This window comes from Castanea sativa, chromosome 4 (genome assembly GCF_040712315.1).
Source record: "Castanea sativa cultivar Marrone di Chiusa Pesio chromosome 4, ASM4071231v1".
Lineage (NCBI taxonomy): Eukaryota > Viridiplantae > Streptophyta > Magnoliopsida > Fagales > Fagaceae > Castanea > Castanea sativa.
The window spans coordinates 32740847-32805776 of record NC_134016.1 but is presented as its reverse complement, the minus strand read 5'-3'; the positions used below and the strand labels follow the sequence as shown (position 1 = coordinate 32805776).

Sequence of the window (64930 nt, the reverse complement as noted above, 5' to 3'; positions counted from 1 at the left end):
AATGTGGGGGTAGTAGCTTTTTTCTCAGATATTTCTCACACGTTCCTGCTTCTAAGGGTGCTTGGATTACATCTACTCAACAGATCTTTCAGAATTCCGTCTCTAAGCTGTTTAGCAGGTTCTAGGGCTTTTGCTGGGCCTGTTTGAGGAGATACTCCTCCTCGGACAACTCATTAGACCACTATAGTGCGGACTAACCTGTGGGCCTAGAGACCCTGATTGAACAGGCTTGTATCAACTAATCAGGCCCAAAGCCCAAACGTTTATTCTAGCACTTTTACTCTCCACAATAGCCCCTCAAAACTTTATTTTTTTCCCTCCCATCCGAGGAGAGAAATAGAGTTTGAACCAAATAGCACACCCTCCACACACTTTGCAAACTGCCACACGTGTAGGGGTCCTTTCGTTCCCTTAAACCGACTCTGATGCTTCTAAACCCAGAACGCTCGCATTTATGACTGCAAGTTATGTCTTGTCCCCCACGTTCAACAGTGAGATATGCATCCAACGGCCCAGGTTTGCTCTAAAAAAATTGGGCGGGAGAATTTTGATTTCGAGGCCGCCTCCCGCACGTCAAAACGCTTGGGAATCCGTATCTCCATCCATTCTTTCAGAAATCCATCACATCTAAGTGCTAATCATTATCTTTGCTCTCAAGAAGCTCATGAAGAATCGCCTAATCAATTCCCGTAAGTTCTCCATTTTCTCTACTCATTCCTTCTCGGCTTCTATCCTCGGCCACCATCTAGATCCCTTTCCTTCTTTAAACTTTCGTTTTCATTCCCACCAAATGGGTAGATTTAAGTATTTAGTAGATACTAACGCCGGTATGGAGGGTTTTAGGGCCAAATATCAGATTCCTCACGATGTAGGCTTGAAATATTGCCCAGTAGAAGCCATAGGTGACGTTAGGAGAGAGGGAGAAGTTATCATTCCCATCATCACCTTTCTAGAAGGTTGGATGACCCTTCCCATGAAAAACGTAACCAGCAAATACCTACGTAACCATAGGTTATGCCCAGATCAGTGCACACCAAACGTATTTAGGATCTTAGGTTGTGTTGATGCTTTAAACAAGCAAATGGGTCTGAACCTCACATGGCACGACGTTGTCTATATGTACGAGTGCCATAAACTCAAAAATGTAGGATACTACATTAAATCCAGGTCTAGCATCGTTAGGCTGATATCCTGTCTTCCCAAGTCCAACAAAGGCATGAAAGACGACTATCTCATCGCCTCTAGAAACTGGTTTGACGGTCCTCACTGCCTAGTCAAATGGGGAGAGCTAGGTGTGACTCTATAGGAGTTAGATTTCCTAACCCATGACTCAATCCCGTTACTTTTACTGTTTTTAATTTTATTGCACCTTATTGCTTTTTTCCCTTGATATTTATCACTAATCCAATCGTGCTCGTCTTCTCGGATGTTTCTTTTGGCAGATAAACAACACGTACGTCCGCGTCTAAGCCTTTGCAACGTTGCAGACTTGAATCGCGTCCTTCACTCCGAAGTTTTTGTCAGTGAAGACCTACAAGTGAGAGCAGCCTACCTAATACTAGGATACGATCCTTTATCAATGGATTTTCAAGAGATTGACAACGCGATCACCGTGGGAGACAAACGACGCAGAAGGATAGACGTGTCACAATTAGGCTTTCTTTCTGACCGCGAACTCCCAGACGACCCCTCTATCATACTATACTATCGCCCTATCACAGCGATTCCTCTTTCGGCACATTCCCAAACAACCGCCGTCCGAGAAGAGCCAGCATCCTCGCAACAATCGTTGGACGAGGAGATCGACCAGTTTCAACTTGAGGAAGCTGAGAGACCTCGAGAGGATCAACTCGTCATCCTTTTGGACGAAGAGCACGCACCCACCGAAACTTCGGGCATACAAGGTCTAATAATTGCACAGCCTTACTCTAGCTCTGAAGAAGACGACATGGCCACTCTACAGAAGTTGATGATGAAGAGGGGCTTAAAAGTTTCTAATAAGGGAGCGGGTGGGTCCCAGGTCCCTCCTTCCTTGCCACCACCCCCTTCTCCCTCCAATCCTAAGCTTCCCATTCCGGAGGCTAAGAAGAAGAGGAAGAGTGAGGCCAAGAAGGCAAATGCGGAGAGGCAGAAGAAGCTGAAACAACAACAACAACAACAACAACAACAACAACAACAACAACAACAAAAGGTTGGCAAAGGCAAGGGACGTGCCTCTTCAGTGGAAAATGGGGAGAACCGGGACCTGGCTGAGATACGCCGTACACCGGCCAATTGGTTTCCCGAGTTGAAGCTGGATGGGGCGCCAATCTCTTGCTAATCCAGCATTAGGGCGTTCCAGCAAGGTCATGCTCACCACCTGGCCGAGGCTTTGGAACGTCCTCTTCTTCTGCCCAAGGACATGGACGCCCTGGACAAAATGAGCCAACCGCATCTGTTTCTCTCACTAAAAAGGGACTTGGCTTTGGTGAGTGTCACGGTCTCATCCTCACTTTACTGCTTTCATTACATTTTAACGAAAAAAACCATTCTTATGCACTTTAAATTTGCTCTACTAACAATGCATCTATTTTAATGTTTCACCACAGGCCATTCAGGAAGTCTTCGCTACCGAGAAGTAGGTGGAAGAATCTCGGAAGAAAGCTGCAGCTAAACTGGAGGTTAGGCAGGAGACCAAAAAGTTCCTAGGCCAAGCTCTTGCGTAGAACGAAAACCTAACCATGCAGCTGGCAAAGCAGAAAAGGGAGAGGGACGGTGCCGAGGCCAACCTGAAGACAATGAGGACCCAGGTGGAGGGGCAACGCAAACTTCTGCGTCAAAAGAACGAAGACTTATCCAAAACTCAGCAAGAAAACTCCGACCTGAAGAAGGAGCTTACTAGGATAAGGGATGAGGCTCGTACCTTCAAGGACTCCATGGAGGCCGCGAAGAAGACCGCTTACAAGGAAGGGGTGGAGGCGACAGAAAACCAACTGACTAAGGAGTTCGCCGAGCTGTGTTGGGAATATTGTCAACAAGTGTGGGAGGAAGCTTTAAATGTGGCAGGGATTCCCACAACCTCCAAGTTGAGGAAGCCTGAAAACATCTGGCTCCCCCAAGACATCCAGGTGCTCGAAGAACTTCCTCCTGTCGCACCTGCCCCCGAGACGGTGTCTTCCACACTCCCATCCATGATTCCAGAGCCCATTCTAACTCCTAAAGAACTTGAGGGTTCTAACAAAGAGAAGGAACAAGGCGATGGCGCCGAGAAGCCTACGAGCCAAAATGCCGAGCCCAATGTCCCTCCACTGGTGGCAAAAGATAAAGGGAAACAAGTCCAGACCTCATTTGAAGCAGAGCTGAAACGAACAGAGGCTGCCAGCACTTCCGAGCAGGACCCCCCTTCTAAAACTTAAGCCTTAGGCTAGCTAGGTCTTCTTCATTTTTTTTTTTTTTTTGTAACAAATTTTATATTAAGGCTTTTGCTTTGAATGTACATTTTAAAAGAAATTAATGAGAAACTTTGATTGGTTTAATCTTCATCTGACTTCCAATCTTTAATACAAAAATACTCATTCGCCTCTTTTTAGCGCAAAAAATGAATGAATGGAACAACTAACTCCACCTCCAAAATTTCAATTAGCCGTAACTTTAAACAACTTTAAACAAAAGTACATACACTTAGCGTATACTTGTAAATCATGCCTCAAGAGCATAATACATGTAAAACAACAATACACAAACAAAAGTTTAACTTAGGATTCAGTTTGAGGCATAAAGCAATCCATCAAACTTACGGTGGCTCATCAACAAATCAACACTAACGTGGTATGGTTTCTGGTGATATTCCCAAAGTAGAGGGTCTGAGGACCCGACATAACTAAGGTTTTGTTAACAAACAATAGGATATCAATTTCCACAAGGCATGTGGTCCGAGGACCATGCATGTCCAAGTTTCTGTTTGATACTTAGAAGTAGTAAATTGGAATGTTAATTTCCCCAAAGTAGAAGGTCTAAGGACCCGACATAACTAAGGTTCTGTTTTAACAAACAATAAGATATCAATTTCCACAAGGCATGTGGTCCGATGACCATATATGACCAAGTTTTTGTTTGATACTTAGAAATAATAAACTGAAATGTTAATTTCCCCAAAGTAGAAGGTCTGAGGACCCGACATAACTAAGGTTCTGTTTAACAAACAATAGTATATCAATTTCCATAAGGTATGTGGTCCAAGGACCATGCATGACCAAATTTCTGTTTGATACTTAGAAATAGTAACTTGAAAAGTTAATTTCACCAAAGTAAAAGGTCTGAGGACCAGATATAACTAAGGTTTTGTTTAACAAACAATAAGATATCAATTTCCATAAGGCATGTGGTCCGAGGACCATACATGACCAAGTTTCTATTTGATACATAGAAGTAATAAATTGAAATGTTAATTTCTCCAAAGTAGAAGGTCTGAGGACCCGACATAACTAAGGTTCTGTTTAAAAAACAATAGGATATCAATTTCCACAAGGCATGTGGTCCGAGGACCATGCATGACCAAGTTTCTGTTTGATACTTAGAAGTAATACATTGAAATGTTAATTTCTCCAAAGTAGAAGGTCTGAGGACCCGACATAACTAAAGTTTCGTTTAACAAATAATAGGATATCAATTTCCACAAGGCATGTGATCCGAGTATCATGCATGACCAAGTTTCTGTTTGATACTTAGAAATAGTAACTTGAAATGTTAATTTTTTCAAAGTAGAAGGTCTGAGGACTCGACATAACTAAGGTTCTGTTTAACAAATAATAGAATATCAATTTCCACAAGGCATGTTGTCCGAGGACCATGCATGACCAAGTTTCTGTTTGATACTTAGAAGTAATAAATTAACCAAACTGTATAATGATAATTTGAACAACGAACAACAAAAATACTTCTTATTAATAATAATACCTTCGTGGGTTGTTTACATTCCAAGGGCGTTGTACAATTTTTTCATCTAAATCAGCTAAGCGATATGACCCTATACCCGCTACTGAGATGATTCGATGTGGTCCTTTCCAATTTGGTGCTAGCTTTCCCCATGCTGGGTTTTTGGCAGCATCCAAGACTTTCCTCAACACCAAATCCCCAGGCGCTAGTGGCCTCAGCTTCACATGAGCATCATATCCTCATTTAAGCTTCTGCTGATAATAAGTCATTTGGACCATGGCGGCCTCTCGTCGTTCCTCGACCAGATCCAGGCTTTTTCCCAGGAGGCAATCATTATTCCTCAGGCTGAAGGAACTCATCCTTAATGTGGAAAACCTAGATTCTAAAGGTATCACCGCCTCAGCCTCGAAGTCATGGAGAAGGGTGTTTCTTCAGTGGATCTTCACGACGTAGTCTGATATGTCCACAGAACATGTGGTAACTCCTCTACCCATCTACCCTTCACATCATATGGCTTCTTCTTAAGTCCACTGACTATAATTTTATTAACAGCCTCAGCCTGCTCATTTCCTCGAGGATAAGCTAGGGTGGAGTATCTATTTGTGATGCCTAAGTCATTACAATATTTCCTGAACGCTTTACTATCAAATTGTACGTCATTATCTGAAATAAATGTGTGAGGTACCCCAAATCTAGTGATAATATTCTTCTAGATAAATTTCGTAGAGTCAACATCCCTAATATTTGATAAAAGCTCAGCTTCGACCCACTTGATGAAGTAATCAGCTCCCACGAGCAGCCACCTTTTGTTTCCCACAGCCCTCGGAAAAGGTCCAACTATATCCAGTCTCCATTGAGCGAATGGCCAAGGACTAGACAAAGAATTAAGGCCTACCCCAGGCTAATGAATATTGGGAGCAAACCTTTGGCATTGGTCACACTTTCTTGCGTAGTCTTGAGCTTTTCTCTACATATTGGTCCACCAATATCCCTGAGTCAGAGCCCTATGGGCTAAGGGTCTTCCCCTAGTATGGCTTCTACAAATTCCCTCATGCAATTCTTCCAAAAGCGCCTCCGTTGCTTCAGGATGTACACACAGTAGGTATGATCCGAAAAATGAGCGTTTATATAACTTCTGATCCTCGGACAACCAGAACCGAGGCGCCTTTCGACGAATCTCATCTGCTTCAGACTTCTCCTCAGGCAGAATATTGCTTTTTGGAAAAGAAACCATATGATCAATCTAGCTAGGTTCGGGCCTTATCAGATGGATATGGACAACACTTGCAGTGGTTAGAGTTGGTTTCAACAAGTCTTTGATGAGGATAACCCTTGGTAAACACTGAGCCGAGAACGTCGCCAAAGTGGCCAACGAGTCCGCATGCGTGTTTCCACTTCTAGAAACGTGCCAAAGAATGAAATAATCGAACTCGGATTGTAAACATTTGACCTGGGTCAGGTACTCTTGCATTCTTGGATCCCTAGCCTCCATGGTCCCCGTTACTTGGCCCACAACTAATTGAGAATCCGAGGACATATGAATTGCCTTTCCTCCCATTCTCCGTACCATATTCATACTGACCAAGATAGTTTCGTACTCAGCCTCGCTATTAGTAGCCGAGAACGCTAATTTCAATGATTTCTCGAAGATAATTCCCTTAGGGGATACCAAAACAAGTCCAACATTAGACCCCCTCTAGTTTGCAGCCCCATCAACATACGCTTTCCAAATCGGAGGTCCTTTGCCAGTGATCATGCCAACTAATTTTTCATTCATGTGCAATTCCTTTGTAGTTTCTTCTAATGATGGTTTGACGAATTTTGCCACCAAATCCGCTAGAACTTGGCCCTTTACCAAGGTGCGTGGCATATATTTGATATCGAAAGTTTCCAGAATAGTTCCCCACTTGGCTACCCTTCCCGAGTAGTCAGCACTTCGTGACACTAACTTGAGAGGTAATTGAGTCAAAACCACAACGGTGTGGGACTAGAAATAATGAAGAAGCTTTCGTGTGGCATGGACTACAACCAGAATTGCCTTCTCCAAAGGCAAATAACGCACCTCAACTTCATTCAAAGAATTGCTGACATAATAAACCGGTCTTTGTACCCCACCGTCGTCCCTTATCAGAACCAGGCTGACTGCATGGATAGCTACAGCTAGGTATGCAAACAGATTTCATCGACCTCCGGCCAAGACATGATGGGTGGTCGGGAAAGATATTTCTTAAGTTGTTGGAAGGCTAAAGCACACTCCTCAGACCATTAGAATCCTTTCCATTTATTTAACAGTTGAAAAAAAGGTCTACACCTGTCAGCGGACCGAGAGATAAATCTGCTAAGAGCAACAGTCATCCCGGTCAATTTCTGAACTTCCTTTGGATTCTGAGGTGGTTGCATGCCCTGAATGGCTCTGACGTATCCCGGGTTCACCTCTATTCCTCTATGAGTCACCATGTAGCCTAGGAACTTTCCAGAACCCACCCCGAAAGAACACTTTGAGGCGTTAAGGCGCAGCTTGTACTTCCTAAGTATTTGAAAGGTGTCGTCCAGATCTTTCACATGCATAGGTACTGTCTTACTCTTCACTACCATATCATCCACATATACCTCAATGGTCTTTCCAAGTTGCGATTCAAACATCCTAATCATCATCCTTTGGTAAGTAACCCCTGCATTTTTCAACCCAAACGGCATTACTTTATAGTGATAATTCCCCGTAGGAATAATGAAGGCAGTCTTCTTCTAATCACCTAACGCCAATGGTATTTGGTGATAACCCTAGAAGGCATCTAAAAAACTAATCCGAGGATGCCCGACCGTAGCATCCATAAGCTGATCGATGCAAGGCATCGGGAACGAGTCCTTTGGGCAGGCTTTGTTGAGGTCTGTGAAGTCCACACATACTCCCCACTTTCCGTTCTTCTTTTTCACTACAACTGTGTGCACCAACCATTCTGGGTAGAAAACTTCTTTAATAGCCACAGCCCTTTTGAGCTTGAGCATCTCTTCCTTGATAGCCTCCAAATGCTCTTTCAAAGAACGCCGAAGTGGTTGCCTCTTGGGAACAATGGCAGGGTTGACGTTCAAATGATGGCAAATGAAGCTTAGGTCAACCCTCGGAATCTCATAGGGATCCCAGGCAAAGACATCGATATTGTTTTTCAAAAACATCACCATTTCTATTTTCTCTTGGTGGGGTAACCGTATCCCAACTTGAAAGAACCTTTCGGGGTCATCAGTTATGAGAAATCTTTCCAAATCTTCACACATGGCCTCCTCTGCTGTCATCGCATCGGCACATCTAGAGTTGTTAATTGCTATAAGTCTTCCACAGCCGAGCCGAGGACTTTGATTTGGCTTGATGCAGTACTGCGGCCAATATGCATTACCTTGCCACTGATTGGCTACCAAGAATTTCTTCAATGAATCCCCCCGAAGAAAATTTTACTTTAACATGCAAAGTCGAGGAGACAGCACCCAAAGCATGCAGCCAAGGTCTGGCAAGGATGGTCGTGTATGGAGAATATGCGTCAACTACAATGAAATCCACATCGACCATTTCCGAGCTAGACTGTACGGGAAATCGAATCTGTCCCTTTGGTATAACTGCCTTCCCTTCAAAACTTATCAACGGCGAGTCATAGGGAGTAAGATCCTCCAGTCTTAACTTAAGCCCTTTGAATAAGTCAGGGTACATAATATCCACCCCACTACCTGATCGACCATCACCCTCCTGACGTCATAATTCCCTATCCTCAATGTGACCACCAGCGCATCGTCGTGTGGTTGAATAGTCTCGACCTTATCTTCATCGGAGAATCCCAAAATAGACATACTCCCTTTGATCCTCTTCGGCCTCGAGCCAGGCTCCTCAGCCTGGGAATGTGACACTGCCATCACCCTTGTGGGACAAGAACCGATCCTGCCCGGTGCGACGAAGATGACATTAATCGTTCCCAACAGCGGCCGAGATGAGTTGTTCTTCTGATTATTTGAACCCGAACGATTTCCTTGTTCGTTGGGTTGATACAAGTGCTACTTCAATTTTCCCTCGCTAACGAGCTGCTCTAAATGATACCAAAGGGTCCGACAATTCTCGGTGGTATGACCCATATCCTGATGATACTAGCAAAAAAGATATTGATTCCGTTTCGTAGGGTCCCCCGCCATCTTGCTGGGCCACTTTAAGTAGGGTTCCTTACGGACTTTCTCTAGCAATTGGTGCACTGGTTCTCGGAATACAATATTAACTACTTAAGGAGTGGCTGAACCAGATTGCCTAGAGTAATCTCTCATCGGCTTATTGTTATGGTACCTGTCTGACCTGAAATCCCTTCTCTCCTGTGGGATAACCTTCGCCTTACCCTTACCTTGTTGTTGATCTTCCTCAACCCTTTTGTACTCGTCGATGCGATCCATGAGGCGTCGTACACTCCGTACGGGCTTTTTAGTCAAGGATTTCCTTAAATCATGATCAGTTGGGAGGCCCACTTTGAAAGTGTTAATCGCCACCTCATCAAAATCTCTATTGATCTCGTTAAACATCTCCCAGTACCTGTCGGAGTATGCTTTCAAAGTCTCACCCTCCCTCATGGCCATAGAAAATAATGAGTCCAAAGGTCGAGGGACTCTGCTACATGTAATGAATCAAGATGCGAATGCCTTGGTAAGTTCCACGAAAGAATCGACAAACCCTGACTTTAGTCCGTTAAACCATCTCATAGCAACAAGTCCTAGGCTAGAAGGAAAGGCTTTGCACATCAAGGTTTCGTTCTGAGAATGCACCGTCATCCTCTGATTAAAATGGCACACATGTTCAACCGGGTCTATCCTGCCATTATAGATGGTGAAGGTGGGCTAAATGAACCATCTAGGGAGCCTTTCCTTCTTGATCCTACGTGAAAAGGGCGACTTGGAGAGTTGGTACAACGCTCGGCTTATAGCATTGTTCCCCAAGCCCCTGGAGGGAAGCTTCCTATGCTTATTACTTGGTAAGTGATCCCTTTCGTAAGAGAAGGTTTCCCTAGGGGGAGTCCTGGACCTTAGACTGTAACTGCTTCCCCGGGACCCCTCTGAGGAAGAATTGGATGGGGGTGAAGCCCGCCTTCGTCTGACACGGCGTAACTTTTTCTTAAGGTGGTCAATCTCCCTCTACATGGCCTTGGCATCATCCTCATGGGTGGCACTGCTTCCACCACGCAAATGGCTCGCGTCAGGATATACGATATGCACGCTTCCCTCTCGATCCCTTCGACGCTCAAGACGCTTAAAAAGATCTTCGCGCTGAGATCCCTGAGATTCTACATGATGCGAACCTAAGCCTGCCATGATGTTCCAATTCCTTCAACACTAGTTCTCACAGACGGCGCCAATTGTAAGTGCATAATTTGTACCCGGACCCAAAAACAAATGATGGGCTTAGGCCCAAAGAGCCTTATACAATGAAATTTGTAGAGTATGGATTTGAAACCTAGGTTTGGGATGTTGGAAGTTGATGAATAGGCTAGAATGCCGCAATCTATGCAAGTGATGGATGAATAAGACAGGAAAACCCTCCTCGGACATAAGCCAAGGACAATTTGTATAGTATTTCTTTTTCTAAGAAAAGATTACAATTTTTAGTTTTCAATCAAGAAGAAGATCCCCCTCTTCTTTCCTCTCTCGTCTTCTTTTATCCTTCTTCTTCTTCTCTGTTTCATCCATGTGTAACACCAATCTTCCTCCCAGATACTTGTCCCATCCACCACATTCTTAAAGTCTTCAAATAATAGCTAGAAGACTGAATTCTACTGTTCAGAGGTCATTTCTTCATTAATGCGGGCAGGGAGGTAGATGTAGGGCCTTTAATGCAGGGGTAGCAGCTTTTTCCTCAGATATTTCTCACACATTCCTGCTTCTAAGGGTGCTTGGATCACACTTTTACTCAACAGATCTTCTAGAATTCCACCTCTAAGTTGTTTAGTAGGTTCCAAGGCCTTTATTGGGCCTGTCTGAGGAGATACTCCCCCTCGGACAACTCATCGGACTACTATAGTGCGGACTGACCTGTGGGCCTAGAGACCCTGATTGAACAGACTTGTATCAACTAATCAGGCCCAAAGTCCAAACGTTTATTCAAGTACTTTTACCCCCATAATATATATATATATATATATATATATATATATATATATATATATATATTGGAAAGTCTGGTTTTGCATCTCATACAAAATATATAGTGGAAGTAACAAGCACAAATCTACTTCATTCATGAGAAATAACATGTAACCTTGAATTCTAGTACAAAGAATAGAAAGCGTACCTTGATGCAGTAAAATTCAAAACCAAGACTTGAGAATACCTATAATCTTCATCTCAATTCCACATGGTGCCCAAGAAGTGCGGTCTCTCAATCAGTCTTTATATACGTTGATTCTCAAAAAAAAATCTTTCTTTTTCTTTTGTAGAGAAAAACTATTTTCTTTTCTTTTCATCATATGTACATTCTAATTACCTTGGTAGTTACTTTATTTAATAACTCTTATTAAATAAAAACTAATTATCTAATTGGGTTAGCGTTTTGAGCCTACCCAATTGGGCTTTAGTTTATGGCTTAAGATAGGACTAAAGGGAACAAATAAGACTTTAGCTCCAATGAGCCTTGAGCTTTTCTGTCAACTTTTGACAAGTCCAAAGTTACCATTAGTTATATTTAATACCACTATATAAATATAATTGTACTCTAGGCCTTATGAATAAATTATATTCCAAGACTCTAATAATATCATTTGACCCCTCTATGAAATATTCATAGTGAACAAGGTCATAATAAACTGTCACTTTATAAACAACTATTTTATCCTTGAGTACCTGGTTTAATCTTTTAATTATTCACATTTATTGAAATCCATTTTCAATAAATATAAGTTTTAGTAACTCCTTACTAAAGTGGACGCCCTGAATAACGAATTCTCATTAAACTTATCTCAAGAGGATATTTCGTGTCTCTATAAAAAGAGATTATGGATTCCAACTTGAGAATATGTGTTCCCTCAACACTACGTATGGTTACCCAACATAATGAGGTTTTGACCGTGAATATTAGATCTCACTCCTGATATATCAAAGTAACCTACATTTCATAATCAAATTCACTACCTTCTCAGGATTGAGAATCTATGAAATTAAAAGTTGTGAGATTAATTATTCATGTGACAGTTGTTGATTAAATAATTAATTTCACAGCAGTTTAATTCAATATTTCTTAACTTTTAAGACACATCAACTAGAAGTCTCCACTTCCATAATTAAGACAAATCACCTTAGTTAATGTGTTATAGTCTTCGCAGATGAAATGCCCAATTTTATCTCCAACTATGAACTACATTTTGAGTTTACAAGGAACTTGTGATTTACATTTTCTGTGACTAAATCACATAAATCACATACAATGCATCTCATGGACTATGATAATGTCCCATTAGTTCATTTATAAATAGTCTCATATAATTAAACAATTTAATTATTTATGATATGCCAATAAATTGGATTTTAGGGCATAAACCCCAACAATCTCCCACTTGCCCTTAAAGACAATTTACCATATATCCGACACTTATTTCCCTTTAGAGTAATTCATAATCACTCTAAGGCAAGGTTTGGAAACAAATTTCAGTCAGATTTATTGCATAAATTATCTTTTTTATTACTACAAATCACGTACTCATATCTCTCTAATGAGACAATACTTATGCTTAATGTGTATCTTCACCACCTAGAATGAACACATATCTTGAAATCCAACTTCATAAATCACAATCAAACTAAAAGTATTTGTACAACCAGTAACCATCTAATCCTCACTTTGGTGGACAAGCATATAGTCCCTTATTCTCCTAAGATATTTGAGTATATGCTTTACTCCCACTAAATTAAGTGATCTAAGATTCAATTGATATTTGCTTACCATGCCCACCACAAAATAGATATTTAGCCTAGCATATACATAGCATAAAGACTTCCAATTGATATGGTATAAGGAACCATCTTAATATACTCTTCCTTTTATATGTCTTAGGACTATAGTCCTTTATAAAGGAACTTCAAACTCAAAATGAAAGAATCATTTCTTGAAGTATTGCATGCTATACTTGGCTAGAATCTAATCTATTTAAGCAGTTTGAAATAAACCCAACATCCTAATTTTTGAATTTTTAACAAAGTTTAATTCTTAGGATGTGACCAGTCTTTCCCAAGTACTTTATATCAAACTGGACTGGACTAGACAACACAAAACTCTATTGATAACAATAACTCTACATCATTCTAAATGATTAGAATACCATCAACATACATTAAGAAATTTATTATTCTATATAGCTTTTACACACATAAGGTTTTTAATACTTGATCAAAGATGATATTTCATGATTCAGATGCTTGCTTTAGTCTATAAATAGACTTAAAGCAACTTGCATACTAAACACTACTTGTTCTTTGCTATAAACAAGTCTAGTTACATCATATAGATGTCTTCCTCTCCTTAAGGTTGCTACTAAAAGAAACTTTCTTGATATCCATTGTCATATTTCATCCAAATGAAATATAATGAAAAAGAAAATCTAGATAGAGTCAAACTTGACTATTGGTAAAAAATCTTTTCATAGTCGAACAATTTCTTTTTGAATAAATCTTTTTGTCACTAGTCTTGACTTTGAAAGTTTTCACCTTCTAATCTATCAATCTCATTTTCTTGTAGATTTATTTGAAAACAATAGGCTTAAGGCCATTAGGCGTCTCTACAAGTTCTAGACTTTAAATAAAATCTAATTCTATTCACATATGTTATAAAAAATGTTATGTTTGTAACATCACTTATTATAAAATTTCATTTTTATTAATTTGAAAGGACATTCCAAACTACTCACAAAATTTATGAAGTTTTGAATTAAATATGGGTTCATTGCATGTAATTTATTTGCAAGATTTTTTTATATTTTATTTTTGAAACCCACCTTGTGTGTTTGGCCCTATGTAGCATGGAATAGGTGTAATGTCTCTCGCTTGAGAGTGGATCCCACCCTTGTGGTAACTAATAATTAATTAAAAATTCAACCTAGCATAAAATAAGAAAATATAAAGTAAGAGAAACCTTTTACCAAAAAAAAAATAATAATAATAATAATAATAAGAGAAACCCAAATATTGATACTCTCTCTCTCTCTCTCACACACACACAGCTCTTAACCTTTCATATTTTTCTCTCTCTCTCTCTTAGCTCTTAACCTTTAATATTTATCTAGCTTGAACAACCAGGTTAGCAAAAATCAAACAAATTCGCTACTTCTTCATATTATTGAATCAAATTAGCATTCAATGTAGAACCTGATAATCATATTTAAATATCCCAAAAATATAAATAAGATGCTCATTTCAGGATTACATTAGACACACACAATTAATTTGGGATAAACATCTCTATTTGTTTTTTAGTAAACAGTAATACTTATTAGAACACAAAAAAATAGTAATATTATGTGGCGTTTGGTACACGGAATCCACATTACTCCTGGCATCTAGATTTTCAGGAATGTGATTCCTAGGAATGTAGCTATTCCTATGTTTGGTTTTATTGGGAGATTCCCAGGAATGTGAGATGATAATGTTTGGTGTATTCCTAGGAATCTTAAATGAATTATTTGTTTTTCCCATTTTGTCCTTAGATTTGAATGTGAAGTACCAAGCCCATTAAAAAAAAAAACTTCCTTTAAATAAATAATGAAAAAATATATATAAACTATTAATTAGTCCTTTAAAAAAATATCTTACTCTAAATAGATAGATAAAAAACATTATATAAACTATCAATTAGTAACACATTCATTAAAACTGTGATCTAACGTTTCAAAATGACAAGAATAATACAAAAATAACTATTAGCAGAGTTATTTATCCTGTTTATGTTGTTTTGGCGGGAAAAGATAAAGACAAGAGAGAAGATATTGATAATTTGTTTTATAGTTTATCTTAATTGCTTAAATGATAAGGAAAAAGGGTTAAAATTGTCAATTTATAAAAAATTCAATTTCTTTTAAGTTTGGGAATCTGGATTCCCACCTGTTTTAAAGGGAATCCACATTCCTACTGAGAGGGGTTTAAGGATTCCCCTGGCATCTGATTCCCTAGCGTAATTTGCAACCAAACATGAGAATCTTTAAACATTCTTGGGAATCCTAAAACATTACCCCGTACCAAACGCCACCTTAATATTTTAAACCAGGTTTATAATACATTAAATAATCATAATACAACTACAAAAATGCATAACCTTTAAAATATCAATATTATTATTTTCGTGTGTATTCTAATAAGTATTATTGTTTAATCAAAAAAAATTCAGGGCTACAATATCGATCTCAATTATTCGATAAAATAAGATTATATTAATCCCATTAAATAGTTTCCAAAAGAAAAGGACCTTTGTTATTTGGGCAGGCAAACCAAGACCCAGAAATCATTCATTCTCTGTATTCTGCCATGGTATATGGTGCTTATCATATAATCTCAGAGCTGAATTAATATGGAATATGGTGTAGTTGACATGAATACTTAATGCCACTAGCAAGCCAGAAAGTCTCAAACTACAGCAAATCTAGCAACACTTTAATCTAGCAAATCTAGCAACACCTTTAAAGAAAAACTATGTAAAGTGATCGAGTTCAAACTTCAATTCTTTTGTCAAAATTAAGATAAATAATTTAAACGATCAAAATAGAATTCATATGAAGTCCAGGTTCAAATCTAACTCTTAGTCAAAACCAATAAATAAAAGAGGAAAAAAAAAAAAAAAAAAAAAACTCAGAACAAGAAGGCAGTCGTTCAATCATCATCAGCAATTTTCATTTTTTGTATTCGAGGACTTTTTATAATTACTATTCATCTCACGCGCATGGCGATAGGCAGCCCTAACAACTCCACTATCCCCCACCTCTTTTTATACATCACGTACACCTTCATATTTTGAGACTTCACTTGACTAATTCATCTTCTCTGACTTAATCTTTCATCTTCACTCACTCTCTCTCTCTCTCTCTCTCTCTCTCTCACACACACACACACACACACACACACGAAAGTGCTTTGTTTAAATATGAGTTGCTTTGAGCAAAACCAGCTGTTTGAAGGTAATTAAAATTCCCCTCTCTCTCTCTCTCTCCCCATTTTCAAAAGAGAATTCAGGCTTTACTTGATGTTTGGATGCTCCACATATTTTTTGTCTTTAGTTGGTCAAAATTGGAAAATTCCAATTATATTAAAAAGTATAGGTTCCTATATATGTATTATAAAGTTCTGCTACATGCATATTCTCACCATCTTATGCATGGGATTGGTTTCCAGTAGTGTAATTCACAGTCTGTTGGTTTGCCATCACCTCATGAATTTATGATATTGAACTCCTGGCTAGTGTAAAGAGAAAAGAGTCTTGCATAAGCTATCAAATGCATACCTCGAGGATTGATTAGATGCTCAAAGTTGAACACCTCTCTTATGACCCCAAAAAAAAAAAGAGGTAGCCAGACAAATAAGAATTCTATACTTTTTAATAAAAATCTCCAGGGAATTTGAGTGGAATATAATATTCAAGATTAAATGATTAATTAAAATGCAAAACTTGAAGCACAGCCACCACTGCTTATGGTTTTCTTATATTTTTATTTTTAAAAATTCTTTTTCCATTATTATTGTTATTGTGTTTTTGATTTTGCATTAGCATGTCCTTGAGCAGCTACGGCGATACGACCTTACGCGGCACCACCACTGATTGTCATTCCTATGAAAGATATTCATGCTTATCCTCAAAATTCTCCTCTTCCTCCTTCTCCTCCTCCTGTGGAGATTAAGCCCAGGGGTGAAGAGTTTTGGAAAGGATGGTAACTCTCTCTCTCTCTCTCTCTCTCTCTCTCTCTCTCTCAATATATGGACTAATGAAAGATTGGATATAATGCAGTTGGGCTGACCTGTGCTGCTGCCACTGTTGCTTGGATTTTTGGTTCTGAGCACTGGAAGAACCTAGAGACCGTTGTGCTTATTATATATGTTTTTCTGTTCTACTTTATAAGTACTTTTGGTTTTGGATTGTTATTGGGAAAACAAAGGATGCTGTAATTGTATACTCATCGCAACTTTCTTATTATGATATGGTTACGTAGTACTTGTTCGTACTACATACAATTAAATCCATTTGAGATATTGCAAGCAACATTATATGTTATTTGATGTATCTCTATTTCTTTCTATCTTTCTTTTTTTTAGGAGACAAAAAAGTGAATATATTTCTAATTTAAGAATGAAATATTATTTAATATCAGTCCAGAAATAATGCTCTCTTCTCATATGAATGGTCTTTTTCCATATGAATGGTGAATCTTATCATATATTTAATATAAGAACAGGGGCGGAGCCACGTTGCCCTTGGGGGGGCCGTGGCCCCTGCAAAAAAAAAAAAAAAAGTCCATCAGCATATATGCAAATTTTAATTGGCCCCTCCATTGATGTACATCCGCCCCCCTCCAATTGTTGTTCAATACTTCAATTCACTATCATGTGGTAGTAGGTGTTGTTAAATTGTTTGGTTTATGTTGTGTACTTGTGTGTTTTATTTTTGCTTTTGTTTGAGGGGTTATTCTTAATTAAAAAAAATTGAAAATACAAGAAAATTTGAATAATAAGAATGATGATGGGTTGACTGTTTAAATTATAGTGGAAAATTTTTTTTTTCTTGAGTATGAATAACATCCATATAATTAAGTAAGAATTTCTCCTATAAAAAAAAGTAAAAATATCTAATTAAGATTTTATTTTTTAAGTTCTTTTCAGGTTAATTTTTGAGTCATATTCTTAAAGCTAAAAGAATTATGAGCAAACGAAAAACAATTGATACATTCTTAAAGAAAAAAGATTTTAGTAATTCAAAATTTAGGACACCTGTGGCTGTAGAAATTAATGTTGATACTTCAATGCCTGATGAACACCCCTCCAAATGTTTAAGAATTCAATTTGAAGAGATAGATCGTGATTCAGGATCACGTAAACAAATATGTAAATTTTCTATCAACAAACAAGATGAAATCCGAAGAGCTTATCTCAAAGAAGATCCATATGAACCTAAATATATAGACTGTCCATATAACGATGATAATCATCGTCGTCGAAAATCGGCCCCCCCATGTAAAAAATCCTAGCTACGCCCCTGTATAGGAATGAACATGTAATGAATAATTGTTATTGTACATTTGAAAATATGTACTCAACCGTCCTCTCATATAAGTCTCCCTCTTGTTAAAAACATATCTATTATTTATGTATAAGATGTCCCTTTTATACGACATTATTATCATGTCTATGTATAGCTTCATCAACAGACACACATATATATCAACAGGAAAATAAAAGAAAACAAGTTACATATTCAGAAATTTTTAAATTTATTCAATCTTTTGATAATTAAGTTTTATTGAACTTTTAAAATTCTTGAAAAAAATTGTAATTGAGTCTGACCTAAGGCAAATTATGCAAATAAGTTTAATTAATGTACTTCAAGGTACTTTTCAAAAAAAAAAAAAAAAAAAAAGGTACGTCAAGTGTTTCACAGCGCAAAACCATGTCATACAATGTATATTTCTTACATTGATTCACATAACACAAACACAAGTTACACAACACATAAGACTTAAAATTTTATTATCAAATAATATATTACTATAGATTATTAAAAAAATTTGAAATAAATAATGAAACTTCTTATGAATTTTTAGAAACCTTTGGTAATATAATTTTAATCAAATTAATTTTAAACGTCCTAAAAGTGTTTGTTTTTATTTAGAAATCAGTATGATAAAATTTTTAATGCATTATAATCCGTTACATGAAAAAAAAAAAAAGGATAAAAAAAAAAAAAGAGGTCACTCGCGTCTTAATTAATAGCCTGAATTTATTCTAGAGAACAAGACAACTGCAGTATTTGATTATCAAAAAAGGAAAAATAAAAAAATATTACACAACTGGAGTATTTCATTGAAAGGGACAATTTTACATGTAGGGAACCATGTTTTGAAGAATGGAGTGGACATTGAGACACTGATGTGAGCCATGTTGTACAGTGTATACTGCGCGCCTACGTGAGGCATGACGTTGTTAAGGTTGTGCCCTCATGGTGTGTGTATATATATCTTTGTATGAAGCCATTACATGTGTAATCGTTACTTTAATTAGGTATCATTTGCATTATGTTGTGCACTGATTGCCCAATATTAATATGGTCTATGAGTTCCAACTTTGAAGAAACAATACATAGATATATGATCCGTTACAACGATCTTCTTCAACAAAGATATCTAAAGCTTCGCTCTCACATTCACATATTTTAAATAATTCAATAGTTACAATAAAAAATAAAAAAAAAAGTATTTGAATCATAAACATCTTTGTTTGCAGATACAGACCCATGTTAAGGCTGAGGGAGGCCATGCCCCCTCCCCCCCAATTTCAAAAAAATACAGCATTAATTTTAAAATAAAAAGGACAAATGAGCTAAGAAAAGAAATAAATAAAAAGATAGAAAAGCTGAAAAGCTGAGACAAAGAAAAAGTAAAGCCAATGGGAACTATGAATCAAATGTGTGGATACTGAATAGTAATATAAGTTATTAAATATTAACTAATAGTGTTTATTTGTTGGTTTATTTTATGAATTATTAGCTATTTTTAGAAAATAATTTATTAACATTAATTTTGTTATAGCTTGTGGGGTATGTTTGTTTGTTTTTTTTTGGACTAATTTTTAAAACATTAGAACTATATGATATGAAAATAATGAAACATTTATTTGATTTGTAGATAATGGGAAAGTGAACTACAATATTTTTTTAAAAGAAAAAAAATATGAATAATTCAAAGCCAGCGTTAATGACCCAATTCTTGAAATTTTTCAAAAAAAATTCCCAAGAGATCATCATCAATTAAATCAGTATTGGTCCATTGCAATGTGATTCCAAACTGTGCAAATATGAGATAATACATTAATGAAGGTGATGAAATTCGACAAACACCCTTTCAAAAAAAAAGAAATTCGACAAACATTTAAATAGATGTTAGTTTTTATTTTCGTAAACTTTTTTTGGTTTATACTTTGGCCCCCTCAACATCGAATCCTAATTTCGTCCCTGTTTGTTAGAAACACTACTAAAAGATGATAATCGAGTTATTATAAAGCTCTAGGCCTCTCATATTCACATTAGAGAGTAGAGTACAGTATACATATACTGTTGAGGTATAAATTTCATTGTAGGCAATTAAAAATCCACAGATCCGCTTGAATCCATCGCTGTCCTAGGCAGTTAATTGGTGTTAGTTCCATTAATTTATCATTAATTTGTTAGGTATTTGGTTTATGTTGTTTGTTTGTGGTTGTGCATGTTTTCCTTTTGACTCCCTATCCAAAAATCTGAAAAAGACACACACCGTCTTCATTTTTACAAGATTAGTTGTTCCTTTATTTTGTGGTTATGTTTTCTTTTTGTTTATAAAATAAAAATTAATAAAACAAAAGGTAAACAAAGCACCCCAAAACAAAGGCACCTCCTGTATCAAAATCTCCTCTCATTGTCTCTCTCATATAAAGTAGGCCTAGATCTCTTTTGAATAAGCGGCATGAATATCCCTATTGCATGGGAGATAAAGCTAGATACGACACATCTCTGTTGCGAGGACCATGTATATGCTGCTCAATCACCAACTACACTTTTTTTTTGGTTTGAATCACACCAACTACACTTAAAGAAATAGAAACGGGGAGCTTGCTTTGAAAATTTATTATAAGAAAGCTAGCTAATAAGAACTCAAGTTTGGTGATACAATGGTTAATTCCTTTCCTATTTGTACCAATATTGGAGATGCAATGATAGAGGAAGGAGAACCAATAGAAATGAAGTAAATTAGAGTTACTTGCTAATCACTGTTGGGAGAAAACCTTAGGGGGAAGAAAAGGAAAGATTATCTGGCATAATAATCTTCTTCTTCTTTTTTCACAATATGGGGGATATGTAGATCACCACATAGTTGTGAAAAGAGATATTATGCTTATGACAAAAGGAAAAAGAGAGAGATTATATATTAAATACTAAATGCACAAGATAATTATTAAAATTAATGAGAGGAGATAGTAATAAATTTTGAGAGAGGTGGGTAAAATTTCAATTAAACTCATTTATTTATTTAAAAAAGGAAACAATATTTCTTGAAAATGCTAAAATATTTAGTATTTTTTTAAGAGTTTGGTTAACAAATGCTCTTAAAATATTTATTAATGAACCATTTTAGAAAAAATTTTATGAAAAAAAAAATTTGTGGACTTTTTCAATTTTTTATAAAAAAATTCTTTAAATAGTTTATTAAGAAATCTTTTAAAGGCATTTGTAGAATTTAACGCTTAGCTTTGTTAGGTTACTTTTGACTCTCTGAACACAAGCTTTTGATAAAGATTTTGGACCTTTGGGTAGATTCCGATACTTACCAAAAGTTCAGAAGATAGGGTTAAAGGGTTTAAGCTTTAGAGGATTCATGATTTAGTATTAAAGGTTTCACTTGGTGCAATAGTCACTCCACAAGTATAAGTGTTTGTGGGGTCTGGGGTGTGGGAGGGCAAACGCCATGGTTCAAGTTTGAGCTTCTCACATATATACACTTAGATTAGGCCAAAATTGGCTTTTGCCATTTTTAAAAAAAATATCCAGCAAAATACCTCAAGTCTGAAACTAATTAGGGAAATGCCCTTATTTTGAAACTTGATTTTTAGAAAATCGAGTTTCAAATGTATAACTCGATTTTTGGAATATCGAGTTATAGTGAACGTGAACTTAGAAAAAAAAAATTTTTGGAACTCAAGTTCCACTTGAATTTTTTCAAGGAAATTGAACTGCATGAACTCGAATACTTCACATGGAACTCGAGTTCCAGAATTTTTTTTTTTTATTTTAATTTTCAATTCGTTATAACTTGATAGTTCAAAAATTGAGTTTCAAAACAGGGGCATTCCCCTAAATAGTTTCAAATATGAGGCATTTAGCTGAAAAAGTTTGGCAAAAGTACTAAAGGTTTTAAGTTAAAGTAGAATTTTAATCTTATATAAAAAAAAGTACTAAAGGTTTTAGGGATTTTTAATTTTTTATTAATGTATTGACCTTAAAATTATTGTAAAAGTCACAAAAATAAAATAAAAAGGCCCGAGACTAAATGATTATTTTAAGTGCATATTAAGCGCTAGGCAAAGTCTACCTTAACATAATTTAGTTTGCTTAGATACCCAAAAGGAACTTGTTTGAAATGAGAAAACATTTTGGATTCATTTGAAATTATTTTATGAAATGGTTTCTAAAGATACAGCTTAAAATAAATATGTGTATAAAGTGAGGCCAAAAAATAATTTTTTGTCAGTCTATAAATATGCTTTTTTTGGTCCTTTTTTATTGGTCCATACAATAATATTAAAATTGTCAATTTTTTTAGATAATTACAATATGTTGTCAATTAACTCTCAACTTGAACTCTTTCCACTCTAAGCTCCCAAACATTTTTTTTTAAATGCTACTAACCCCTAAAACATGAGCGAGAACATTGACATTTAAATAGTCTTAGGGAAAATGTTCTTTTACAGTACAGACACTTACCTTTATTATTTTACATTAATATCTATAATTGATTCTGAAATGTCCATAGCTTAAAAATATCTCTATTTTAAAACATGAAAGTTGATGAAAAAAAAAAAACAGTGTAAGAGTATCATTTGTCTTGCTATTTTATTAATAACTCAACTAGATTTCGTCAAGTGAAATCATCCCACACATGCATCAAAATATCTTGGAATATAGTTTCTGCCCCATTCATTTATTTTTTTAATTTTAATTTTCTAGAAAGGAACTATATTACAATCTAATCCTTACAACCTTCATGAAGGACCACCAATATCCTTGCAGGGACCGAGCCTTCTGGAAGATGGTCTTCAAAAGTACACTAACTAATGCCCCAGCTCATGGGGCTGCAAAATTAGATTCCCTATAACATCAACTAAAGATACAATAAATGATGCAGTCAACCTCTTTGTTAAAATATATCTTCTTCTTTTTTTGGTAAAAAAAAATAGTCCTAAAGAGGATTAAATCTGTTTTATAGGCTGAAATGGCTTTTTACCCATTTCTCACAAATTTTCCTACAAAATGTCTCATGTTTGAAACTAATTAGGGAAATGCCCCTGTTTTGAAATTCGAATTTCTAAAAATCGAGTTCCAAATGTAAAGCTCAATTTTTGGAACATCGAGTTATAGCGAACATGGACTTAGGAAGAAAAAAAAATTCAGTTTGCTATAACTCAATTCAATTGTCCAAAAAAAAAAAAATTTGTCCAAAAATTGAGTTTTAAATTGAAACTCTATTTTAAGAAAATCAAGTTTTAAAACAGAGGTATTTTCCTAATTAATTTCGGATATAGGATATTTTGCTGAAAAGTTTTGGCGAAAGGGGCAAATGTCCGTTTTCTCCTTGTTTTATAACTCTAATAGAAGTTTGTTTTTATCTAATATATGTTAGTGTGCAAGTAGTCCGAATTCTCTCAGTAGTTCAAATATTACATCCCTAATTTATTTATTGTTAGTCTAAAGACTCTAAACCCTTCAATGGGTTTATTGTAACACACAAATCTCAATAATAAAGATATACTACAAGTCATTAAGGGTTTTTTACTGTGAATGTAAGCCTCTAAGGCTACACAGTAATTCTATGTGCTATCTATGTACTGTTTAATTCTTTCTCAATTTTATTTCTCTCTTTCTTAATGCTTTCATTCAAAAAGTAAGAGAAAGAAAAGGAGTACAACAGGGATTAAGCTCCATCTTTATCCTGAGGGCAAAAAAACAAAATTTTGGAATGAATGAAATGGGGACTAGTCCCGGTCGTGATATTATTAAAAAGAGCCAATTTGGCAACTTTATGAAGCCCATGTGGTTATCATTATATCGTTTGTAGCTATGTTTTTTTTTTTCTCCCTGAATAATAATTCTCATTAAGAAAAAACTTAGTTGCAGTATTGTAGGTGTTGTTCCTTAAGTTTCCCTCTTAAGATTCACTCATGTGACTACTTAATTAATAAATACACTTCCATCTCATGAGAAAACATTCACATGACAGATTCTTAAAAATAGAATCTAAGTAACAGCACATAAGTACTGTACATAAGTCTTGCTCTTCTCATTAAATGAAAGGAAAAACAAAAACAAAAACAAAAACAAAAAAAAGGAACTAAGCTAAGCCCATCTCATTCCTAAGCAAAATATAGGGATGGTTCCGGAGGAGATGGGAATCTTTCCATAACAATTACGCAAAAGGGGGTATTTAGCAATATTATGGATAACAAATTATTTTCCTGAAAATATGATTTATCAATCAAATAAAAAAAGTTATAGAATCAATTTAGTTCTCACAATATTATTTTCAGCCTTTCAACTATCCTAAATACATGGTATCCAACCTATGACACATATTTTTATTATTGCAGTAAAATGGGGAAAAAGGGAAAAAAGAAAGAAAATGGAGTGTCAGTTCTAATTAGCTTAATTGATAAAATCTCTTGCAATTAAACAAGAGATCTGAGGTTGATCATATTCGACTTAATGATGAATGAAAGTCTAGTTTTCTCTTCCAAAAAAATTTGGGATTCAAATCCCGTTTACATAAAAAAAATCGATTGGTGTCTTAATCTAATAATAAGAGCAATAATCATACTGTGGACATTATAGATTAAAATTCAAACATATCTATCACAAATAAAGTGGAGGGGGTGGTTGAAAATCTAATTGTTGAACGACATGCTTTTTATATTCTTAACACGCATATCAAAGTTCATTAAAACCAGATTTTTTTTACTATTTGATCAATAAACTTATTTTTTTAAGCATAGTTTTAGATCCCAAAAATATGAAATTTAAATATTTGATTGATGAAGTAGATATTGATCTTTGATTTTTTTTTTTTTTTTGAAATTTCGCATGCATGGAGAATATAATAAGAATATACAATTCAATAGTTAAATTTTCAAAATTCACATCCAATAAAAAGATATATGAAGAGTTTGAAGGGTTTTTTTTTTTTTTTTTGGAATTAGTTTAGAGAGAAACTTTTTCATTTTTACTGAATGAGACACAATACATACACATGCCCAATTTTAAACGTTGTGTCTTAATAGGTCCATTCTAGAGAGCAAATTGATCCAAGCCAAACCCAAAAATATACTCTCCTTTCCTTTTAACAGAAAGACCAATGCTACATGTACAATAATTTTAACAACAAATTTCACAGTTATTAAGTTGATAGGTTATTATTGATTCTCACATGAATGCACCACTAGAATTACTTTATTATTTACCATTAACAATAGGTGTTAAATTTATTGTAATTTTGGTTTTCTTTTAGATTTCCCATAAAAGAAAACATGGAAAAGTGAGAGATACCACTATAGTGGTTCAATATGCAAGCTAAAAGTCTAGAGAGAGAGAGAGACCACTAATGACTAATGAGTCAATGTCCAAGCGAAAAGTCTAGAGGCACCCACGTACCTCTCTATGGCCCCAGAGAGCTAAATGTGGATTGAGATAAGTATTGCACTCGCACCGTATGCAATAGCCTTTGTATCATTGAATGTGACTGAGATTGAGAGCTATACAAATTTTTATTTTTTAAAAAAATCTACTTTCAATCTTAATCCTCAAATGGGAAAAAGGTAAAAAATGTTTATAAAAAAAAAAAAAAACTAAAATGCAAAACTCATATTTAAGTTTCTTCAAAATTTATTTTAGTTTTCTAATTTGCTTTCGTCAATTTCAGTCCTCTAAATTTTTTATTTATTTAATTAAGACTTTTTTATCAATTTTTGTTATTTTTTTTTTAAATCAATCATTAATTGAATTTTTTTAATTAAAAAAATTTGAAAAAAAATTTAAAAAATTAAAAAATTAACCACAACATATAATAAAAGTTGATAAAAAAATCATAATTGAATAGACTTGAAAGTTAGAAGAATGAAATAAACAAATATAGAAGCATAAGACTGAAATTAATTTTGGTAATCACAAATGTGGGTCTTGCATTTTAACAAAAAAAAAATTGAAAGAAGTAAAAATTTGTGTGATAAAAATATGAGGAATTGTGCCTCATCTCAAATTCTCAATCCGATAAACATAGCAACTCATTCTGAAATTATCGATGTAATTTTGCCCAAAATTACATGACCCCAATGCCCATCCATTACGGCAAGAGTAAAAAAGTTGGAGTCAGCATCAACTTTGAACTTTCTGTTACCCAAGTCAATCTTGCTATAAATGCTCTTTGTATTTTATTTATGCGCACACAAACTCAGTTGGGTTACAACAACATTAGCCATATCTAGTCTTCCATCTCTGCCACCAAAACTCTTCAATTCCCTTCCAAAAAAAAAACACTCAAATGGGTGTGTTGAAGGCCACTAGTTCGATCAATTGGGAACAGGAATCATACCCAATGCCCAAAGACTTGGTTCTTGTTCCTCTCTTTGCTCTCTTCTTCCCTTCACTTCGACTTTTTCTCGACAGATATGTTTTTGAGGTAAAATTCTTTACCAGTTTTTGTCTCGATGCTTAATTCTTTTTTTTAGTCCAAGGTTCAGTTCGATACTAATTGTTCAGATTTGATCATTTCTACTAGCTGGACGTTATTCTCACCGCCCAATCAGCTCACCCCACGTATCAAATAGTAAACACACGCGCTCACCCACCCTCCTACATGTAGATACTGTAAATTATGCAAACAGAGTACATTGGTCAATATGTGAAGGAATAAGATTCTCTCTATTTTAAAATCCGGTTTGATTTAGTCAATTTTACGGTTCAGATTTTTATGTTCTGGGTCTAATAGTGTAACTGCGGCCACGTCACTTAATACGCGTTTAGATTCGTAAAATTTAATCTGAAGCATGAAATGGATGAAATGAAAAATCTTGAAAATGGAGAAGATCACATCTAGTATTTGCTTTTATGTTAAGAAGAATGAAGATGTAACTTTTTTTATGAATATGTTGGAGAATTGGCTCTACTGTGAGCTCCATTTTGAACTGTTTTGCAGCATTTAGCGGTCATTTTTTAGATAATGATTGTGGTCAATCTAACTAGAAGAATTACTTTTCAATGTTTTCATGTGATCTACCTTACCTTTTATTTTATATGGTATCAATTGCCTGTTATCTTCAAATGAGTGAAATAAAATCTTCGTTACTGTAGAAATTGTAGTGCTACATTTATGTTTAAAGATATGTCAAAAAGTTCTGTATCAAGAATTCATCAAGTACAGCGAAAATGTGCAACTGCAATTATTCTTCATTAGAAAGTAAGGAAAAATGATAGTTTTAAAGTGGTGCAAAGATACTATCATGCCCATTTGGTTGTAAATACAGCCAACCAAGCTGCAAAAACTCCTCTTGTTACAACCACTGTCAGCTCTGACTTGGTTGAACAATTGAAATTTATGGAATGTAAATCTGACCATCTGAGCTTTTCCTGATGGAATGATGATGTTTATATGCATGCTTTGCTGGTGACTATCGTTAATTTGGCAAGGGTCTTTATTATTTTCAGTTGTAGTCAATGGTTCCTTCTAATGTGTGGCATCTAAAGTCCGAAGTTCATTTCCCCTTCAGAAACATTATTGAGTTTCCTTTCTGCACTTTTTTTTTTTCTTTCAAAAAGTCACTTTACAGCCTCTCGTTTATCGGAATTGTTAGCTTAGTTTGAACCAGATGTTTGCTTGTTGCAGAACTTAGCTAGACAATTGATTTTTGGAAAGGGGCACGCCGTATGGGACGTCTCAACACATGATAAGAGGAAGAAAGTCAATAAATTCAAAGAGTCAGCATGGAAATGTGTTTATTTTCTTTCTGCAGAGCTTATGGCTCTTGCTGTCACCTATGATGAGCCCTGGTTCACTAATACCAAATACTTTTGGGTAGGGCCTGGAGATCAGGTCTGGCCAGATCAGAAAATTAAGTAACTTCCCACACTCATCGTACAGGGCATTTATCAATGTCAAAGTCAAGTTGTAGAATTGGCTTAATTTAATGTTTGATCTTTCATGTAATTTTGCTTGATGTTAATTATTTGCATCTCATATGTCTAGGCATTACCACATAATTAATCCCTCTTGCTCTGATTGACAGATTAAAATTGAAGGGATTGTACATGTATTCCGCCGGATTTTATTTATACTCCACCGTTGCTTTGATCTTTTGGGAAACAAGACGTTCAGACTATTTGGTATCCATGGCTCATCATGTAGCAACTGTTATATTAATCACGTTGTCATACATATTTAAGTACGTTTAGAGGGCTTCAGCTTTTAGCTTGATTTTTCATTTTGTTACTTTAAGATGAATAGTGTGCAAATCCTGATTGCATATGAAAAGGAATGATTGATGGCTGTCTGCAAAGCCTCATCTTTGTCTTTTCCTGCTAAAAAGAATCATTAAATGTTGGTCATGCTCTTCAGCTGATGATTCAGCATAGAAACATTTCCTAAATTTAGATTAACAAGACGCACTGTGTCTTCTGTAGCTCATCTACTCTGTTTTTGCCACCTGCAGGTTTGCTCGCGTCGGTTCAATTATTTTAGCTGTCCATGAAGGAAGCGACGTGATTCTGGAAGTTGCAAAGATGTCAAAATATAGTGGCTTTGAGGCGACAGCAAGCATTTGTTTCGTTATTTTCGTTTTATCTTGGACTGTACTCCGCCTTATCTACTACCCATTCTGGATAATTCGGAGCACTAGGTGACTTTTACATTTAGCATGAACCTATATACCAATTCTTATTGAGAGCCTCCTTACGAGTGGTCTTTTGTGGCATGAACAACAAGTTTATATATTGATAAGAAATCATAAATTTGTGTGTATGTGTGGGCACACTACATATACAGATGCATGGTCAAGAGTAAAACCAATTATCATCTTGAGTAACTTAGCACTCTTTTTCCATAAGGAATTTGAGGATCACTCCTCTATTTTTATTTTTCAGGACAAGATGACTCTAAGTGCATTTTTCTTTTAATTTTTAATGGTAGTTCTTTTTTCTTTTTTTTTTCTTTAATTTTATTTTAAGAGAGTCCCCTTGTGTTTTTTCTTATCAGTTCCAACTCTACTTGCTCCTTCAGGTTTCTGCAATGTAAATCTTTCTCCTATGAATTTCAGAGTTGTGCTTCTCTCATCAAAGAATTTATCCATTCTGCATTAAGTTTGATTATAGTTTTAGATGTGGCCTTTTCCTACTAAAATTTCTTAGTGTCACATTAATGAAAAATGCAGTTCATCATCTGTTTGACCGTAGTAAACTACTGTTTCCTTCTCTATGTTTATCCATTCTGAACCTATGAACAACTATACTTTCCCTGCTTTTGATTATTCTCCCTAAAGAGGTTAACTATGTTTCATTTCTCTCTGGCAGCTATGAAGTTCTTTTGACCTTGGACATGGAGAAGCACAAGATAGATGGAACTATATATTATTATTTGTTTAATACTCTTCTGTTCTGCTTACTCATTCTTCATATCTATTGGTGGAAGTTGATGGTTGTAATGCTGGTGAATCAAATTCATGCAAGAGGGCGGATCAGTGATGATGTTAGATCTGGTAAGGGGCATAATTTTGTGGATTTTTTACTTGCACATAGACATGTGCACAAGCATCTACTGTGGGAAAAGAGGGGGGGGGGGGGGGGAGGAACTATAAATGTGCATAAGGATTATTTAATTAAAGACGTGCTATGGGGCAGAATCATTGTCATAATACTTGCATACAGTGTGCTATGTGCATTACACTATATATTATTGTTACCCATATCAATTAAAGAGAGTAATAAAATAAAAATTGAAATAAAAGGAGATAGTAATCTACCTATTTCATTGTATCCATAGCAATAGGTTGATTAGCGATGAGAAAGATTTTTTACACTAATGTTGGTTTTTTTTAAAAAAAAATTGTAGGTTAAAGGGTTTTAGATTTTTGTTTGCTTTTAATCATGTTTTACTTAAAAACCTAGACACACCAAGGTTATAATGGCCTTTTTATTTTAGGCCTAATATGTCATTTGCTGTTCTTTCATGGTTAGTGATTTTCTTTTAAAATCATATTTTGCTCAGAAATTTTATTGAATTAAATTTGAAATTGCCCAAAGTCTTGGAAAAGCTATAATTAAGAATATGCATAACCCTGTTTGCTACTAGTGAATAATACAGCATCATTCTGACCATTGCAGCCCTATGAGTCTATGACAGACCAGTTTGTGTATGGTCATTTTGATTTCAGTATATTGGTTGGTATTATTTTTCAATCTAATACACAATTCCACGAAAGATGTTAGTCATGTCTTCACCATAATATTAGTTAGAGCCGGTATCATATTTCAAAATTGTTTAACTGTCCCAAGAGAAATTGTGCAAGTATTCATTGCATTGAAGTTGCAGTTGTTTTCATATGTTTTCAAAATGACCATCACAAAGCTAGTTGTAATAAGTATGTGATATGGGATAGGAAGAAATATGCTTTATAGCTGTCACCTAAGTTATGCAATCTTGGATTGCTTTGTTTTCTGCAGATTCTGAAAGTGATACTGAACACAATGATTGACAATCAAGAAATATTGAAGAACACCAAGGGCTTTTTGCAATGATAGTTTCCTTGCTTCAGCATGATTTATGCTGCTATTCTTCATGCAGAAATTTACGAATAAGGTGGAAGCTGGTCATTTTAAGCATATATACCTCTCTATACTCCTTTCTCGGTTTCTCCCATCATAACACTAAGATACACTGGGTTTTACTGGTCTGTTATTTCTATAATTTGTGTATGAGGAAGACAAGTTCCCCCCCCCCCCCCCCCCCCTCTTCCTTTCTTTTTTTGGTTACTATCAAGGAAATTCTTTTTCTAGGTTAGCCATTAAGTAAACTGTAAAATTCAACCATCCTACATTCAAAATATTCTTGACAAGCTAAATTACATGGGTTTCAGCTGGCTTACTATTGATAGGAAACTATATAGTATTTTAGACAACATTGATGATGGAAGGGGATTTGAAGCCTGTATATAAGAACTGATTATCGTTTTTAATGTTATCAGGCTGAGAATGTTTTTGTATACGTGTGTCCAGGCCTACTCCTGATGCTGCTATGCGACATGTGATGAGAGTTCTTCAAATGGCCTCATCATGAGCAATTAGTTTGGTCCCTAGCATTCGTGGATGATACTAATTCTAAGGACTAGGTAAATTCAAGTGTGAATAATAAACATATCAAAGGAGAATGCTAAAAATATTATCAATTTAATTACAAAATGCTTACGAATTGAATGAGACACAAGTTTTGCCGCATTCAGCGTCATAGTTCTACTTTTCAAGCTATCTAATGCACATTTTGGACTCACTTGTCAAGAGTTCTTTTTAGGAGCACAAATTTTGTGCCACAACTCTAAAATGGAAGATTGTGTGTGTGAGTGGTTTTCTATCACTTTCACGTTAACTCATCACATTTTTTTCATCACTTACAGTTACCTACATTAGGATTGCGGTACAAAAGTTGCGTTCACAAATTTTCTTGCTCTAAAAGTAGAGCATGGAGAGGCATCGACACAATTTAGCTTAGTTGAGGTCCACCAGGACCACCACATATACATGAGCAAATGAATTGTGAAATTTTCCATGAATATTTTCTACACTTTGGGACTTTCTCTTAAAATTATAGATAGAGCTTTCATCTATTTCTCTAATGCACTGGATGGGACACGATACAAGCACATACCCATTTTTAAACATCGTGTCTTAATATGTGACCTTAGCCAAACCCAAAAATATGTTGCCCTTTCCTTTTAAAAGAAAGAGCAATGCTACAGACACAACATTGTTGAGGTTTGACAACAAATTTCACACATGTTAAGTTAACATGTTATAACTGATTCTCATATGAACTCACCAATAACACTACTTTATTCTTTACTATTAACAACTTTTCACCATGTGTGAAATTTAGTGCAATTTTGGTTTTCCTCTAGACTTTTAATGTAACACTAGTTAGGGCAGCATGTGCAAGGCACATGCTTGCCATGAAATATGAGTAGTGGTTAAGGTTAATTCTAGATTTTTTTTTTATAACAGAACATAAAGATATAAATCATTTGATTTTAAAATATAGAGATTTACATTAATCAAAAGAGACATTAATTTTAAGAATTTTGATAATTATGTCATAAAAAGTTAATTTCATTTGTATAAAAATTTTGATCACACACAAAATTATGGTAGCTATTTAACATATAAATATCTATTTTATTACAATAATTTTTTAGTACGTATTTGCTAAAGGCAATATATCCATTCACTAAAAATTTCTAAGAATGATAACGAATATCATCACCTTTCAACAATAAACAACTTAATTTTGCTAAGAAAAGAAAAAAATAATAAAAGGCATGTGTCATCAAATTTTCCTTTAGATAAATTATAAGTTTCTAAAATTTAAATCTAGAAAATCATTGTTCTTTAGATAACAAATAAAACACCTTATATCATCGTTCAAACTTTCCAAGCATTACTACCATCTAAAACTTAAAATACGTGAAAAAAAATTTTGGGATGTAAAATATAGTGGGAGTATTTTAGACATTACACAATAAAATATTTTAAGAATCATAAGCTTTCATCTGGGTTTAGCTGAGAGAATAACAATATGACATATATGCTCTTTTCCAAATATTAAGAGAAAATTGCTTGATTTTAAAGTTTAAAAAGGAATTGTAAACTACTCCAAACATAAAGGATGAAAAATGTTTTTATTAAGTTTTTGTTTTTGTTTTTTTTTTGTGTGTGTAAAATTATGTGTTTTTACTTAAAATGGTGTGTAAAGAAAAAAATAAGTCAACTTCAAAAAAATTATATGTGAAACATTGAATTTTGACTCAACAAAGTTGACTCAACTAATAAAACATTTCTAAAAACACAATAGAATGACAACATTTTTATAATACTTCTACAATTTTGTTATATTTTATTTTATTTTGACTTGTAAAATATTGATAGGTCAGCAGTTTTGAAAATATTGTAATGACAACAAGATGTCTTAACATTTTCACAAAAGAAATGCTATGTCCACGACATTTTCACAATAAATTATAAGTAGTAGGTTGTCATTGGTGGGAAAAAAAAGTAATTTCATTGGCAAGTTTAAATTAGAACTGTGAGGTTCCGAGGACCCGAGAACCCGAAGACCCGAAGAGAGGAAGGCCTACATACAGTAGGTAAGATGGAGCAAAGGAGTAAGGGAAGTTACCTGAAAATACCTGAAGATGATGTGGCATGGGCATTGCTGACATAAGGGTTACAAATATCCGAAGGTGGTAGGCTAAGTTAGAAAGATGCATTAAATGTCCGGCAACAACCATTCTGGCCGCATTAATTGGAAGATATCAGATCAATCCGTTGCATTAATGTGGATATGACCTGAACAGTGTTGAACGCAAAGCTAGAACTCTGCTCCATTACCGACAGACAGGTGTCAGAAGGAAGAACATAGTAAATTGTGAGGTGTAGGGCCATGATGAAAAGAGCAAATAGTATAAATAAGAGTCGGGGCATTATAGAGAGGGGCTTTTTGTTGTTGAACCCTCTCTACCAAATGTATTGTATGAGGACTTTTAAGTGAATAAAGCAGCAGTAACGTTTTTAAGCTGGTTTTATGAGTTTTTGGTCCTTACAATTGGCGCCGTCTGTGGGAACAACAACAGCGTAGCATATTCCATTTAGAAGTATATGGCGGAGGTGTATTTAGAAGGGGAAGAATCAGTAAGTTCACGAAGCAGAGACGCAGCTGTAAGTCTCCAGCGTGACAAGGGTAAAGGACATACTTCGGGGGTGGTGAAGGAATATGATGGCGGTCAGAGGGCTGAGCAACGATCGTTAACTGAGGGGCATATGTCTCGCGACGATGTATTGCAACAGATGCAATCTGAGATAGCGTACTTACGCAAGCGCGTGGATAGTAAGAAGCGGAGACGTAAGGGTCATGCTAGCTCTTCCAGTGATAGTTCGGAAGCAAACCCAGGAGGAATTCATCCCCCAATGATTGAGCCTACTCGAAGTATGACCCGTGCTAGTGTGTCTTCGGGCGTTGGGGCAAAGCAGCTGAAAGTGACGAGGATGCCCGATACTGATGGACTATATCGCGAGGACGGGAGTGATGCAATGGGTAAAGCCCTGAGACAAATTGCCAAATCCCCTTTTGTGGCAAGGATAAACAGGGCAAAGCTACCTCGTAGGTTTTCCCAACCCATCTTTACTGTGTATAACGGGAGGACTGACCCTGTAGAGCACGTTAGTCATTTTAGTCAGAAGATGGCCGTTTATTCGAATAATGAGGCATTGATGTGTAGAGTTTTTCCCTCCAGTTTGGGGCCCGTGGCTATGAGGTGGTTTGATGCTTTGGCAGAAGGTTCCCTAAGGTCTTTTGAGGAATTGACTAGGGCATTTGGAGCAAGGTTCATAACTTGTACAAGGATTCCAAAACCTTTGGATGCTCTACTGTCTATGTCTATGAGGGAAGGTGAAACACTCAAAACCTATTCTGACCGATACTGGGAAACGTATAATGAAATTGATGGGGATGTGGAGAGTGTAGCTGTGAGAACTTTCAAGGTGGGTCTTCCCACGGAGCATGGGTTAAGGAAGTCTTTGACAATGAAGGCCGCGATAGACATGCGTCAGCTTATGGACCGGATAGATAAATATAAACGGGTAGAAGAGGATCAGATGCAAAGCAAAGGCAAAATGAAAGGGTATCTAGAGAGGAAGGATCTTCGGGTAGGGGGGTTTCAAGGTATTCGGCCCAAGCGAGACTTTACAAGCCATCCGAGGACCGCCGAGTCTCCTCTAGTTAACTCACTATTTAAGGAACCTGTACATCACATACTGGAGAAAATTCAGCATGAGCCATATTTTAGGCCACCAAACAAAATGAGTGGAGATGCATCCATGAGGAATCAAAACCTCCACTGCCATTACCACCAGGATAAGGGACATACCACGGAGAAGTGCCAGGCGTTGCGTGACCATTTAAATCAATTGATTAGGGCCGGGAAGATCAATCACTTATTGGCAAAGCCAAATGGGAATCAGGAACAACTAGATACTCGGAAATTTTGGGGTCAGGCCCCTCAACCATCTTTAGGCACTATTAACGTCATCTTGACCCAGCCGAGAGGAGACTTTGGGAAACCTTCTCGGGTCATGACCGTTCAAAACAAGCGTGGGAATGAGGACGTGGAAGAGAGTCATCAAACAAATAAAAGACTCAGATCCTCGGTGACGCTTACTTTGGGTTTTTCTGATAAGGATAAAGAGGGAACGTTTCAACCCCACGATGATGCCTTGGTCGTCACAGTTCGTATCGGGGGATTTGATGTGAAATGAGTCTTGGTGGACGATGGAAGTGGTGCCGAGATTATGTATCCGGACCTATTCAATGGATTAAAGTTGAAAGAGGAGGACTTGGAAAAATACGACCATCCCTTGGTCGGTTTTGATGGAAACCAGGTGATCCCACGAGGAATGATTAGGCTGCCCGTGCAAGTGGAGGGTTCCGAAGTACAGGTAAACTTCATAGTTGTTATGGCATATTCTCCATACACGGCCATTTTGGCTAGACCGTGGTTGCATGCAATGGAGGCAGTTTCATCAACTTTACACGTGATGGTGAAGTACCCTACTGGGGGAAGCGTGGGAGTGTTACATGGCAGTCAAACGGTGGCTAGGCAATGTCTAATGTCTGCCACTATTCGCACAGGCCGAGATTCGTTGGAAGGGGAAGTTCCTGAGACATCATAGCAATTAAAGGAGGCTGCTCGGGAAGTCGGCCTAGTTGAGGATGAAGGATCTGCCGAGAAGCTAACCAAGGTAATTATTGGGGAAGATAAAGAGAAGTATTTTCAAGTCGGATCCAAGCTGCCGACACAAGAAAGAGAAGAGTTGATTCGATTCTTGCGAGATAATATTGATGTTTTTGCATGGACGACTTATGATGTACCAGGAATTAATCTAGAGGTTATCTGCCACCATTTGAATATTAACCCTCATGCGACGCCTAGACAGCAGCCTCCTCGGCGAGCATCTCAAGAGCACGCCGAGGCAGTTAAAGAGGAGGTTGGTAAGCTAAAGCAAGCCGGTGCGATCAAGGAGATCTTCTATCCTGAATGGCTGGCCAATACTGTCGTAGTAAAAAAGAAGAATGGGAAATGGAGAGTCTGTATTGACTTTACAGATCTGAATAGGGCATGTCCCAAGGATCCTTTCCCTATTCCTAGAATTGACCAATTGGTGGATGCAACTGTGGGGCACCCCCGAATGAGCTTCTTGGATGCGTTCCAAGGGTATCATCAAATCCCGTTGTCACTGAATGATCAGGAGAAGACGGCTTTTCGTGCCCCGAATGGTAACTACCATTACCGAGTAATGCCCTTTGGTCTAAAGAATGCAGGGTCCACTTATCAACGAATGGTGACCAGAATGTTTGATGCGCAGTTGGGACGTAACATGGAAGCTTATATCGATGATATGGTAATCAAAAGTAAGAAGACAGAAGACCATTTGACAGATTTGCAGGAGACCTTCTCGGTGTTAAGAAAGTATAAGTTACGCTTGAATGCATCAAAGTGTTCTTTCAAAGTGGGCTCGGGAAAATTTTTGGGGTACATGATTACTCATCGGGGCATTGAAGTTAATCCTGACCAAATTAAGGCTGTCTTAGGATTGCATCCCCCTCGGAACCCGAAAGAGGTGCAGAAGTTAGCTGGCATGATTGCAGCCTTGAACGAGTTCATTTCATGGTCCGCGAACGGGTGCCGCCCATTTTATCGCCTTTTGTACAGGTGGAAAGATTTCCAGTGGTCTAACGAATGCAATTTGGCTTTTGAGGATTTAAAGCAATACCTATCTAGACCACCGATATTATCAACGCCCGAGAAGGAAGAAGTGCTATATGCTTATCTAGCCGTTACAAATCACTCCGTAAGTCTTGTCTTAATACGGAATGATGACGGGGTCCAGAAACCAATATACTATGTCAGCAAGTCCTTGCAAGAAGTTGAACAGCGATACCTACTGCTGGAAAAAGCGCTTCTAGCCGTGGTGCACGCAACAAGGAAATTGCCTCATTACTTCCAAGCTCACACCGTGGTAATACTCACTCAGTTGCCTCTACAATCTCTCACGCGGAAGTCAGATTATACGGGTCGTGTAGCAAAGTGGGGAACCAAGCTGGGAGCTTATGATATCAAGTATATGCCCCGGACAGCTATCAAAGGGCAAATCCTTGCCGACTTCGTAGCCGAGTTCACGGACGGTCAGGCTCACCCCGAAGATGCCGTGATGACAATAATGTCCATTGGAACGGCAAATATCACTCCATGGGAAGTCTACACGGATGGGGCATCAAATCGAAAGGGAGCCGGGGTTGGAGTTGTGTTAATATCCCCCGAGAAACTAGTCATTGAAAAGTCGTTGAGGTTGGGATTCCCAGCAACTAATAATGAAGCCGAGTACGAGGCGCTCTTAGTGGGCTCCCAGATGGTTAGGCATTTGGGAGGAAAAGTGGTGAGGGTGTTCTGTGATTCCCGATTGGTGGTCGGGCAAGTTAATGGAGAGTTTGAGGCAAAAGATGAGCGGATGAAAAGCTATTTGAAACGAGTCCAGGGGGTGTTGGGTTTGTTTGACAGTTTCAAGATACAGCAAGTCCCAAGGGGACATAATTCTCATGCTGATTCATTAGCAATGTTAGCCACTTCGCTTGGATCGAAGTTACCACGTATGGTTATGGTGGAGGATTTGTTGTCCTCTAGCTTGACAAGCATCCCGGCAGTACGGGTTCACAGCATTCATGTAGGCCCAAGCTGGATGGACCCAATTATAGCTTTCTTACTGCACGGAATACTACCTGAAGATGGAAAAATGGTCGAGACGATACGAAGAAGCGCACCCCGTTACTGGCTATCGGAGGAGCAAAAACTTTATAGGCATTCCTATGCAGGTCCGTACCTCCTTTGCGTACATCCTGAAGCCGTGGAACCTTTGCTGGAAGAATTGCATGAGGGTGTGTGTGGGAGCCACACTGGAGGAAGATCATTAGCTCATAGAGCCATGACCCAAGGGTATTGGTGGCCAAGCATGCAGAGAACCTCTCAAGAATATACCAAGAAGTGTGATCAATGTCAAAGGTTTGCGCCCAATGTACAACAACCAGGAGGTAACTTAAATCCGTTGTCCAGCCCATGGCCCTTTGCTAAGTGGGGTTTAGATATCGTCGGGCCGTTTCCTCGGGCAACGGGTAATAGGAGATGGCTCATCGTCGGCACGGATTACTTCACGAAGTGGATGGAGGCCGAGCCGTTAGCCAACATTAGGGATGTGGATGCAAAAAGATTCATCTGGAAAAATATCATAACTCGCTTCGGGGTCCCACACACCTTGATATCTGATAATGGTCTTCAATTTGATAGCAAGGTTTTCCGGCGGTACTGCGCAGAAATGGGAATAAGAAATGGATATTCCACACCGTACTATCCCCAAGGAAATGGACAGGCCGAAGTAACAAATAAAGTCATCTTGGCAGGTTTGAAGAAACAATTGGATGACTCTAAGGGAGGCTGGGTAGAAGAATTACCTCATGTATTATGGGCTTATCGCACTACACCCCGAAGATCAACAGGCGAGACCCCCTTTTCAATGACGTATGGAATGGAAGCTATAATACCATTAGAGTCAGGTTTTCCCACCCTGAAGTCCGACCAGTATGACGAAGCGAGCAATCATGATCTAATGAATGATTGTTTGAATACTATCGAGGAAAGTAGAGAAATAGCCAATGTGAAGATGGGCAACTATCAGCAGAAGCTCAAGCAGACATATGACAAGGGAGTTAGGACCAGGCCCTTGGTACCAGGAGATTTGGTATTAAGAAAGGTTGTGGAGGTAGCAAAGAATCCCGCATGGGGAAATTTGGGCCCTAACTGGGAGGGACCATATAGAATTACCTCAGTGGCAGGCGTAGGGGCTTATCGTTTAGAGGATCTGGATGGAAGGGTGATTCCTCGCCCTTGGAATGTAAATAACTTACGACGATATTATTATTAAGAAAAGAATCTCCTTTTGTGTGAGGCTTCTGTTCGTTTCAATTCTGTATCGGCAAAAAGCATAAGTATTAAACTGACCTTAGTGCTTGTTCGGCTCCTCAGGCCACAAGTCTAAGAGAAATTAATCACTTGCAAAAGCATAAGTGTTAAACTGACCTTAGTGCTTGTTCGGCTCCTCGGGCCACAAGTCTAAGAGAAATTAATCACTTGCAAAAGCATAAGTGTTAAACTGACCTTAGTGCTTGTTCGGCTCCTCGGGCCACAAGCCTAAGAGAAATTAATCACTTGCAAAAAACCTAAGTGTTAAACTGACCTTAGTGCTTGTTCGGCGCCTCGGGCCACAAGCCTAAGAGAAATTAATCACTTGCAAAAAACCTAAGTGTTAAACTGACCTTAGTGCTTGTTCGGCGCCTCGGGCCACAAGCCTAAGAGAAATTAATCACTTGCAAAAAACCTAAGTGTTAAACTGACCTTAGTGCTTGTTCGGCTCCTCGGGCCACAAGTCTAAGAGAAATTAATCACTTGCAAAAGCATAAGTGTTAAACTGACCTTAGTGCTTGTTCGGCTCCTCGAGCCACAAGTCTAAGAGAAATTAATCATTTGCAAAAACCTAAGTGTTAAACTGACCTTAGTGCTTGTTCGGCGCCTCGGGCCACAAGCCTAAGAGAAATTAATCACTTGCAAAAAACCTAAGTGTTAAACTGACCTTAGTGCTTGTTCGGCTCCTCGGGCCACAAGTCTAAGAGAAATTAATCACTTGCAAAAGCATAAGTGTTAAACTGACCTTAGTGCTTGTTCGGCTCCTCGGGCCACAAGTCTAAGAGAAATTAATCATTTGCAAAAACCTAAGTGTTAAAATGACCTTAGTGCTTGTTCGGCTCTTCGGGCCACAAGTCTAAGAAAAATTAACCACTTGCAAACCATTACACAGGAATTGTAAGTCCAACAAGATCACGGCTAAAGAATCTCAAACATCTAAAGCAGTGGCATAAATAAATCATTAAGTCTCGTTGCTTGTTATCATATAGGATTTTATGCCTTCTCTCAAACGTCAAAAGGTTGAGTAATGAAGTTATGGAACTTAGGTTAAGCTTTTCGCGTTTCTTAAAAATCACAAGTACAACGAACAAGTTAAAGTAGTATTATGATCTTTTTTAGTAAGCTTCTGAATGCGTATAAAGTAACAGTTGCAGGGTAGCACATTGAAATTAGACTTGTGTATGAAACAATAGAAAAGGACTAAACATTAATCTCTTAACAAATATCCGTTACAAAATTGGGGCAATTATGTAACCCCTTACATCCGATAAAAAAAGAAAAAAAACAGCAAAAAGAAGAAGGAAACAACTATGATAGAATGATTAGGCAACAGGCTGCTTGTCCTTCCTTTTCTCTGGTTCTTTATCTTTTTTCTTCTTTTTTGGCTCTTCAGCCACATCACCCTCAACTACTCCTTCCACAGACTGAGTTGGGGGAGAATGGCCTTTGGAGGCTGCTGCATCAGAAGGATCAGGAACAGGAACAGGCGCAGCTGTTTCACTTGGTGGCATGGGAGGATCAGGAGCAAGCCATAATGCCGAAGGATAGTAAACACTATCTGGAGCTCGAAGTTCAGCATCGGCAGCCACCCCAGCAGCGTCCAAGGCATGACCCCAGACCTCCAAGCAAAACGCCCTGGCAACACCTTTGAGTTGGGCGGCCAAGCTATCCGAAGCCTTTTTCATGCCTGCATCATATGCTGCTTGTTCCGCTACGGCCTGTTCCTGCTCCTTGGCGGCCAGTTTGTCTTGAGCTTGCTTAAGCTCAACGACAGTAAGAGCAAGTCTGCTTTGAGCTTGTTTTTGAGCCTCAAGAGCAAGGTTTGCTTGAGACTCGTAGCTATTCAGGGCCGACTCAGCATTCTTGTGAGCCTTCTCTACCTCAGACAGGTGGGTGAGGGTCTCTTTCAAGTTCAGCTCAGCTTCTTTTTGTGCCCTCACTGACGCCTTGGCATTCTGATCAGCTTTTCGGGCAAGATCCAGTGAGTGATCTACCCATTCCTCAGCCATGAATGAAGCTTGGACCGCCTATGATATATTCGAGTAAAAAAGAGTTAGTCATAATAAAGGGTTAAATTCATGTATAACATGTGCAAAGGTTTGAAAAAATACCTTGGCTAAGTCCTGCTTCAAAGACAAGAAAACCTCCCTCTTACGGAAGGATCTTAATTCTGCCATATCCTCTGGAAGGCATAGAGCCTTCTCTAGACACTCGGCCACCAGGCTCGAGCTTCCCTTCTTCGGGTCTCTCAGGTTCGCGTCATCCATAACAGGGCTGCCCGAACTGAGAGTAAAGTTGGGTCGCCAAGCTGACGCCTTCTTTGTAGGCTCACTACTGGGGTCCTTAGAGGAACCAGTAGGAGCAACCTTCTTGGAAAGGGCTTTCGTAGCCCTGGCATCTTTAATGGAAGGGTCGAGATTCTCCCCTTCTTCAATTTCTATCACGTGCTTGCTGCTCTGGCCCCTTTTCCGTTTCTTGTCCATCACCTCCGAGGAAAGTGCACGGGAAGTAACTGGAGTGATCGGACGAGGAGGAACCGGAACCGCCGGTGAAGAGTCGCCCGCATGCGCCTGCAGCAAGGCCAACAAGTCGGGCTCCTTCTCTTGAAAACCCATTTCTCTGGTTGACAGATTGGAGCTGGACGGAGCGTCTGGACGGTAGAACACCTCGAAGTCCTTCTCGGTCACCTCGGAAGGATTTGGCTCGGGCGTATCAACTCTTTCCTCGGCTACAAGATTAGTGGCCTGGTCCAAGGGGGCATAAACTAACTGGGCTGCAAGGGGGGCTGGGAGCTGTGCGTCTTGAGTTCCTGAAGGAGGAGGTGCGAGCAATAAAAACCCAGGGGCCGCAACGTCAATCCGAGCTAAGCGTAGGTCTCTTGCTCTGATTACGTTCTTCGGGCTTTGGAAGCGTTTAGTAGATGGTGTGTACCCGAGGATAATGTGGGCTGCTCGAAGTTGTCCGTCCCGGTGTACAAATATCTCTAACCGAAGAATCCGGTTTAGATCAGCTCGATTTACAGTAGACAAATTCGGAGCAGTATGGAAATCGTCTACAATAAGAAACGAAATGGTTAGAATGAATAAGTTAAGCAAAGCAGAACATATGAAAATTTTGGTCATTCCTAAGTGCCAGGTCAGTCTTCGGGAGTACTACCTGGCGTCCCTTCTCGGGTTGGGCAGTGTAAGCCATCATGCCAGTTGCCCGAGACGACAAGGTAGTCTTCGTCCATCCCTTTACTTGAATCGGGTAAGCAGGAGATCAACCTAACGGAAGGAAATCTACATTTCATGTAGTATTTAGTCCTATCCCCTTTTTGGCAGTTGTACACCCAGTTTACATCTTGCCATGTCAAATTGGTCCCCATTTTTTGGTTAAGCGCGTCTACGCATCCTAAGATTCTAAGGACGTTTGGGGAACATTGTGAGGGGGTAAGCCTGTAGTTTATTAAAAAGTCTCTGGTTACCATACCCATAGGAATTTCCATGCCCCCCTCGATGAACGCAATCATGGGAATTAAAACGGACTCAGGGGGGCGAGGTGCGAGTGGAATTTCTTCTTCCTCACAATACGTGATGGTTACGTCATCAGGGATCCTATACCGGTTTTTAAAGGCAGCCTTTGCCTCATCCGTGTTTACTAGTTTAGCGTACCTACCCATTAATCCCCGCGGTAAGAAAAGAGAAGCAAGCAAGTAGAGAGAAACGAAAGGAAAAGGAACACACCTCTGAAGATCGCTTAAAGATGATCCTCGGGAGCTCACTCTTCTTTCAATCCTTCAAAGTGCCAAAATGAACCACATCCAGCCAAAGGGTGTGCTTTTATAGGGGAGGGGTAAAAGAAATAAGAGCGGTAACTTTCCCGCTCATAATTGAAAGCGGGATCTGGACCGTATATTACTCATCCAGCCGTAGAACGTGCGTGGTAAAAAGAAACGCCAGGTTCCATAAATGCTCCATCGTGGGATACGAGGCGCCAGGCGCGGGTCATGGGGCAGCGAAGAGACGGCTATACGTGTGAAAACAAAGGGAAGGTCAGAAGCGTGTGTAAGGTGTTAAAACTTAGTTATTAACTAGTCATTAATAACTCAAGTGTTAAAGGGGCTATTGTGAGGTTCCGAGGACCCAAGAACCCGAAGACCCGAAGAGAGGAAGGCCGACATACAGTAGGTAAGATGGAGCAAAGGAGTAAGAGAAGTTACCTAAAAATACCCGAAGATGATGTGGCATGGGCATTGCTGACATAAGGGTTACAAATATCCGAAGGTGGTAGGCTAAGTTAGAAAGATGCATTAAATGCCCGGCAACAACCATTCTGGCCGCATTAATTGGAAGATATCAGATCAATCCGTTGCATTAATGTGGATATGACCTGAACAGTGTTGAACGCAAAGCTAGAACTCTGCTCCATTACCGACAGACAGGTGTCAGAAGGAAAAACATAGTAGATTGTGAGGTGTAGAGCCATGATGAAAAGAGCAAATAGTATAAATAGGAGTCGGGGCATTATAGAGAGAGGCTTTTTGTTGTTGAACCCTCTCTACCAAATGTATTGTACGAGGACTTTTAAGTGAATAAAGCAGCAGTAACGTTTTTAAGCTGGTTTTATGAGTTTTTGGTCCTTACAAGAACCAATAGCAATTTACCACCTATGATTTGTTATGAAAGTGTTGTGAAAAAGTTGTGAGTGCGACACTTCATTTTTCACAATACCTTTATTTTTAATTGTGGTTGGTTCTAGTATAATATTTTATTATTTTAATTTAACCTATATGAAATTAACACTTCAACAATTGTGAAAATATTATGCCAATTTGTTATGATAATACTTTATTAGTTTGTGAAACATTGCGAATTTAACAAACCAAAAATAATATAACAAATTGCTGTAGCTTTACACATTTTTTAAAAAAAATGGCCAGTAAAACAGTACAAATTGAACAAACAAAAAATACTGTAGCGAAGTTACTGTAGCTTTAAAGCATTCATTCTTTTAATATGGACTAGCTTGGGAGGCACATGTTGCCTCTTGAGTGAGAAAATTAGATAGAGCATTTGATCTGTTAATCTAATTTGTATACGAATTTTGATTACATAAAGTCAGGGTAGCTATTTCACATATTAATATCTATTATAATAATTTCTTAGTACCTAATTAATAAAGACAACATCCATTCACTGAAAACTTTTAAAAATAACAACGAATATTATTATCTTCTAACAATAGGTAACTGAGTTTTGCTAAAACATTGTCACAATATTTAATTTTTTGCAATGAATGATGTTGTAGGGGCCGAGGACCAAGGAAGACTATGAACAGTGCGACCTTCATCAACTCCTACGTGAATCGCCTGAGAACTTGAGGTCACGCCCTTGCTTGAGGCAAGGAGGAGAAAGTGCAAAGTATCTCATAAGGTGCCCGAGTGGAAGAGGTGGACTTCTCAAAGAGGGTTTAGGCAGATATGATACGTTTCCTGCAAAAGCTAATTCCCTTCATCTGCATTGAATGACTGGCAACAATTTTATTAGCTGCATTAATGAGGAAATAACACTTGAACAGTGGATTCACAACTAAGCAGCTCTTTTTACCACCTTCAGCAAAAATTTGACAGGACAAGTGTCCTAAGGAAAACCTCTGGGGTTACAGGTGGAGAATTAAGATGCAAAGAAGAAAGGAGTATATAAAAGAGGAAATCTACCAGTTGAAGGGGGACACAGAAAAAGAAGGAGATTAGAACAAAGAAACAAGAGAGAGAGAGAAGAGAAAAAATGCTAGTTTAGATCTTTGTATAAGATCTGCTCTTCGGCATAATCCGAGGAGAGCATTAATACTAAGAGCACTTCTATTCCAATTCTTCCCCTTTTCATTTGAATCCTCCGTCCCAGGCCAAGGCTTAATTGATCCATCACCATACTAGTTTGTCCACTCTCTACATAAATCTTATCTATTTGGGCTTAATTTTGAGGAACGGGCCTCATTATTCTAAGTGGACTTAGGCCTTAAATTTTTGCGCCTTTACAGATGTCATGTGTTATACAAGTGAAGCTCTTCATCCAATACTTGCAATCATCCACAACGAAAATTTTGTTATATATTCGTACTTCCTTCTTTATCTTTACATTTTATGAGTCTAGATGTGATGTTTAGCTTAGTTTACTATGAACACCCATTTTAAGTGAGAAAAGAAATTTAAAAAAAAAAAAGATAACAAAAGATAGTGTCATTGAATTTTTCATTAGCAAAAATCATATGACTAGAAGATTTAAATTTAAAAAATCAATATTCTTTAGGTAACAAATAAAACACCATATGTCACAATTCCAACTTTCCAAACATTACTACCATCTAAAACTTAAAATACGCGAAGAAAATTTTTGGGATATTAAAATTTATTAGGTGTATATATTTTAGACATTATATAATGAAATATTTTATGAGTCATAAGATTTCAATAGGGCTTAACTAAGATAGTGAAGTATGAGGTATTTGCTCATTTTCAAAATATTAATGGGGAAATTGCTTGATTTTAAAGTGTAGGGGGAATTGTGAACTATCCCAAACGTAAAAGAAGGAAAGTGTTTTTTTTTTTCCCAAGTTGTTTCTTTTTTGTGTAAAACTATATGTTTTTTTTATAATTAAAACGGTGTGTTAAAAAAAGAAGAACCAAAAATACAAAAAATAAACCCAAGAAAATTTTGTGTGAATAGTGAATTTTAGCTCAATAAAATTGACCAAAAAAAAAATCTAGAAATACAACAAAATGCCAGAACATTTTCACAATACCTTATGATATTTTATTATTTTATTTTGACTTATAAGGAACTGACACCTCAAAAATTAAGAAAATATTGTGAAGATTTGTTGTGTCAATATTTTATTATTTTAAAATTTAAAAAAATATTGTGCCAGCTTGTATCTATACTATTAATAACAGGTTGGGTTTTTGATATTTTGGGTACTAAAATACCTCACAAAAATTCTTAAACTCTCTAAAACACTCCTATCTTTTAGTTAAATAATTATAAGTTAAAAAACACGAATGGGTTAAAAGAGTAATTTATTATTCTTAAGTTTTAGGCTTTTTCCTTTATTTTCTCCATTCAGCCTAAAACTTAAGACATTAGCTCTATCTCATTGTTAAACATTATTCCATGGTACATTACCTCTTTCTTTAACACACAGTTATTTATATATCATTTTTAAATATTATAACACTAAACCAAAAACAACAAATAAAAAAGAGCATTATTGCATGCGCAAAGTGCGTGTAATGAGTCTAGTGTATATATCTAAAGCAAAGTCCAAGCTTCAAACTAAACTCGGCGTTAAAAAAAAAAAAAAAAAAAGTGTCAAACGGTGAGTTTTGCTTTAGTGAATTGAATAAACCAAAAAGGTACTGTGGATAAGTCATTGGAGATTAAAAAAAAAATCACTAAAATGGGTCAATATCCAAGGGAAAAGTTGAGAGAGAGAGAGAGAGAGATCACTAATGTGTACAAATCCAAGTGAAAAGTCTAGATACTTTTTTTTTGGTAAAAAAAAAGGGTAAAGGGGGGCGACTAGTGTAAATTCTCTACTTTGATATGACCATAGTAACACCCTACTGGCTCCTGGGCGAGATCCCATACTCCTGATCTATAAGAAGCTCACTGGTTATTTTTTGGATCGTTTGGAATGTAGATAAGATATAAAGAGCACTAACACACAACTAGCTGTTGAGGCTCGAAGCTAAGTTCTAAAACTTATTAGCCTAGTATCTTAACAACTAGACCACCCAAATGATGGTGAAAAGTCTAGAGACACCCGCATACTCCTCTTACTTTCAATTGTGACGGCCTAGGGAGCTAAATGTGAATTAAGATAAGTATTGCACTGGCATTATGTGCAATAGCCTTTCATAATTGAGATTGTGAGTAAAAAAAAAAAAAGCTACATTCAATCTCAATTTTTGAATTTAAAAAAAAAAGTAAAAAATGCTTAAAAGTATTATAAAAAAAAAAAAAAGTAAAAATTTGTGTGAGAAAAAAAGAACAGAAAAAGGAATTGTGCCTAATGTCAATCCAACATAGCAACTCACTCTGAAATTACAGAGCAATGCTGGTGCCACAAGTTGTGGCATAACTTGCCCATGTGGCAAGTTGTGATTGGTGGAGGGGTGTCCCCACATGGACCCACCATCACTCCTCCACCAATCACAACTCACCATATGGGCGAGTTGTTGCACCATAATTATCTAAAATTACATGAACCAATGCCCATCCAATAGAGTCTTTTGGCTCAATATTGTAAAAATTAGAGTTTATTGAAGTGCCGAAATTCAATTGTTATTTTGGTTGTTAGTTTCTTTTTTTTCGATAGTTTTCCGTTTGGTTAGCTTCTTCATAGTTTATTTGTCATATGGGCGAGTAGTGACACCAGAATTATCCGAAATTACATGAACCAATGCCCATCCAATAGACTCTTTTGGCTCAATATTGTAAAAATTAGGGTTTATTGGACTGCCGAATTTCAATTGTTATTTTGGTTGTTAGTTTCTTTTTTTCGTTAGTTTTCCATTTGGTTAGCTTCTTCATAGTTTATTTTTATTTAAAACAAAAGATAGGAGCAACCCAGGAGGATTGAACCCTTGAGGAAGGGTTATTCCACTTAAGAATCCATGTGGAAACTAAATTAATTTATTCTAAAACTGGTAGATATTTTAAGTTTTCAAAAACACAAAAAAAAAAAAAAAACACATACACACATTTTTTTTTTATATATACTTTCCAAAAATTGATAGTTATGATAACTAGAATGGTAAATTCAAATTATAGTTCATCCACGCTGATCTCAAAATTAATTAATATTAACTAAATAAAAAATAACAATTTTTAAAAAAACTAGTGACCTTAATTAAAAATGAAAAAGTTTAGCTACAACCTTACTCAACAAATTTTTATTGGATATGAATTTTGACAAATCTATCAATGGATTACATCTTCTTTTTATATCCTCAATACTTGCAAAAATTTTAGAAAATTAAAGTTCAAAAGCTATATCATCAATAAATTGTTTGGATACCGCTTATTGCTAAAAACTGAAAACTAAAAACTAAAAATACTGTAGCAAAACAATTTTTAAATGTGTGAATAATGCCGAGGATTCAAATTTGGTTTTTGGATGATGTAATTTAAGCATACAAAAATGCAAACGCGCGTCTCTGTACAATCCACCCCACTTGCATTTGATTGAAGTTAGGTCCATCTGCTGCTTCAACTGCTACTGAAGCCGAACTATATTGGTGAGGTCCAACTTGAGGATTATATACACTAATACTTGCTATATTTGAATGACACATTTTGTCTGGCGTTGTTTTTATAAGCATCCCTGCAAACTATGAGGATAAATTCCATCCAAGGTTAAAGGACACTCAAATTGTATTTACCAAAACAAAAATGAATAGGGAAATAAAAAAATGCACTACTAATATTAAACAAAGAAAGCCATAAATCACTTACTCCCAAACCACCATTCGATTGAAGCGGAGAAAATTGAGGCTTATTTAAATTTGAAACATTCTCTGGTATGTCATTGTGTGTGACCCTCACAATCGGGATAGTGCCTTGTGGACACTCCTTATCTAACTCAATCTTTGCATAACGAAAACTAGGCGGCAGCTTCTTGGAATGTATTTGGGCTAATATTTCTCTTACTTTATTGCTAGGTCTCATCTTTTCAATATTTTCTATAATATTGAAAATATCGTTTTTCTTTTAAAGTCAAGACACTTTTAAAGAACACCATTTTTTCTTTTAAAGTTAAGACACTGTTATCAGGCTTTACTTCTTTTTAATTAAATTTTTTGTCTGTATGCTCCTTTATGACACATATGTTATGGAGCAATGTTTTCCAACAAAGGGAAAAAGAGAATTAGATATGGAATTTCCACAAGTCCGAAGAGGGTTCATTTGACTGCAGTCAAGTGCCATATCGTTTACACTTCTAAATGATATGGCACTAAATTCACCTTAGATTTGGAATTGAATCATAGAAGAAATTATATCAACTTATAGAAGTCCCACAATGCTTGCTTGTTAGAAACAAGGTGCATGGCTGAGCCATCACTGAAATGAAATCTTAGGGCAAGTTTAGTAAACTAAATGAAGATTAAATTAGGAACATTAATCTTTTTTTTTTTTTGAGAATAAAGTGTCAACAATAAATTATTGTCAATATGGAAATATTCTCTACAACCAAAGAACACCATTCAATTCCAATTTGTTTTTTGAGAAGAAAGTGTCAACATTAAAATCTTACAATATTTTCTATTCCCAAAAATAATATATCAAAAATCAAATTAGGAATATTTTTCTCAAAAAAAAAATTAGGAATATTAATCATGAAAACCAAAAACCAAACTTTACTGCTATTTTTTAATCTTTCTTGTTTCATCCATTTAAAAAATGCAAATCGCATCTCTGTACCTTTTTAGCTGAATCCAAATTTGCACTAAGCTTCGTTTGGGAAGCGCGTTTGCATTTTTCAGCGGGACATGTTTTTAGGAAGTTCCATACATTATTCACGGGACTCACAAATTACATTTTTTTCTTTTTTTTTTTCATAAAAACAACTTTAAAACTGAATTTCAAAATACTATTCACACATTTTTAAATTATTTTATTACAATTTTTTGTATTTAAAATTTTTAATTTTCCATAATAAACGGTATTTCCTACTACAAAAGACTCCATACATTACCGCCGCAAGAGTCAAAAAAAAAAGATGGAGTCAGCATCAACTTCTAACTTTTTGTTGGATTCAGATCCTCTAGAGTTCTTAGGGTACTCTACCAGTAGAGTTCATTAAATCCTAACCACTCTTTAATGATTTAATGGTTTAGATTCTGCCATGTCAGCATTTCATTAATAATATTCTTAAAATAATAAAATAATGTTGTAAACAAAACAATTAAGATGATTGTTAATGAAATACTGACATGGCAAAATTTAGACCATTAAATTATTAAAGAGTGGTTAGAATTTAATGAACTCTGGTAGAGTACCTTAAAAACTCTAGAGAATTTGAATCCCTTTCTGTTACCCAAGTCAAACGTTCAATCTTGACTAATATGTGCACACAAACTCAGTTAGCCATATCTGGTCTTCCATTTTTGCCTCCAAAACTCTTCAATTCCCTTCCAAAAAAATAAAAACTCAAATGGATGCGTTGAAGGCCACTAGTTGGGAGCAGGAATCATACCCAATACCCAAAGACTTGGTGTTCGTTCCCATCTTAGCTCTCATCTTCCCTACACTTCGCCTTTTTCTTGACAGATTTGTTTTTGAGGTAAATTCTTTACCAGTTTTGTCTCCTATGCTTAATCCTTTTTCTAGTACTATCCTATCCTATGATTTTGTTTGTTTGTTTTTTTTTTTTTTTCTTATAATAGAAATAGTCAAGTGTTGTTGTTTTGTTACTGTTATGTAAGTACGGCAAGGTTCAGCCCCACACTAAATTGTTCAGATTTGATCATTTCTAGTTGGACGTTATTCTCACCGCCCAATCAGCTCACCCCACGTATCAAATATTAAACACAACTTTTCACCCAAACTCCTACAAGCAGATAGATCCATTAAAAATCTCCCATGTTTAAAATTGCTGAGTTGACTTAGATTTTTTAAAGTCTTTTAGTAAAATGGTGGAGAATTAACATGGTCATTATGAGAACAGTATAGTTTCTTGCAGATACTGTAATTTATATACAAACAAGTACATTGGTCAATATGTGAAGGAATAAGATTCTCTCTATTTTAAAATTTGGTTTGATTACGTCAATTTTATGGTTCAGATTGTATGTTCTGGATCTAATGGTGTAACTGCCGCATCATTCAATACATTTGTAAAATTTAATCTGAAGCATGAAATGAAGAAACTTGAAAATGGAGAGGAGACACGTTTTGCATATATGCTACACATTTTTCATTTTCAGTTGCTCTTATGTTAAGAAGAATTAAGATGTAACATCTTTTATGCACTTCAGCTGCTCTTACATATATAATGGTTTGAAATATGATGGAGAATAGGCTCTAGTGTGAGCTCCATTTTGAACTCTTTTGTATTTAGCATGCTTTTTTTAGATTATGATTATGGTCAATCTCACTAGAAGAATTATTTATCATGTGATCTATCTTACCTTTTATTGTATATGGCATCAATTGCCTGTTATCTTCAGTGAGTGAAATAAAATATTTGTTACTGTAGGACTTGTAGAGATACATTTATGTTTAAAGATATGTCAAGAAGTTCTGTATCAAGAATTCATCAAATAGAGCAAAAAAGTGCAAGTGCAACTAGATTCTTTATTAGAAAGTAATAAAAAATAATATTTTTGAAGTATGCACACAATGCAAATGTTAGAATGAACAAACCATTGCACTCCATGCTTCCCCTAAAACTGGTGCAAATTTACTATCATGCCCACATAGTTGTAAATACAGCCAACCAAGCTGCAAACACTCCTTTTGTTAGAACCACTGTCAGCTCTGACTTGGTGAACAATTGAAATTTATGGAGTGCAAATCTGACCATCTGAGCTTTTCCTGATGGAATGATGATGTTTATATGCGTGATTTGCTGGTGACTATCATTCATTTGGCAAGAATGCTGTGGTCTTTATTATTTTCAGTTGTAGTAAATGGTTCCTTCTTATGTGTGACATCTAAAGTCTGAAGTTCATTAACCCTTCAAAAACATTATTGAGTTTCCTTTCTGCATTTTTTTTTGAAATTTTATTTAAAAAAGTCACTTCACAAGATTTTGTTTATTGGAATTGTTAGCTTAGTTTGAACCAGATGTTTGCTTGTTGCAGAATTTAGCTAGACGATTGATTTTTGGAAAGAATCATGCCGTATTGGACGTCTCAACAGAAGTTAAGAGGAATAAAATCAATAAATTCAAAGAGTCAGCATGGAAATTTATCTATTATCTTTCTGAAGAGCTTCTGGTTCTTTCTGTCACCTATGATGAGCCATGGTTCACTAATACCAAATACTTTTGGGTAGGACCTGGAGATCAGGTCTGGCCAGATCTGAAAATTAAGTAACTTCCCACACTCATCATACAGGGCATTTATCAATGTCAAAGTCAAGTTGTAGAATTGGCTTAATTTAATGTTTGATCTTTCATGTAATTTTGCTTGATGATAAATATTTGCATCTCATATGTCTAGGCGTAACCACATAATTAATCCCCCTTGCTCTGATTGACAGATTAAAATTGAAGGGATTGTACATGTATTCCGCCGGATTTTATTTGTACTCCACCATTGCTTTGGTCTTTTGGGAAACAAGACGTTCAGACTTTTTGGTATCCATGGCTCATCATGTAGCAACTGTTATATTAATCACGTTGTCATACATATTTAAGTACGTTTAGAGGGCTTCAGCTTTTAGCTTGATTTTTCATTTTGTTACTTTAAGACGAATTGTGTGCAAATCCTGATTGCATATGAAAAGGAATGATTGATGGCTGTCTGCAAAGCCTCATCTTCATCTTTTCATGCTAAAAAGAATCATTAAATGTTGGTCATGCTCTTCAGCTGATGATTTAGCATATAAACATTTCCTAAATTTAGATTAACAAGACACACTGTGTCTTCTGTAGCTCATGTACTCTGCTTTTGCCACCTGCAGGTTTGCTCGCGTTGGTTCAATTATTTTAGCTGTCCATGAAGGAAGTGATGTGATTATGGAAGTTGCTAAGATGTCAAAATATAGTGGCTTTGAGGCGACAGCAAGCATTTGTTTCGTCACGTTTGTTTTATGTTGGACTGTACTCCGCCTCATCTACTACCCATTCTGGATTATTTGGAGCACTAGGTGACTTTTACATGTAGCATGAACCTATATACCAACACTTATTGAGAGCCTCCTTTCCAGTGTTCTCTTGTGGCATGAGCAACAAGTTTATATATTGATAAGAAATCATGAATTTGTGTGTGCGTGTAGGCGCACTACGTATACAGATGCATGGTCATGAGTAAAACCAATTATTATCATTTTGCGTAACTTAACACATTTTTTTCCATAAGGAATTTGAGGATCACTCCTTTAATTTTTTCAGGACAAGATGACAATAAGTGCATTTTTCATTTAATTTTCAATGGCAGTTCTTCTTTTTCTTTTTATTTATTTTTAAATGTAAAGAGAGTCCCTTTGTTTTTTTTTCCAACTCTAATTGCTCCTTCAGGTTTCTGCAATATAAATCTTTCTCCTATAAATTTCAGAACTGTGCTTTTCTCATCAAAGAATTTTTCTGCTGTGCATTAAGTTTGAGTATAGTTTTAGATGTGGCCTTTTCCTACTAGAATTTCTTAGTGTCACATGTATGAAAAGTACAGTTAATCATCTGCTTGGCTGTAGTAAACAACTGTTTCCTTCTATATGTTTATCTACTCTGAACATATGAACAATTGTACTTTCCCTGCTTTTGATTATTCTCTCTAAAGAGGTCAACTATGTTTCATTTCTCTCTGGCAGCTATGAAGTTCTTTTGACCTTGGACATGGAGAAGCACATGATAGATGGATCTATATATTATTATTTGTTCAATACTCTTCTGTTCTGCTTGCTCATTATGCATATCTATTGGTGGAAGTTGATGGTTATAATGGTGGTGAATCAAATTCATGCAGGAGGCCAGATCAGTGATGATGTTAGATCTGGTAAGTTGCATAATTTTGTGGTTTTGGTACTTGCACATAGATACCTGCACAAGCATCTACTGTGAGAAAAGATGGGGTGGGGTGGGGGTGGGGGTGGGGGAGGAAGTATAAATGCACATAAGAATTATTTAATTGAAGAAGGGCTAGGGGGCAAAATCATTGTCATAATACTTGCATATACTGTGCCATGTGCATTACACTATATATTATTGTTAGCCGTATCAATTAAAGAGAATAATAAAATAAAAATAAAAGGATAGAGTAATGTACATAGTTTCATTGTATCCATAGCAATTGGTTGATTAGCAATGAGAAATTTCAGTAACGTTTGTAGGCACAAGGGATTTAGATTTGTGTTTGGTTTTAATCATGTTTTACTTAGAAACCTAGACAAACCAAGGCCATTAATGGCTGTTTTACTTTAGGGCTAATATTTAAATTTCAGTATATTCATGGTTAGTGATTTAAAAACATATATATTTTGCTCGGAAATTTTATTGAATTAAATTTGAAATTGTCCAAAGTCTTGGAAAAGCTATAATTGAGAATATGCATCACTCTGTTTGCTACTAGTGAATAATATTCTGACCATTGCTGCCCTATGACAGACCATTTTGTGTATGGTCATTTTTATTGCAATATATTGGCTAGTATTATTTTTCAATCTAACACACATTCCTGAGAGATGTTAGTCATGTCTTCACCATAATATTAGTTAGAGCCGGTATCATAGTTCAAAATTGTTTGATTGTCCCAAGAGAAATTGTGCAAGTATTCATTGCATTGAAGTTGCAGTTGTTTTCATATGTTTTCAAAATGTCCATCACAAAGCTAGTTGTAATAAGGATGTGATATGGGATAGAAAGAAATATGCTTTATAGCTGTCACCTAAGTTCTGCAATCTTGGATGGCTTTGTTTTCTGCAGATTCTGAAAGTGATACTGAGCACAATGAGTGACAATCAAGAAATATTGAAGAACACCAAGCGCTTTTTGCAATGATGGTTTCCTTGCTTCAGCATGATTTATGCTTCTATTCTTCATGCAGATATTTGCAAATAAAGTGGAAGCTGGTGATTTTAAGCATATAGACGTCTCTATGCTACTTTTTCCCATCAGAACACTAAGATACATTGGACTGTACTGGTCTGTAATTTATATAACTAACGGATGTCCTGCATGATACGCGAGTTCATTATTAGTTATTTTATAACATATATTTCTTTTTTCTTTTCTTTTCTTTTTAATACTAGATTGAAATTCTACTTTAGCTTAATTTAAATGTATATGTGTATGAAACTTCCTCTTGAAAATTTGAAGCTCGGCTCTTGCCCCCCACACCTCACAAATACTTGTAGAGTGACCATCACACCAAAGGTGTGTGGTAGTTATTTTATAATACTCATATGTGTTATAATGTTTGCAAAATTAATTTTGATTATGTATTATATGTCACTAAAATAATGAAGAAAAAAAAATTAAAATATATACATGTTAGTACATATGTGAAATTTGTTATGAACATATGTCATTTAGAATTGACTAATCCTTTGACTAATTCTTTGACAAAACGCACTTTACTTGTAATTTGATAGATCTAGCATGGTTTGAGTCTTCAAGCAATGTTGTGTTCAAGTCAAGAGTTAAAGCCATGCAAGTTTGTTCAATAATCAAGTAAAGAATTGTTGTATTTTAAAGCAGGTTTAAAAGGAGCTTTTAGCCCAAAACTCGACAGTATCTTGACAGATAGCTTATTTATTGAGGTTTACAAAAATCAGATTTTCAGATATGTTTTTCATACATATCCAAGTTATTTATGTGGGGTTTCTTTTCTTACAACCTTAGACATATATAAGAATTATTTTAAGGGGCGTCTAAGATAATGCAACTTGATGCAAAGTGATTATTCACTCAGATTGTAACCAGAGACAATTTGCCCTAATTCATATTTCTCTTGAAAAAGCTGCTGCGTTTGTACGCCATAGAGTTTTGTAACTGAAAAACTTCTTGATCTTTATCGTGTGGATGAACTGAAGAACTTTACAATCAACATCCTTCTCAAATTGGTGTGTAAGCCGCATATTGGGATCCGCACATCGATTGGTTAGTCATGTACTAGGAGTCGTGCATTGAAAGGAGAAATTGTCACTACATTGCAAGTCCAATTGTGTATTGGGGTAATGGTTCAACTATAGGTTGGTATAAAGTATTGAGATTCCTTTACTTGTAACTGCTTGTTTTGATAATAGTGGATTCTCGAGAATGGTGACCTTCACCCGGTGGAGTTTTGTCTCGGTGATTTTCCCCATTCGTAAACAAATCACTCTTGTCAAATTTAATTTTCACTGCATTTAGTTACTTGGTGATTTGTTTGTGCTACTATACGTATTGTATGTAACTCCACGTTCACTATAACTCGATATTTCAAAAATCGAGTTTTACATTTGAAACTCTATTTTTAGAAAATCGAGTTTCAAAATAGGGGCATTTTCCTAATTAGTTTAAGACATGAGACATTTTGCTGAAAAGTTTGTGAGAAAGGGGTAAAAGCCCATTTTGGCCGTCATATGTTGTACACAATCTCGCATTCATTCAAGTTATCATCATTTGGACATTTTAACATTCAAGAATGATAAGCATGTCTTCATCATATATTCAAAACCATTTTGCATTATCTAGTCATACCGTGATCATAATCTAACCCTGACATGCATATTCATCATATTTCATCTCATCATGTCAGGGTTTCATTCAAAAATCATACTTAATCATTAGTCTATGTCATCAAAACTAGGGGTGGCAATTCATGTTCACGAATCGGGTTTATGTCGTGTCAAGCCATGTGTATTGGGCTATATGGGTTGACTTGAACCCGACCTGTTTAGCAAACGTGTCAGGAATCCTCAACCCGAACACGGTTGGTTTGTTAAACAGGTCGACTCGACCCGACACGTAACTCGTTTAATTAACAAGTCATATAAAGGTCAATACAAATGACCCATTTAATAATCTATTTGATTAATAGGTCATACCAAACCTATATAATTTTTATCAATTCCCATATATCTAATATTAAAATACAATTACAACTCTTTCTCAAAAAAAAAAAAAACAATTACAACTATAAATATAGTAATAAACATATAAAAACAACCATTTATTAAGCAATAATATTAAAATAACTAATGATTTTATAAGCTAAATGGTCAAACGGGTCAGACGGGTTCGCATGTTGAACATGAACACAACCCGTTTATCAAACGGGTTAGCCGTGTCAACTCAAATATGACCCAAACCCGTTTAACCTCAACCCATGACCTGTTTATAAATGGATTAGTCGTATCGGGTTCGCGGGTCGTGTTAGATTTTGCCACCGCTAATCAAAACTCAGCATGATCTATGGATTGTTGATCAATTAATGGTATTTATGGATTTTGTGTTATAGAGGATACATGATGAGAGGAAGATATATATTAGCTATAGTAACCTAATTTATCTCTACAAGTTCTCATAAAATAAAATAAAAATAAAAATTCCACAAGGTTTTCTTTCTCACCAAAATTTTCCCTTCTTTGTTGATTTGCCTTTTAGTTATAGAGGGCGAGGTTTTATAAATTTAAATGTCTTTCCTATCCCTCTATCTCAAAACATTTAAACTCATATTCACTACTCCTAGGTCATTTAGATAAAAGTTTTAAATTGGGTTTATAATACATTACAATCTCTATTATTACTATTTTCATGTGTATTTTAATAAGTATTACTGTTTACTAAAAAAAAATGATAAAAGTTAAAAAAAAATGATATAAAATTCTAAAAGTGGAGCTTCTAAGCAAAAGTGCCAATGTGCTAATCAGGGCCCTTAGAGGGCCAATCAACACTTCTGCTTTGGGTCAAAGTGGCGATCAACTCGATTTTCGCTTGATTTTTTTTTATTAGCTCAAGTATATATTTTAAACCACTTTTAAGCCATTTTATGTTCAGATTACCTCCAGAGGATAATTCAGGTTTGAAAATTTTAATTAGTCATCATTTTATGAGATAATTAATTAATTATTCAAAAATCACGACTATTTATAGGAATTATCATATGCATTTATTATGCCACTATCTTAAGATTAAAACAATGAAATTTTAACATTTAATTAATTGAAATTAATTGTTTAGGAAAAAATAAAAATTAATTAATTAATATTAATCAACATTTTTTTTGAGAGATAATTACAACATGCTGCTACCCCGCAACTCGAACCCTTTTCCCCTAGACTTCCAAACACTTTGTGCATAGGGAGGTGCCAACATGGACATAATCTTAGATTCCAAGAATGTATCTTAACTGTCAAATCTTGATGTGAGACTTTATCTTTTGGTTCGATGGTTCTACTTTTCATTTTTGCATTTAACGTGTCATTTTAATTGTTGTAAGCTCTTATATATTTTGGAACTAGGTTTTTTCTCATCTAAGAGCATTCACATTAGCTCTTTTAAATTTTTTTTTTTTTTATCTATCTTACAAAAAGAACATTTTTTTTACACAACAACTTTTACAAAACACCCACATTAATTTATATATTCTAAACATTTGTTTCAATAAAATATTCATTCTTCTATATTTTTTTTTATTATTTCCTTCACACACACTCTCTCTCTCTCTCTCTCCCTCTCTCTCTCTCACTTAGAGACCCAACACAACCCAAAATCACCAACAACCAACCACCATCAATAGATCTATCCACACCCACCATCAATGGATTAATCCCACTAATTAATGGATCGGCCACCATCATCAACCCACCATCAACGGATCAACCCGAATAACAACCATTAGCCCACCCATCATCAACCCAACTAGCCACCATGAATGGATCAATCCTACTAATGGATCAGCCACCATCATTAACCCACGCCATCAACGAATCAACACCACTAATGAATTAGCCACCATCAGCCCACCCATCATCAAGTAACTAGCCATCATCATCCCACACCCATCATCAACCCACCATTAGCCCACCCATTATCAACCCACCATTTATCAACCAACCAATCTCCATCAACCCACCCTTTTTGATTACCTTACCCATATTTTTTTTGTTTTTGTTTTGGCTGAGTCAGGCGATAAAAGAGGTTGGGTTAGGCGGTGGGTTTGTGGTTAGTTTAGGGTGGTGTTCTGGAGTGAAGGAGAAGATGAAGAAACAAGGAAGGGAAAACAAAGATTGAGGGAAGAAAAGAAATCAAAAGAGAAGAAGAACCTTGGGTGAAGAGAGAAAAAATTAAATAAAGAAACCAAGGAGAAGAGGTGGTGTTTGATACGCACAGAGAGAGAGAGAGAGAGAGAGAGAGAGAGAGAGACTATGGTAAGAAGAGAGAAGAAAAGGAAGTTAATAAAATAATTGATACACTTTAGCTCTTTTGCATATTTGCACAATTATAGACAAGCTGATGTAGGTTAGTTTGAAGAGAAATTGTGTAAATTCTACAGCTTTTTCTGCTATGCATGGTGTCTACACTTTGCTATAATGGTTCAAATGACATTTCTATTATTTCTTGGTTAAAATTACCATTTTACCCTTTATTCATGAATAGATTCCCAATTACAAAGTGGGGTTCGCAAGGGACCTACTTATCCAAGACTTCATACTAGAAGGAGACTTGCTAGTACTGGTGAACGCCTTGAAGGAAATATTGCCTCTACCCTCCTGAGTGGCTGCTGTTGTGTATAGCTCCCTATTTGCTATCCATGATTTCTGTTAAGTGGAATTTTCCCATGTCTGTAGGCAAGGCAATAGGCCTGCCCATTTACTAGCAAAACATGCTTTAGGTATTGCTAATTTTTTTGTTTGGGTTGAAGAAAATCCTTGTTTTATAGAACAAGCTCTTCTCTATGATATAATTATTGCTTTCCAATTTCAATAAAAGTACTCACAATATTTCCATTAAAAAAAAAATGTGTATTATACATAACCCAATATAGGGTATATATAGGAATACATTAGACTTAATATGATAACCTTAAGATCATAGTAACCCATGGTATTATAAAACTCTATTAAGCCATGGTATTACAAAACCACAGTAGCCATGGTGTTCTTCAAAATCATGGTATACTTATTTATGAGAATATCCTGATATATTCTAATATCCCTTAAGCTTAGAGTGGAAGTTTGATGAAAGCTCAAGTTTGGGAGGAAAATATCTTAATGCAAAAAGTGTCTTTAATGCCTATCAAATGAGTGAGAACCACCAAGAATGCGGGAAAAAAATTTCCATCGTAGAGGAAGAAACCTGTGTCGTGTGTGATGCATGTGAAGGACTCTTATGGAGAAGAATCTAGGTTTGAATCCCCTTTATGCTTGTTGTTTGCGAAAAAAGGAAGAAGAAAGTACACTGATTTTCTAGGTCCAGAAAATATTCATTTTGTTTATTGGTTTACGTTGCTAGTTGCTAATAAAATTTGAGAGAAGTTTCTTTTCTGTTCTCTACTGGATGTCAAAGTTTTTCTTGTAGATTTAAACAATCCCACGTGAATGTGACTTTATTCCTAAAACAAACATGTTATGTTTCTTGTGCCGACCCATTACTTGAAAGTACAAGGTATCCTTTATAAAAGGTGGAAAGCGCAGCCCAGATGTAAGAACATTAATAATGGCGACTAAGATGCCATGGTTTGAGCCAATCCAATCTTGACTTTGCACTGGATTGCTTTTTTGGCAGTTCTTTCCATGTGGATGAATTTCGTTCAGCTTTTTCCACATTTTAGCATGTGAAGGTAAAAAAGTGCAGTCCACTTTCTTAAAGATCTCAAATGAGACTATAGTCTTTATATCATGATTCATGAATCCAATCTTCAAAAAATTCAAATGTGTAATATAAGAAGTAAGTGTGCATTTCAGGATTCGGATGCAGGTGTGGACTCGGCAATTTTTGAAAAAAATAGAGTGTGAGTGTGGCGGGGTGCAGTAATTAAAAAATTATTAAAAATATTTTTATTTATATTTTCTATATATTTTTACTATTAAAATATTCTTAAAAAACACATTACTATGGTCTGGATTCACAAAACAAAGAAAATTGACTCTACTTTTCTTCTTGCCTTGGTTATATTATGCAAAAAATTGACAAAATGTATGCTGCTTTTACTGGCCAACCTCTAGAGAAAGTGCAACAATACACTGAAAGGGATCGTTTCTTGTCTGTTTCTGAGGTTATGTTGCCTCTAATTGCAGGCCATGGAGTTTGGACTCATGACAGTGTGTTAGAAACTGAATCAGCTATTTCGGCATGATTTAAGGCCAATTTCGACATTTTTTGGCTGTTTCGATCAATTTTGACCATTGGCCGAAATGATTCAATTCGGCCGATACGACTAGATTCTAGCCAAATCAGTCCGGTTCGGCATGAATCAGCGTGAATCGAAGCCAATTCGGCTCGAATCAGAGTCGGTTTGGCGCAAATTTGAAAAAAAAAAAAACTCAGACGCGGTAGTAACGCGTAGGCAGCGGCATTGGTGGCCACACCCCATGTCGGACTCCAGTGCGGCACCCTCCTAGCCACATCGGTGATTCCAAGCGTGTAATTGCTTCAATGTCATGACATAGACTTAAAAACTACAACATTGCCATCTCACATACTCTGAAGAATAAACCTTAGAATCAACAAGGGACTCATTGAATTCATAAAGAAAACTTTGAAAACCTCTAGAAAATAGAAGAAGATAAAACCTTTCAGAAAATTTTATTAATTAGCAATCTAGTAGTCTGAACACCCAAGGGGCTAAAATCTCTAATTTACAGCAAAGAGTCATAGGTGGCTAAAATTCCTATTTCGGGTTAGCACACAATTAGGCTAATTTTTTTTTAGTCATAAAAAATGAAACATCGACAAAATTATAGAAAAGAAACGTCTCAAAACTAAAAATTATAGCAAAAGGGAAAATTACCATTACCATAAATAACAAAATTGATTAAACAAGACCTAAACGAAGGAATTTAGTTGCCGTAGGTTCTGGCCGTAGGCAGTTTTGATTAGTGGTCATTGGGGGTGTTTGTGGTGCAGTTCGGTTCCGTGCAGTGTATAAAGTGTGGTTTGGGGGTGTTAGTGGTCATTGGGGGTGTTTGTGTGAAAATACAAGAACTTGTTCAGACCCCCAATAAAAATTACGGCTAGATTGCTTTTACTCTAACTTAAACTAAGTGCGGAATAAGACTAAATGAGCACAAACAATCGATAAAGCTACCCTAAGCCATATTCATCAAATATCAACAATAAAAGATAAGCTTAAAGAATAGGGAAGAGAGATGCAAACACAAAATAACAACGAGATGTGTTATTGAAGACAAAACTGAAGAACTCGACGAAAAACTTCTCTGCCACCCTCCAAGCGATAAATTGATCCACTAGAGAATAAAGTTGGAGTATACGAATAATAAAGACCCTTCAAGCTTAGTTTACCCAATGTATATGAGCCCTCCAAGCCCCAGCTACCAACTGGCTTCTTAGAACCTTGTCTTCTCTAACTTTCCCGGATCCCGCAATTCAGCCCGATTGCATCCGCCAATGAATGACTCCTTCCAATGCTTCCCAACAGCACCAAAACCTCACTTGACACTTAGATTGTGTGTGGTAATCGATAAAGATACCCTAAGCCATATTCATCAAATATCAACAATAAAAGATAAGCTTAAAGACTAGGGAAGAGAGATGCAAACACAAAATAACAACGAGATGTGTTATTGAAGACAAAATTGAAGAACTCAATGAAAAACTTCTCTGCCACCCTCCAAGCGATAAATTGATCCACTAGAGAATAAAGTTGGAGTATACGAATAATAAAAGACCCTTCAAGCTTAGTTTACCCAATGTATATGAGCCCTCCAAGCCCCAGCTACCAACTGGCTTCTTAGAACCTTGTCTTCTCTAACTTTCCCGGATCCCGCAATTCAGCCCGATTGCATCCGCCAATGAATGACTCCTTCCAATGCTTCCCAACAGCACCAAAACCTCACTTGACACTTAGATTGTGTGTGGTAAATGTTTGGGCTATCAACTTCTCATAGATTTAGATATGGAGAGGTAAGAGTAGAGGAAAACTATAAGGAAATGTGTAGATGATTGTGAGTATAACAATCTTTAACTCTCAAGTGTATTTTCTAGGGTTTTCTCTCTGAAAAGCACTCCTTACAATATGTGGGTAATGAGGGAATATATAGAGTGAGTAACGACTTGGTAAAACAAAACATGACATTTTGTTAAACAGAATGTTTCACGATTAATTCACAGGAAGGCATTACCTGCGAGACACTCGCGAAATCCTCCAGACTAACATGACTCTTCGCCTTCCAATTATGTGCTCTACACATGACTCTTTCGCGAGACAGCTTCTCACGAGGCACTCGTGAAATCGACTTCTTCATCGTTTTAAGCTTGAGTCTTCACACTCTCTCACACTTAACCCTTACAATTAAAAACCACATAAATACAAGGAAATATGATTGAGGAAATTACAATCAAATTTGGCACGAAATTAAAGTCAACACAAAATAGTTGTAAATTACAACTTTATAGGTTGGTTTGAGATGATATATTTTTCAAGATGTCATGACTGATTTATAATTTACTATTAATAATCATGACAATATAACAGTAAGTTTTTTTAAATAATAAATATAACATATATAACAAAAAAATAACACAAATATATACAAGAAAAAAATCCATGACATATTGACATTAAATTGTATATAAAAAAATTAAATTATACTTTTGTACTTTTGATTTTGTGAGATGGAGAAATGAATGATATTTTGAATTTTTTATTTTTTATTTAACCAAAATAAAGTTGTTTTCATGTGCAACTGGAATGTATTAACACTAAGATAACCACTTACTTCACAAAATATTAAATTATTAATATATATATATATATGGGTGTAGTACGATGCGGTTTTCTTATCATAAGACTGTATATACTGCGTACCACACAATGCGATGCAGTGTGGTTCATTGTCTTTTGTAGTGTGGTGCGGTTACTTCATTTTGCAGGCGGTTTACTTCATGAACACCCTCACCTTGAAAAAAAAAATTATATATATAATATTTTTGAAAAAAAAATTTGTCTACCATAAATAAAATTTGAACACCCTCAAATATAAATACATAGACTAATAAGTTGAGTAACAAGAAAAAATAATACTATGGACATTACCAAAATGCAACAACAAAAAAATTAAGTTAAGTTAAATTGTACATGAATTGAGTAATGTTATGAACATAATAAAAACTAACTTGTAACCACATGCATATATATGGATACACTTAAAAATATACAATAAGATGCATAGTATAATTCCTATATATATAATTTAAATACTACTGATAGTTATTCTTATATTTTGTTAACTCTTTAAAAAGTATTGTAAGAATATTACTAGGTATTGTAGGGTCATTGGGCCCGGGAATATGTGTGGGGTGGCCCAAAGTTATTATTTGAAATAAAAGCCCAATCCGAGGATACTGAATGGTCCAAAGATGTATGAGTGTTAACTCCTAAAGCAATACTAAATAAAAAAGAAATGATGTCTGAAGTAAGTATATCGAAGAGTGAGTCCGAGGAAGATTATGTCCTATAGCCGAGGTAGGAGAAGGGCTAGTTAGCATCCACGACCTATGTTCTAGAAAACCCTATAGGTAAGGGTAAACATGGTAGATATGGAAGATAAGAAGAAGGGTGGTGGAATATCTAAGATAAAGCTGTTACCACCGCCCTCGCATTGAATGCTCTGCAACTGCTATTCTGGCCGCATTAATGGGGAAGTGAGACCTAAACATTAGAGTTTAACTTTGCTCCTATCTCCAAAAGATTTGAGGGGAGGTGGATGGGACAAGTATCTAAACCAACGATCTAACCTTACGTGGAGGATGAAGTGGAGAAAAATGAGAGAGTATAAAGAAAAGAAGGGACCTTCAGCAAAGGGGATCGGAGGAAGGAGAGAAAAAACATTATAGACCT

The 64930-nt window shown here is 36.3% G+C and overlaps 4 protein-coding genes across 5 annotated transcripts; all 4 read left to right on the top strand.

The window, feature by feature from the left end:
• The first annotated feature begins 26343 nt into the window (after window positions 1-26343).
• LOC142631685 (ASC1-like protein) lies at window positions 26344-31011 on the top strand. The gene is made up of 6 exons (XM_075805929.1): window positions 26344-26582; window positions 27786-28015; window positions 28186-28341; window positions 28609-28794; window positions 29465-29649; window positions 30614-31011. The coding sequence occupies exons 1-6, from the start codon at window positions 26445-26447 to the stop codon at window positions 30643-30645; spliced, it is 927 nt and encodes a 308-aa protein (XP_075662044.1). The 5' UTR covers window positions 26344-26444; the 3' UTR covers window positions 30646-31011.
• Window positions 31012-35503: 4492 nt separating this feature from the next.
• LOC142632737 (uncharacterized) lies at window positions 35504-35884 on the top strand. The gene has a single exon (XM_075807086.1). The coding sequence runs from the start codon at window positions 35504-35506 to the stop codon at window positions 35882-35884; it is 381 nt and encodes a 126-aa protein (XP_075663201.1).
• A 1452-nt stretch (window positions 35885-37336) lies between these two features.
• On the top strand, window positions 37337-38588 carry LOC142632736 (uncharacterized). Its single transcript, XM_075807085.1, has 2 exons — window positions 37337-38144; window positions 38551-38588. The coding sequence occupies exons 1-2, from the start codon at window positions 37337-37339 to the stop codon at window positions 38586-38588; spliced, it is 846 nt and encodes a 281-aa protein (XP_075663200.1).
• Window positions 38589-50327: 11739 nt separating this feature from the next.
• LOC142631686 (ceramide synthase 1 LOH3-like) lies at window positions 50328-55155 on the top strand. Of its 2 annotated transcripts, XM_075805930.1 has the most exons (6): window positions 50330-50547; window positions 52070-52299; window positions 52470-52625; window positions 52893-53078; window positions 53739-53923; window positions 54850-55155. In XM_075805930.1, the coding sequence occupies exons 1-6, from the start codon at window positions 50419-50421 to the stop codon at window positions 54879-54881; spliced, it is 918 nt and encodes a 305-aa protein (XP_075662045.1). In that variant the 5' UTR covers window positions 50330-50418; the 3' UTR covers window positions 54882-55155. The 2 variants fall into 2 exon arrangements, with proteins under 2 accessions (XP_075662046.1, XP_075662045.1); XM_075805931.1 differs by lacking the exon at window positions 52470-52625 and having other exon boundaries at window positions 50328-50547.
• Window positions 55156-64930: the final 9775 nt, after the last annotated feature.

What these genes read in the sequence shown, in the direction of transcription:
- LOC142632737 (XM_075807086.1), top strand. Translation starts at nt 35,504, where the DNA reads ATGTATCCGGACCTATTCAATGGATTAAAGTTGAAAGAGGAGGACTTG.
- LOC142632736 (XM_075807085.1), top strand. Translation starts at nt 37,337, where the DNA reads ATGCCCCGGACAGCTATCAAAGGGCAAATCCTTGCCGACTTCGTAGCC. An exon ending in GCTGGAAGAATTGCATGAGG is followed by an intron (nt 38,145 to 38,550) that starts GTGTGTGTGGGA and finishes TCAATTTGATAG; the next exon opens with CAAGGTTTTCCGGCGGTACT.
- LOC142631686 (XM_075805930.1), top strand. Translation starts at nt 50,419, where the DNA reads ATGGATGCGTTGAAGGCCACTAGTTGGGAGCAGGAATCATACCCAATA. An exon ending in TGGCCAGATCTGAAAATTAA is followed by an intron (nt 52,300 to 52,469) that starts GTAACTTCCCAC and finishes TCTGATTGACAG; the next exon opens with ATTAAAATTGAAGGGATTGT. An exon ending in TGGATTATTTGGAGCACTAG is followed by an intron (nt 53,079 to 53,738) that starts GTGACTTTTACA and finishes TCTCTCTGGCAG; the next exon opens with CTATGAAGTTCTTTTGACCT.
- LOC142631685 (XM_075805929.1), top strand. Translation starts at nt 26,445, where the DNA reads ATGGGTGTGTTGAAGGCCACTAGTTCGATCAATTGGGAACAGGAATCA. An exon ending in TCGACAGATATGTTTTTGAG is followed by an intron (nt 26,583 to 27,785) that starts GTAAAATTCTTT and finishes TGCTTGTTGCAG; the next exon opens with AACTTAGCTAGACAATTGAT. An exon ending in TGGCCAGATCAGAAAATTAA is followed by an intron (nt 28,016 to 28,185) that starts GTAACTTCCCAC and finishes TCTGATTGACAG; the next exon opens with ATTAAAATTGAAGGGATTGT.